General features: G+C 39.8%; 1 protein-coding gene across 1 annotated transcript; it reads right to left on the bottom strand.

The window, feature by feature from the left end:
- Window positions 1–16,758: 16,758 nt before the first annotated feature.
- On the bottom strand, window positions 16,759–48,468 carry YWHAZ (tyrosine 3-monooxygenase/tryptophan 5-monooxygenase activation protein zeta). The gene is made up of 5 exons (XM_007934817.2): window positions 48,175–48,468; window positions 20,739–20,862; window positions 20,058–20,221; window positions 19,888–19,983; window positions 16,759–16,818 (listed from the first exon to the last, which is right to left on the bottom strand). Exons 1-5 carry the CDS (start codon window positions 48,466–48,468, stop codon window positions 16,759–16,761), a joined length of 738 nt encoding a protein of 245 aa, XP_007933008.1.
- Window positions 48,469–55,531: the final 7,063 nt, after the last annotated feature.

Genomic DNA, 55,531 nt, shown 5'->3' with positions numbered 1-55,531 from the left:
GAACCCAGGAGAGAGGTGGTGGGTGCTTTGGGAGGAATGGTTGGAGCAAGGGCTGGAGGGGGGAGGCAGCATGTCTGGCCTGGCAGGAATAGGCCTTGGTTACTGCTGGTAATCCTGTCTTCCTCTTGGAGGGTTAGAGAAGGTCAGAACATGTGGCCTCCTTGTCGTTTTTGCAGATGCCTTCCATCCTAGATGTGCTGTCATCTCTGAACTACCACAAGGATGACATTTTCCACAGAAGGCAGTTTCAGATGCCTACCAGAGTCTATCTCCTACTCTCTCTCACCTCCACAGTAACCTGGAGCTGAGAGCCTGGGAAAAGTATGTAAAGCTGCCTTCCCCCAATCAGGAGAGGGCTGCTCCCTCTGGCAGGTGAGGAGATAAGAGGGTTGGAGGGTTGGAGGCTTGCCTAAGCAGTCTTCTTTTGTGGTCTAAGTGTTATTTTGTGTGTGATCTCTTGCTTCCTGGAACGCCTATCGCTAATCTTAGCCATAGAAGGTAAAGGGAGCTTAGGGTTAGAATTCCCTTCTGAGGATCCCTAAGAGATCCTCAGGAAATTAGGAGAGCCATCATATAGCAAAGAAAGGGAAACTGTACACTGATTGCTGACTTAAGGAGCTGTAACTAAGTCTTGGTGTCTGTAGGTAAAAGTCATGGAGCCTTATTAAGACATTGGATTAGAGTGACTACTTCTTTCAAATAAATCAATGAGTTTAAACCAAACTGGAGATGCCTTCCTACACCCTAACAAGATGTATACCCCACAGGAACACAACAGCTAAATGACAAGAAAAGATCTGACCTACTAGGACTTACAGAACAAAAGCTACAGGGAGGATGATTTCTGTTTGTAAATGGGAGGACCCCCTGAGGATGGAAACTTCCTGTAAATCAATGGGCAGTCTCTAGAGGCAAGGACATGCAGGCCCCTAAAGATCCAGGCCTAGATCAAATGACCACTTAGAAGAAATATTCATGGAGAAGTATAGGGCCTCTTCTGTCTGCTTCTCTTTTTAAATTCCCTTCACGGGCATGGTGTAGGACCAATCAACTTTTCCTTCCATTGTGCACGAGCAGGGGGCTGACTCCCCAGCAGCTAACAACAACAATGCTATTATTTAATAAGTACGCTTGTCTCCTGATTAGACTGTGAGGCCCTATGCTTCTTAGTAAATCAATCAAACAATTAATCAACTTGTTGTTGTCAGTTGCCATTGAGTCAATTCTCACTCATGGTGACCCCATGTTCACAGAGTAGAACAATTCCAGAGGTTTTTCAAGGCTTTGATTTTTCTGAAGCAGACTGCCAGACCTGTCTCCTGAGACACCTCTGGGTGGATTCGAACTCCCAACCTTTCAGCTAGTAGTTGAGCGCTTAACCATTTGTGCTGCCCTGGATCTCAGTTAATCAATGAATACAAAAATTAGTGAATGAATGAATAAACATGGGATTTTTCACCAAACTGGCAGCTGGACTGTCATTTTCTCCAACCCAGAGACTCCACGTTTCAATGTACCATAATGGATAGGAGGATCTGACCTTCTCTCAAATGCTAAACCTCATCAGGTGATGGTCCTTCCTCCTGGCATGTCCTCAACCAGAATGGTTAGGAGTTCATGAGCTGGGCTCCTTCTTCTGGTCAATGCTTTCTACTGAGAGAAAGAAGAGTCAGGGAGAAGAGGGGCATGGATGTTTTTTATCCCATGAGAATTTATCCATGGAGGGTGGCTCTTTTTAGCTAAGTCAGGCCACAAGGCTGGGCCTACATGTGAGGGGAGTAGAGAACCACTCGGTGGCATAATTTGTGAGAAACTGGGTGTGGGGGGCACCAACTATCTCCCCCAGAGTTGCCTAAAATCCCACCATTTGGGATACACTAATAACCGTATCAGTTTCTTGTGTATTTTTGCAGAGATACTCACTGTACACCACCTGGATTCTTTTACCTAATATACTGTAGGCTCTTTCATATGAAGACATCAAGAGCTTCCTCTTTCTTTGTCATGGCTGTGTAGTATTCAGTTTACAACACCCATCTGTCAGTCTGTTATACTGTGGCAGCTTTCAGGTTTGTTTGATCCTAGAAGCTATGACAAATACCAGCAGGGTCCCCCATGAAGAGATGTTCATGGAAGCTTCCAGACCAAGATAAGCTAGGAAGAAAGGCCTGGCAATCTACTTCTGAAAATTAGCCAGTGAGAACCCTCTAGATCACAACAGCATGTTCTGTGATAAAGTGCTGGCAATGAGTCCACCATATTGCAGCCACTCAGCACACAGTGGTCCCGATGATACACTCAAGCATTCCACTGTCTGGAAGACAGTACAGAACAGCACAGAGCTATTGCTCATGGGGTCTCTGTGTGTCACAGCTGCCTCAATGGCAACTAATAACAAGTATTCAATGTATTGACGGAGGCATATGTGATTTCCAATCATATGAATGTTTGGTAGAATTCTCCAGTGAAGCCATGTGGGCCAGGATTTGTTGTGGTGGTTGGTAGTGTTTTTATGACCTGTTCAATTTCTTCTTCTTTTTAAATGGATCTGTTCAAATTTTTTACCTCTGTCTGTGTTAATTTAGGGAAGTAGTGTGTTGCTAGAAATCTATCCATTTCTTCTAGGCTTTCAAATATGTTGGAGTACAGTTCTTCATAGGATCCTGATACTATCCTTTTTATTTCAGTTGGCTCTCTTGTGATGTCACCTATGTCATTTCTTTGTGTTATTTGCATCTTCTTCTTTGTCTTTGTTAAGTTTGCCTGTAGTTTGTTGGTTTTATTAATCTTTTCAAAAAACCAACTCCTAGTTTTGTGATTCTTCCTATCGTTTTTGTTTTCGGTTTCATTATTTGTTTTCTTCCGTTGACTTCAGGTTGTTTTTTTTTTTTTTTTTGGTGCTGCTGCTGCCCTTTTTCTAATTGTTGTGGATGTTGGGTTGTGTTCAGGTGTTGATTTTGGCTCTTTCTTCTTTTTTGATGTGTGCATTTATTGCTATAAATTGCCCTCTAAGTATTGCTTTTGCTGCATCCCAAAGACTTTGGGTGTGGGACACAAGAGGAATATCACACATCTTTCTAGTCGTCAGCCACCCATGTGGGTGCCCATGCAATCCTCAGCAAGCTGAGCTGATTATCAGATTGCCCTTACGATTGGAACACCGCAGGCAAATGTTCAAAATTGCTGTGCCATCAGGCCAGCTGACAGTCTAGAGCTCTGTTTGTCTACTTGTTTCCTGTGTTCATTCAGTTTCTTCTGCTAACACAATGCAACACACTGCCCTGGAGTCAGATCTGACTCATAGCGACCCCTCCTTGGGTTTCCCAGGTGGTATCACTACGGAAGTAGATTGCCCAACCTCCGAGGGAGTGGCTGGTGGGTTTGAACCTCCAACCTTCTGATTAGCAGTCAAATGCCTTTAGGCACTACACCATATTTAATCAACTTCTTTAAATTCCTTTTGAAGCTCAGGGTTCCAGGATTTACCATCTGTATCTGTTTTAATTGGTTTCTCATTTCTTTGTTGTAGAGGGTGTGGGTAGCTTGTCTGCCTATTCTGCCATCTTGCCAGAAGTCCCTTGAGTCAATTCGGATTCACGGGAACCCCATGTGTGCAGAGTTGGGTTTTCAAGGCTGTGGCCTTTCAGAAACTGACCAACAGGACTTTCTTCCCACACACCCCTGGGGGGGTTCAAATCCCCAACCTTTCTCTTAGTAGTCAAGTGCTTAAACATTTGTGCCACCTAGAAAGACACAATTAAATGCAACTAAAGGGCCTAGATTGAATCTTGGCCCCAGAAAAATATTTAGTTTGCTACAAAGGACATCAGTGGGACAACCAGCGAAATGTGAATAAGGTATGTAGATTAGATAATAGTATCTCATCAGTGTAAATTTCCTGATTTTGGCAATCATATGGTTTTATATAGAAGAGTATCTATATTTTTAGGAAATAAATACTGAAGTATATAGAAATAAAGAGGCATTGTATCTTCAACTTACTCTGAAATGATTCTGAAAAAAATTCACATAAAAAGTAAAATTCATTAAAACATTCACATTTGGGAAATCTGGGTAAAGGGTATATGAAAATTCTTTGTACCATATTTTTATTTGCAATTTTTCTGTAAGTCTAAAATTGTTTCAAAGTAAAAAGAAAGTGCAGGTGATTTAATGTTTTCTTCTATAGTTGAGAATATACAGGTGTTTTTATCCCAAACCACCTAAACATCAGCAACACCGAGCTTATTTCTTTTGACAAGGAGACTTCTCCCAAGTGTGTGCTAGACGATGCAATCAAGATAATTAAAACCAGATACAATGGCTATATTAATATCTTAATATATGATTTTTTTTCTTAATAAAAGAGTAAATAAGACTTTATGCTCAGGAAAAAATAAAGTTTTTCAACTCACAGAAACCCTGGACAATAAAACAAAACACTGCCTGGTCCCGCGCCATCCTCACAATTGTTGCCATGCTTGAGCCCGTCATCGCAGCCACTGTGTCAATCCATTTCATTGAAGGTCTTCCTCTTTTTTGCCAACTCTCTACCCAACATGATAGCCTTCTTCAGGGACTGGTCCCTTCTGAAAGCATGACCAAAGAATGAGAGATGAAGCCTGCCCATTTTCTCTTCTAAGGAGCATTCTGGCTGTCTTCCTCCAAGACAGATTTGTTGTTCTAGCAGTCCATGGTACACTCAATATTCTTTGCCAGCACTTCTTCTTCTGCAATCCTCCTTAATCATTGTCCAGGTCTCACGTGCTATGAGGTTACTGAAAACACCATGGCTTGGGTCAGCTTCACATTAGTCTTCAAAGTGGTATCTTTGCTCTTAAACACTTAAAAGAGATCTTTTGCAGCAAATTTGCCTGGTGCAATGCATTGTTTGATTTCTTTATTGCTGCTTCCATAGACATTGATTGTGGATCCAAGTAAAATGAGGTCCTTGACAACTTCAATCTTTTCTCCATTTATCATATTGCTTATTGATCCAGTTGTGAGGACTTTTCAGTCAATTACAACTCATAATGACCCCATGTGATAGAGTAGAACGGCCTCCATAGGGTTTTAGTGCCTAAGGCATTTGACTGCTAACCAGAAGGCTGGAAGTTCAAACCCACCAGTCACTCCTCAGAAGGAAGATTGTGCAATCTACTTCTGTAGAGATACCACCTTTGAAACCCAGGAGGGGTCGCTATGAGTCGAATCGATTTGATGGCAGTGAGTTTGTTTTTTTTTAATCTTTATAGGAAGGAACTCTGGTGGCACTGTGCTTAAAGCATTGGGCTGCTAACCAAAAGGTTTGGTGGTTCGAACCCACCAGCTGCTCCATGGAAGAAAGATGTGGTAGTCTGCTTCCATAAAGATTTACAGCTTTGAAACCTTATGAGACAGGTCTACTATGTCCTGTAGGGTTGCTATGAGTCAGAATCAACTTGATGGCAGTGGCTTTTTTTTTTTTTTCAATCTTTAGAGGAGCAAATTGCCAGGTCTTTCTCCCTTGGCTACTGGGTGGCTTCAAACTGTCAACTTTCCTGATAGCCATTGAGCACTTAACTGTTGCACCATATGATGGTTAAGATTGTGTGTCAACTTGGTTGGGTCATGATTCTCAATGGCTTGGCAGTTATGATGTAACTTGGCAGTTATTAATGATTTAATTTGATAGCTATGATGTAGTCATTCTCTGTTTTGTGATCTAATATAATCATCTTCATGATGTTGTTGTTGTTGTTGTTATGTGCCATCGAGTCGGACCCGACTCATAGCGACCCCTTCTTGGGTTTCCGAGGCAGTATCACTACGGAAGTAGATTGTCCCATCTTCCTTCCGATGAGATCTGCTATAATCACTTCCATGATGAGATCTGCTATGAGCAGGCAGTTAGTTGAAAAGCAGTTTCCTTGGAGGTGTGACCTGCCTCCAGGTTAATGGATGTCTCAGCAAGGCTCTTGCTGCTCAATCCTGCATCCAGCTCTACAGCCTGTGAACCTGGAAGCTGCCATCTGACCTGCTCTTAGACTTTTCTACAACCATGTGAGCCATTTCCTTGAGATAAACCTCTTTCTTTATATATAAAATGTCTCGTACATAAGTATACAGTACACAAATACATTGTTGTTGTTGTCATGTGCCATCAAGTCGAACCCGACTCATATTGACCCCTCCTTGGATTTCCAAGGCAGTATCACTACGGAAGTAGATTGCCCAACCTTCCTTGACCAGCTTTCTGGTTAGCAGTCAAGTGCCTTAGGCACTATGCTACCAGAGCTCCCTATACAAAGATATTGTTGTTATGTTGTTAAGTGCCGTCGAGTCGTTTCCGACTCATAGCGACCCCATGCACAGCAGAACGAAACACTGCCCGATCCCGCACCAGCCCCACAATCCCTGCTATACTCGAGCCCATCATCGCAGCCACTGTATCAATCCATCTCGTTGAAGGCCTCCCCCTCTTTCGTCGACCCTCCACCCTACCAAGCATGACATCCTTCTCCAGGGAATGGTCCCTTCTTACAACATGACCAAAATAGGTGAGACGAAGTCTGGCCATTCTTGCTTCCAAGGAGCATTCTGGCTGCACTTCCTCCAGGACAGATCTGTTAGTTCTTTTAGCAGTCCATGGTACTTTCAGCATTCTTCGCCAGCACCACAACTCAAAAGCATCAACTCTTCTTCGGTCTTCCCTATTCATTGTCCAGCTCTCACATGCATACAAGGTGATTGGAAATATCATGGCTTGTGTCAGGCGCACCTTAGTCCTCAAGGAGATATCCTTGCTCCTCAGCACTTGAAACAGTTCCTTCGCAGTTGACTTTCCCAATGCTACACGACGTCTAATGTCCTGACTGCTGCTTCCGTTGGCATCGATTGTAGAACCAAGCAATGTGAATTCCTTGACAACCTCAATCTTCTCTCCATTGATTGTGATGCTGCTCATTGGTCCAGTTGTGAGGATTTTTGTTTTCTTTATATTGAGACGTAATCCATACTGCAGACTGTATTCTTCAACCTTCATCAGTAGGTGCCTTAAGTCATCCTCACTTTCAGCAAGCAAAGTTGTATCGTCTGCATATCTCAGGTTGTTAATGATTCTTCCTCCAATCCTGATACCATGTTTTTCTTCATATAGTCCAGCTTCTCGGATTATTTGCTCAGCATATAGATTGAATAAGTGTGGAGAAAGAATACAACCCTGACGCACTCCCTTCTTGATTTTAAACCATGTAGTGTCCCCTTGTTCTGTTCGAACGACAGCCTCCTGGTCAAGGTACAGATTCCTCATGAGTACAATCAAGTGCTCAGGGATTCCCATTCTTCTCAATGTTATCCATAATTTGTCATGATCCACACAATCAAATGCCTTTGCATAGTCAATAAAACACAAGTAAACATCTTTCTGGTATTCTTTGCCTATGTGTGTACACAAAGATATACACATATATAATTCACTGGTTTTGCTTCTCTAGAGAACCCAGCCTAACACACAACACCAGGACTCTTTTCAAGACAAATCTTTTATTTCCTGGGAAAAGTAAAATCTTCGTGGATAATGCTGCTTAAAGCAAAAACAAAACCCAAGAGGTAGTGTCGATATGTTTTCTTAGTTCATTGCAGTTGGGTTTTAGTTCTAAATAAGGTTGCTTGCCATATTATTCAATTACCTATAGATGATTCGACAGCAGTGAGTTATAGATGATTTTTTTTCGTACCTATTTCATTTTAGCTTCCACTCTTTCATCTTCTTAATCATATTAAAAATGTTTTATTTTATTTTTTTCTTCAAGCTGGCTCTTTAGCTCAAGCTCTTGGTGCACAAATCCCTCTGTTCATTGCTTGCAGACTGACTCTTGTCATTTTTTTAGTATGAGCTGAAATTGTTTGATAGGCAGGGATGATAATATTTAGTCCTGTACAATAATAGTCCAAACCTCTAATTTCATGTTAAAGATTCTTTCTTCTCCTTGCTTGGACTTGCTCCCTGCTGGAAGCCTGCAATTAATGGAGGGACTTGTGGTCAACTTCATCTCTGAGTCCCCAACTAACGCAATCATCCCTCATCCACTTGGATCCTCTATGTCTTCCAGGGCTGCATTGGGGTGGGGACAGAAGTCTTAATTGACTGGAGCCGAAGGAAACCTGGCATTGATTCCTCTGACCATGGTAGATGTTTAAGATGACTTTCTGAATCACTTCCACCGATTCTTCAGAGAACTGTTTTCGATTCTGTCTTGAGAGTCACCTCTGCCACCTTCCGTTTATGACTCCTCTCTAACTCTGGTTCCTGTTGGTCCACTCCACACAGACTGTCCATGGAAATCGCATCCAGGCAGCCCTTTTCACCTGTCCCAAGCTACAGCCTTTTCAATTGCCTCATATGCATGTGAAAGCTGGACAATGAAAAAGGAAGGTTGAAGGAGAATTGATTTATTAGAATTGTGGTGTTGGTGAATATTGGATACACCATGGACTGCCAGAAGAATGAACAAATCTGTCTTGGAGGAAGTACAACCAGAATGCTCCTTAGAAATGAGGCTGGCAAGACTTTGTCTTGCTTACTTTGGCCATGTCATCAGGCAAGACCAGTCACTGGAGAACATGATGCTTGGTGAAGTCGAGGGTCACTGAAAACAAGGGAAACGCTCCATGATTTGGATTGCCGTGGTGGCTGCAACGATGGGCCCAAATATACCAAAGATTGTGAGGCTGGCACAGGACTGAGCGCTGCTTCATTCTTATACATAATAGCCAGGTAAGTCAGAGCTGACTTGACAGCAAGTAACAATAGGCTCTCTTGACAGTGGCCTACGGAAAACACGTCCAGACTCCCCCACAAGCCCTGAGCAAGTAGGCCATTCCTAACGCAGTTACTTTTCTCCACTTTGCCATCAGCATAGCTAGCCAGGCACCATCTCTTGACTGAGGCTTTCCCATGGGCCTGGAAAGATCCTCTGCCACACAGATGTCAGAATAGTTTGTGAAGTGGTCCCACTGGAGCACCCTCTCTCCTCCTCCATTGAGGAGGGGCGGGTGATGGTGTGGAGAAATGTTAAGTACTCTAAACTGTCTCCAAATAAATTCTATTGTTTCCAATGTTTCTGGACTCTTCAACTTTGACCTTGGTATAACCTTCAAGAGGGACTAAAGTCTTCATAAGGAAAAAAAAAAGATGACTTTCTTGACACCTCTACTGCAAATACTGAGGGGAAAAAAAAAAAAAAAAGACCGAGAAACACACATTTGATGTAGTACTGTTTAAGATCCATAAATAAGTACTTCCTGTGCTTTTCAACTCTTTCGTACAGAAACCTGTTAAATATAGAAGTTTTTTAGACTCCCAATGGAACATGAAAAAAAATACTGAAAATCTTAAGACTTGGACATAAGGTGTGTTAGATGCCTCAGTGATTTAGGATTGAACACATTTTATTTTCTCTAAAGGGTTAAGCTCTGGTGGCCTAGTGCCTAAGGCATTTGACTGCTAACCAGAAGGCTGGCGGTTCAAACCCACCAGCCACTCCTTGGAAGGAAGGTTGGGCAATCTACTTCCATAGTCATACTGCCTCAGAAACCCAAGGAGGGGTGGCTATGAATCTGATCCGACTCGACAGCGGTGGTTTTTTTTTTTTTTTTTTTTAATTTACAAAAGGGTTAAGAAATGAGGAACCAAGACAGGCTGGCTGGGCTGCAGTGGTTTGGCTGGTGTGATAGAATTTTTCAGACTCCACAAAAATAAAGCCTCACTATGTGCTACCCAAAGTCCTTGCAGACTTCCCTGCTCTTTTTAGAGACCCATACTTTCCCTCCACTTTTAGTGTTTTATAAGATACCTTTCCCATGAACAAATCTCCAGTTCTTGCTTCCCGGTCTTCCAGAGCTAAATGGAAGCACAGCGATAAAGATTCTAAAAGACTGAAATAGGCTTGCAATTTTGTCTTAACAGCAATGCTTTGCCTGCTCAGTTAAATTTCCTATCATTTCAAGTTTGGTGACTTATTTCCTATACTTTCTGTAGCAATCTTATTTTTACCAGTCAAGCCTTTGACTAATGCTTTTTGGCCACTGCACGCAGTTTCCTTTTAGCTTTTTCCTTTGTGACCTCTGATGCCTGGAATTGGATTAAAAACCCTGTTTTTTTTTTTTTTTAAGAGCTTGTTTTACATTCAAAGTCAGGCGTACATTTAGTTTCATTCTCCATTCGCCATGTCCAACCCCAACCCAGCCTCCTCCCCTCCCTACCCTGCAACACTTCCCCTGTGCCCCTCATAATCATGCACTCCTGTTTGCCCTGCATTTCCTCAGTTTAAATGTTGGTCCTTTGGTGTCCCGTGGTTTATTGCTTTAGGGGATGCATTACCCTTGAGTGTGTGGGTGCATAATCCTGGGTTGAGTGATCTGTGTGTGCATCTCGCTAACCATTTCACCGAGAGCCCGCCCCTGGGGATTTTATTCCAGGCGCCGAATGTATTTCAGGGCCATAGTATTGGGAGTCTCACCAGACTTCATCTACCAGTAATTCTGGTCTTAATAACCGTTTCACCTCTGGTCCTTGCATGGCTCTCAGTGTCTAGGAACCCATCACCCTACCCCCAAGGTAGAACATTACTGGTCACTTTTATCTACCTACGTCCTCTTGCCTAGACTGCTTGCCTTTTCCCCATGGGTAGTCTCTATTCAGAATTTTCTATTTATCATTCATTCCCTTGGTAGAGAAAAGTTTTATCATGTATCTGTATTTTAAGCAAATTATTTGCTCATTTTTTCAATTTTATAAGGATATCATACTGCATATACACACTGTATACTGGGTTCCCTCCCCACCCCATAAGTTACTGAAATGCAACTCTGTTGCAAACTGGGCTTTAATAGATCATACATTTTTGCTACTGGACTATGCCATCAACTGACTACCCATTCTCCTACAGTCTCCAGTAGTTTAGTTACAGCACAGCTGCAATGGCTCCTTGTATATATTCTTTTGGCATGGTTTCTTGATGCACATAATTCAGGAGCTCTGGTAGCATAGTGGCTAAAGCACTTGACTGCTAACCAGAAGGCTGGCGGTTCAAACCCACCAGCCACTCCTCGGAAGGAAGGTTGGGCAATCCTACTTCCGTAGTGATACTGCCTCGGAAACCCAAGGAGGGGTCACTATGAGTCAGGGCTGACTCGACGGCACATAACAACAACAACAACATAACATATATCCAGGGGGGAATTCCTGGGTTGTAGATATGTGTATGTCTTCATTTTTATGTAAATGAATTAATATTGCTTGAGTCATACACTCATTTTGAATTTTTCTTTTCCAGTTAGTGCTCTTTGTGTCTGTTTTGAGATCTTTTCCTACACTTCAATTCTACAAGTTGCTCATTTGTAACTTTTTTTTCAATGTTTTGAAGTCTTTGATCTGGAGCTGACATCTGTGCATGGCACTTATAAACACACACACACACACACACACACACACCCTACTGCCATCGATTCTGACTCATAGTGACCCTGTAGGAGAGAGCAGGAAGGCCCATGTCTTCCAAGGCTGTTAATCTTTATGGAAGCAGACCTTTCTCAACTATACCAGGGTCACTTATGTGATGTTGTTAGGTGCCAGTGAGTTGGCTCTGACTTACAGTGATCTTGGTTCAGGGATCCTATGCACAACAGAACCAAACACTGCCCTGTTGTGTGTCATCTTCACACTCTTTGCTGTACTTGAGCCCATCATTGCAGCCACTGTGTCAATCCATGTTGTTGAGTGCTTACCCCTTTTTTTGCTGACCCTCTTTACCAAGCAAGATACCCTTCTTCAGGGACTGGTCTCTTCTCGCTTCCAAGGAGCACGCTGGCTACACTTCTTCCAGGACAGATTTATGATAGGTGACCCTCATCCCTTCATCTTGTTTGGGAAACATTGCTACATGCATAGTGATCTGCTGAGCACATTCACAAATTTGTTTTTGCAGACATTTAGAGTTTTCGGTGGGAGCTCAAAAATGCAGTCTCAATGCCCCTTATTTTCTTAAATATCAAGTCCATATTCAGCAGTGTGGACACCGCATGGAGTTTTGCTGTGTATATTCCTGGTCTCTGACCTAGTCTTAAATTATCTTTTGAGATCAGGCGCTGGGACTAGGTGTTGTAAACAAGTCCCCCTTGTGATTCTAAAGCATTCAGTAGGAAACCCACAGGAAAGCTCAACACAACCCCTCTTCCTTCTACACTCTCACCCGCAAGAGCATGAACGTTAGGTCTAAGTGCCTTCACCTTGATCTCTGTACATGCCATAACCTACGTCTGGATTCGATTCTGCATCCTGACTGGGATAAAATCTCTAAGCAGCCTTTCTTCAACAGACTAGTGGCTGACCCAAGCCAAGCATCCAATACTAGAAAATTAAGCACCTACTGAAAATACGGACACGATTTTTGAAGTTCTACAGTTAGAAATTCATCTGACAAGTCTTAATAATTATGATTAGGCTACTTCGGCTGGGCTTTCAGGAATTTTATGGAATGAACTCAGATGCAATTTTAAAGTACACATGGCCAACTATATCAATCTCTGGTTATCATCTATGCTTGGTAACAGCTGTGCTTCAATTCATTAAAACTTGGTTTCTGCAAACAAGATACACGATGTCTGGACCAAAAAAATCACCCTTACAAAATTGGGTTGTTATGTGCCATCGAGTCGGACCCAACTCAAAGCAACCCCTCCTTGGCTTTCTGAGGCAGTATCACTATGAAAGTAGATTGCCCCATCTTCCTTCCGAGGAGTCGCTGGTGGGTTTGAACCACCAGCCTTCTGGTTACCAGTCAAGTGCGTTAGGCACTATGCTACCAGAGCTCCTACAAAATTGGGTAGTTAATGGTAATAACAGTGCAGGTGTGGATGTCTTCCAACTAGCTGACCTATCATGAAAAAGTTATTCCACCAAGTTTCATGTTCTGAAGTTTTTGGGGTCAATATTAATGTAAATTAAAGTGGCCTTCTAGGGGTTCACAAGAGTAGCATAATCATTTGTGGACATACAAGAGGCAATTATTTTTAAAATAAAACTTGTGGAGTTTTACAATATATCTACTACTGTGATTTCTTTTCTTGTTGTTGAGTCCTTGAGCACCATTTTGTCATCCATAAAAGAAAACCAGTTCCTTAAATGTTGGTTGTGGTTTCTAAACCTATCTACCCTAACCCATCTCTGTTTTATATTTAGAAAAGGAACCAAGCCCACCATTTGCAGGTACTCAGTCTCAGTAAGCACCCAAAGACTGCAGATACTACAATCCCACCACTGTAGTTTTTAAAATGGTTTATGACAAAACATCATTTATGACTCTGAGCACATGGCACCAAAGGGAATTCCTAACATTGGAGCTCTTTCGGTGACAATGACTCACTTAAATCCAAATAAAGTGCTCTTTTCCTCTGACTCCATAAATCATTTAAAATGGTACCACGGCTGTAAAGTCTCCAAAATTCTTGGACCTTCATCCAGAGCCTATGGAAGATTTAAAACACTTCACTGTTAACACAGTCCCCAAAGTCGTTCAATCAAGGTTTTATTCAGGTTGAGATTTGACTAAATGGATCAGTGACTGCAGCCTCCAAGTTGGCCTTGACTAGTTTTAATATAACGAGCTCCGATGGTGTAGTTAAGGCACTTGGCTGCCAACCAAAAGGTTGGTGATTACAACCCATGAGCTGCTCCAAAGACAAGACACTCTGCTTCCGTAAGGATTTACAGTTCTGGAAACCCAAGGGGGTCGCTATGAATCAGAATCAACTCCACAGCAGTTAAGTTTTTAATACATGCTTTGGGCATTAGTAACTCTTCTGTATGGACTATAGGAAGACCCCCCCACACACAAAAAAAGAAATTGAGCCCCTATAGTTAAGCCACTTGGCATCCATTCTTTTAATCCTTTCACCTCCTCCGTCTCCCCACTAGCCTACAATAGCACAAGTAGCAGAACTACTAACTGGACAAGCCAGGACACAAGCAGGGACTACAGGAGAGCCTACACACCCTTCTGACTACTCACACTGCTGCTCCACTCTCCGTAGGGTAACTCTAAGTGGCCAATTTAAAAAAAAAAAAAAAAAAAAAACCACCACACGGTATTTCACACACACAAAATACAGTGTTAAACCCTCCAATTTCCTAGCAGTATCATGTTTATCAAGAAAAATGGATACAAAGCCTGGATTTAGGATAGTTAATGAAATAAGGTAGAAGTTACACATAAATTAACTATTCAAAATCCCAAAGCAAAATAACTCATGTTGGAAATCTTAAAAATAAAAGGAAAGCTAGAATGCTAAAAGGAGAACTACTACGTAGAAATACGTACTAGTATTAATGGAAGTATTTTACATTTTATTTCAGATTCAAACTAGATGAGTGATGAACATAAGAGGTATTAGGCAAAGGTGACATGTTTCAGATTTTATTTATAATTTGAGTGAGATCCATCTCCTGTCTAGCTTAATTTTCCTTTGCTATAAAATATTTCACCTTCTTGGCCTGGGGTCAGGAGAAATTAATAGGGAAGGTAAAAAGAGCTCTGAGTGAAGATGCATTATTATCTTGTCCCAAATGCATGACAGACCTTTTCTCCTTGAAACAAAGACCCCAAGGCCTCCAGTCTACTTTTATTTGAAGGTGTTATATGGGACAATCGTCCAAAAAAGTATGTATTTCCCAACTTAATCTGAGGTCATAATGGAACAAGCAACAAAACAGTATTTGGGATTTCAGTGTCTCACCCTTATCATCAAGACTCACTGCCTCCCATCATCAATATTTATTGAGCATTTACAGTGTACTAGGCACAATAGAACATACAGAAAACATTGTCCCTGCTCTTGAGGAGCTTACATTCTAAAAGAAAAAAATACACCTTTTAAAATGGCATTTCTGTTTGGTGTTTTCTGAAAGGTACTGAGGGAAGTATTCTGTAGGGTGCGCTTTGGGTATAACTTAGCCCCATCATTATTTAGAGAATAGAAGAAGAGAAAAGAGTTAAAGGCAGACTAATGACAGACCATTCAGGATAGGTAGGGCTTGTAGGGAGATAAACGCAATCTCATCAACTAAAGAGATCTGCCTGCAGGGAAGAGGATGAGGGAAATAGTTTGCAGGATGCAAGCAAAGGAAGCAGGGTCTCTTAGACATTGAGTGGAGCCAGAAAGATCATGCGGCCTTTTTCCAAGTACATGGCCACCAAGTAGAAATGACTGGTGACAAGACAGAATTAGGCTAAAAAGGGAAGGTAATCCTGTGTACCTGACAAATAGAAAGAATAAAGGGATCAAAATTGAAGGCAGGCTATAAGAGTATCAAGAAATCTTTAAAAACCAAAAGTGATTTGGAAGCACAAAACTTACAGTTAATGCTACCCAGTGTCACAATGAGCCAAGAACACTGTGGCTTCCTAAGTTAGAAAATGCCATATACCAGAAATGTCAATGGAACATTATTACTCTTTCTGTGTAATTTTCCCTCAAATTATTTTAAAGAGGGAAAGAGAGTGGAGAATGGGACATGGCTGGAAACAGTAGTAGTTCTATTAGTAGTATTTTTGTCATTATGATAAACTTTGTATTTAAACTTGGTAAAAGCCCATTAGCTGCCAAGAGGAATAAAGAATAAATTTCCCAAAATGTACAATTTCCTTTAGAGAAGTTTCAGAACCAAAAAACTAATTTACATGAAAAGCTGTAGAGAAAGTAGTTGAAAAGTCCATTCATAAAACTTTTATTCCACTTACATCAACTTAATACATGTTCTTAACAATTATGCTTGGATTGTTCATGAAAATTTCATAAGACATTAAACAAAGCTAGCCATCATCTCAAGTTATTTCCCTGTTAACTATTTTTTACAGCACATGCATGTTAGGCAAGTATCAAAAAAAAAAAAAAAAAAAAAATCACAAAAGCAAAAAACCTAAAAAAAAGTTAAATACATGGGTTTTTTGTTTTACTGCTGCACTTGATATACATGAAGTAATGGATATCAAGCGATTCATTTTTACTGCATCTTTACTTGTACATTTGTTCTTAGGTTGCCTAAAACATTTAAATACAAATAAAATGAGTGTAGCAAAATAATGAAAGCAAACAGCAGGTAACTTTACAAATAATGGAATGTGAACCGTTTCTGCCCTTCTCTGGAGTAAATTGGGTCACAACTTTGTCTGAAGAAACACTTCCGTAGCTGTAGTCAAAGGTGTACACATTGAGATTGTGTATTCCATAGATACACATGGTTCAGCATGTAATACCCATGGGTATCTATTTCTACCACAGCCTTTTAAGTGCTCCAAACCTTAAAGTACCCACAGTAACTACACATGTGACTAGAACCAATTATCCCTTTTAACCCCCACCAGGACAAACCAATATGTAGGCAGTTTTCTTTGTTTAGACATGGAAGCAGTTTCAACACTGGCCCTTGTGAAGCCACAATGTACCAAAAGTACTATGCCAAACATTTATAACTTGTATAAAAATTCCACAGCCCCATATTGGCCATCTCAAGATGAAAACAGGTAACTCGCTAAATGTTAACTGGCTCTACTCCCCTAATATTAAACATAAAACCACATGGGAAATATAGAAATTCAAATAGAAGTAACATAAACCTGTCATAAATCGTAAACAAAAAACTATTTGTGGGACAGCATGGATGACAAATGGTCTACTGTGTACATTTCAGAATGAGGCAGACAGAAGATGGAAGGCCGGTTAATTTTCCCCTCCTTCTCCTGCTTCAGCTTCGTCTCCTTGGGTATCTGATGTCCACAACTGTTAAAAGAAGGAAAGATTTTTCATTTGTAAAAAAATGAAAATTTTTTCATATATATGCCAAGCTGCCAGAATGTAAACGTGTTTTTTTATTTGAAAACCTTTCTTCAAAAGATGCCAGCGCTGAAAGTAATACCTCAAATACAAAACACTTCACCACATTTATTGTCCTTAATCATTTCTGTAAGCATCCAGCAGTTATCTTCAAATAACAAAGTCAGATACAAATACTTTCCTCATAGAAAGTGAAAACTGAAGAAACCACGAAGACAGGTGTGACAAAAGACTGAAAAATCAATTGTTAACAGAATATGGCAGAGGTGACAGACCAGTTGAATGCAACTAAACCAGGACCATTTAATTTGGCCCATGAACAGGAGCTGGGGCTGAGTGCTCTCCCCCAGGAGAGATGAGACGTGAGGCTCGCTCCAAGAGAGCCCCACGTGCCACTGAAGAGTCAGCACCCACTTGAGTTAAACTACAGCTTTACCTTTTCTGACTTTTTAGCTTACAAATTAATGATCGAAGACAAAATAATATGGTAAGAATCAAATCTGCTAAGAGGTCAAAAAAAGATTTTGTCTCACAGCTGTAGGATCATTATTTTATTAATAAATATTTTCATTAATGTTAGTTTTTAAACAAGTTGAAAAACTCCAAATTGCTATTTCATCTGATTCAATATAATGTTTTACAAAGTTTTACCACTATATAATGACTTTAAAAAGGTAATTATAAAAGCATTGATTCAAAATGATCTTAAATTTTATGTTGCTTACACACAGAAAAATGAGGAAAACATTGCTAGTCAAATGACATCTCTGAGTCTGTGTACTTCTGTTTAAACAAGGGGTGCTGTGAGACAAAATGAAATTGGGTCTTTTCCAGCTCCAACCTCAAAAGATGCTTGAATTTCCATATAAACATACAACAGTTTGATAAAGATAGTTCTCTAAAACTTTATGAGTTGATAATACTGTATTATTCAGCCAGATTTAGACTCAGATACTGGGCCAAGTTTGGGCAAATTTTCCTTAGATAAATGATCCAATCAACCTATAAATACAGCACAGAAGACACGTGTGACATGACAACAGAATTAGAACCAGAACCTTGATTTTCCTCCTATTCAGGCTCAGCTGTTACATTACAGTCTTCACCAACCCAACACTGTTACACCAACACCAAAAAAATGATAGTTAAATCTGGTCCTTTCAAAAATGATGACAACACAACATAATAACTAGGTCCCCAGCCCTACTTTTTAGAGTAATAACAAAACTACCTCATTACTCCAAACCAGTGAAAAGAAAAATTTTTAATATTAACAGATTAAAGTACTACTTTCATCTGATACAGATAAAAAGAGCCTTTCATTCTTAAGGGACTATAGCTTATCCTCTTATCTAAAATAAAACACTTAAGTCTGTGCAAAGCCACCAATTATACTTTCTTAAAGACTTTAGGTGTTAATACAAAGAACTATGTAACACTGTTCCAAACTCTCTGCTGAGAATATTCAGCACCAGAATATAGCACTGGTTGGTAGACAATAGGCAGTGGAAGATGAAATGGTGACAATTTAGAGTTCTGACGAGAAATGGCTCTGAAACTAACAGAAACTAGTAAAAACTAGACTATGATCTCCCAGAGAACTAAATCTCCCAACTCCTAGATTTCTACCTGACACAAAGCAGACACTTGTTATTTTTCACTAAGCCTCAAAATTTCAAATTTAATTATCCAAAAGGACATGAATGGGGAAACTTTAAGGGATCAAGATAACTCATCAATCAACTGCAACACATGGACCTTATTGAGATCCCAATTCAAATACTGTTGAGAGAGGAGAGCAAGTTGGATTTGAGTAGGAGTCAGACATTTAATGCTATAAATGAATTACTATTCATTTTTTGGTGATTATGCCATTGTGGTTCTCTTTTAACTATGGAATATCCCATGAAGAACAATTATGACGTTCCACAGTAAGTCATTTCTTTTAGTAAAAGAGTCTAGGTAAAATAGATTTCCATTTGGATTCTATAACCAAACAACCACCAAACTCACTGCCATTGAGTTGATTCTGACTCATAAGGACCCCTCCTTGGGTTTCTGAGGCAGTATCTCTATGGAAGTAGACTACCCAGTCTTCCTTCCCAGGTGTAGTGGCTGGTCAGTGTGAACTGCCAGCCTTCTGGTTACCAGTCAAATGCCTTAGGCACTATGCCACCAGAGCTCCCATGGATTTCTATAGATTGTCTAAAAACTTCTAAGTGAAGTTATTAATGCCCTACATGCCTGTATGTCACCACCCATCTGACAATTTGTCATTGTGTGGCAACTTGCTTGTTGCTGTGCTGTTGAAAGCTATGCTACAGGTATTTCAAATACCATTAGGGCCATGCAGAACAGGTTTCTGTAGCACTTACAGATTTAAGACAGACTAGAAAGAAGACATGCCTGGAGAGCTACTTTTGAAAAGTAGACAATGAAAGTGACATGGATCACAACAGAACAATGTCCAACTTGCTCACTCTGGGCAGGTCATCAGAAGGGATCACAGTGGTTGGTAAAGCATAGGGCCTAGCCTATGAGGACAAAGGAGGCCCTCAGGTGAGATGGACTGAAAAGTAGCTGCAACGATGCACTGGAACATTTTGGTAACTGTGAGGATCACACAGAACTGGGTGATTCCGTTGCTATGGGTCCTGTAAGGTAATTTTATGGACAAAAAAACCTTATGTACCTTTTAAAATGAAATTTAAACTTAAAGAGAGCCTCAGTACACTTTTGATCCCAAAAAGTTAAACTTTTCTATGACTAAAATGGAAAAAAAATATAACCACTTAGAATGAAATGGGAAATGGTCTATGCAATTAAAAGTAAAAACCATGGATTGAAAAATCAAAGTTGTGAAAATAAACATGTAATTGATTAAAGTATCCTTGGTCTAATATTCCAGTTTCTGTAAAGTAGTTTTGTTCACATAGTTAACAGCAAACAAGACATTTCTTTACTTTCAAATGAGTATCTTAAATATTTTCATTAATGATGCTGCTATGTACTTACTGTCAAGTTGTCTCTCAGTAACTGCATTATTAGCGTGCTGTCTTTGTACGACTCTTCACTTAATGTATCAAGTTCAGCAATGGCTTCATCAAAAGCCTATGATAAAAAAGTCTATTTTAGTGCTCAAATAATAAGGATTATTAAATTTTCAAAGCAGGTAAAATACATACTGTCTTTGCAAGAGAGCAGGCTTTCTCTGGGGAGTTCAGAATCTCGTAATAGAACACAGAGAAGTTGAGGGCCAGACCCAATCTGATAGGATGTGTTGGCTGCATTTCCTTTTTGCTGATTTCAAAAGCTTCTTGGTATGCCTGTTGTGACTGATCCACAATCCCTGGATAATAAAATACATCAAAATGTACTGATGATGACCTGCATTTCACCTTCAACCCTCAACCCAAATCTTTAATAAGCCAACAATATCTGCCCAACAGTTAAGCTGGTAACACCCTTAACTGATGACAACCTCTAACAGAAAAACATGGGGCTCCTCATGGACTATCACACTCACCACTGGGCCAATGTCAAACTGAAAACAACTTTGTAATCCTCTCAGCACTGTTACATTTCTAATAGTTTGTCCAGCTCTATAGTTTTGCTGTGACCATCATTTCTTAAAGTGGTGTGGAAACATCCCTTTGCACAAAATTGGCTTTTCAGAAAGCATGCATTTTCTAACACCACATTAAGCAGTAGATAATATATTGTTAAAGAGTAAAACAAATTAAGACCATTACAATTCCTCATTCAGTGTTATAAAATAAGCATTTTTAAAACAAAAAATGTTCATGCTTCAGAAATAGACTACTACATCACACAAACTCGACAAAACAGACTTTAAAACAGCGTACCTTTCTTGTCATCACCAGCTGCAACCTCGGCCAAGTAACGATAGTAATCTCCTTTCATTTTCAAGTAGAAGACTTTGCTCTCTGCTTGTGACGCATTTGGGATCAAGAACTTTTCCAAAAGAGACTTAGGAAGGAAAGAAACACAGTAGTAATAAGAATAAAACATTTATAAAATAATTTGCTTTCCTTAAGATCATACTGTTGTTGTTATGTGCTGTTGAATCGGACCCGACTCATAGTGACCCCTCCTTGGGTTGCTGAGGCAGTATCACTACAGAAGCAGATTGCCCAACCTTCCTTCTGAGGAGTGGCTGGTGGATTTGAACCACCAGCCTTCTGGATAGCAGTCAAGTGCCTTAGGCACTATGCTACCAGAGCTCCTTCCTTTAAGATCATACCACAGTATATTAAGTTATGAAACATGAATATCCTGGTATTGCCTGTGAATAACAGTTCAACTGTAAATGCAGTACACACATGTTTTTTAAAAGCAAATTGCTTGTGCAGCAATATTTAAAAACCTATGCCCACAGATATTTCAAACACTAGCAGGGTCACCCAGGACAGGTTTCACCAGAGTGCAGTTCATTGTTCAGTTTACTACTTAAGGGCGATATATTTGACTATTAGTCCTTACCACTATTATTTACATACCAATAAAACCTACATGTTTCCATGAATGTGAAGCAAAATCTCTTACTCAGGAACAATTTTTAACAAGCTGGCAATCTTTCTATTTAAATGTAGTCATGATACTAGAATGGCAAAGACAAGAGACTCATGAAAGATTACTCATGAGATTCTCTGAGGAACATTACTGAAATAAAAACCAATACTGTAATAGAAACTACCACAATCCATGCGAGGATGCGGAACAAAATTAAGTTCATATAAGAACAGAATTCAAGCTGTATTTACAACAGATAGTTCAAAATAGTTTTTATAGTTCTTCCTACCTAAATAAGATAGTGGTATGATTATGAGAATTACAGATTTGAACAGCAGACCTTTAATTTCATTTAAAGTGATTTTTAGCTGATATACATGTTTGCAGATTACTTGGGACAAGAGAGAAAATTAAAACTTCATCCCTATAGTATAATTTTGTTTAAAATCATAACCATAACAAGTTAAATGAATTTAAATCATAACATGCTTTATTACATTGTACGACTGATTTAAAGCAGAAAATGAGATCTTTGTCTATTATTTACATATTTCTAATACAGTTAGAAACAGTTAAAAACAAAAATCACCCCTCCTTTCCTCCCGTTGTTAAAGTATAAGCATACTCTGGAAATCAAAGTGATGGCAATTTTCAACTGAGTTGAGTCCCAAACAAATCAAATTCTTTCAAGGAAAAAAGAGCTCTAATTCTTGGTTTCTCTTTTGTCAGGCAGTCACACGGTACAATACTGTGTGTGTGTGTGTGTCTATATCTAACCTACTCACATGCAAAATACAGTCTGAACAATGCTTTTTAAAATGTTAACTCTATAACTTTGTGTGTTTACTGCCTCATAATGTACCAACGGTAGATGGGTGAACAACCTTTAACCAAGTTTTCACACTTCTCTACAATTTCAGTTACAGACACCTAGTGTAGTGGCAGTACAGAGATCAAGCTGCACTGCATTACATGAAGGGGCTACAAGTGCAAAAAGTCAACCTGGAGTGATGGCTTGTGCTTATTCTCATCATTATTAGAAACAATAGGGCTAAACCCAGAAGAGCACTTTGGTCAGGATAAAAAAAATTATTAACACCACACCTATACCTTCACAGTCAAAGCCTTGTCAAGCAAAATAATGATCTATCCTTTAATACACCATACACTCTTAACAAAACATTTATGGTTGTTCTTTGGGGACATGCCTCAAACAGCAGAAGACAGTTAAATATTCTAAGTGGTTTTCAGTTAGGAACTATGATCTTTAAGAAAAATGACCAGAGTTTTTCAAGTGCTATGCCTTTATACAAAATGAATTATTCATTAAAGTTTTGGGCAAGGGTATATAGCATAGCAGCTTTGGAATCAGATCTGGTTTGAACTGTAGCACTCCAAACTGTGATGTACTTAATCTCAGTGATTCCGTTTTCTTCATCTGTGAAGTAGAGATTATAACACATATTTCTAAAGGTTGTGAGAGAAAATGCAAAGTGTTTACTGTTGTTATCACTATACACCAGACATCACGCTAGAAGCCAGCAGCACAATAAAATACGCTAATACTTCATAAACTAGGTATAGAGATAAGTGAGGATAAATTCCCTCCATTACAATACATATGACAAACTAGTATTATAACAATACGAAGTATGAGACTAAGAAATCCTTATGCAAAATTTTTGGTGGGGAGGGGTAGAGGTTCTGTTTCTTATTGGTTAAGAAAAAGGTTAATAGTGAATTAGCTGTAAAACCTAAGCTGCAAAGGGATTAACGTGATTAACCAGGAATTCACAAATAACTTCAAATTAAACAGAAGAAAATATATTTAAGAAGGCTCCACGAACAATTCAAATCAATTGTGAACTGCTCTCTAGTTCATTTACATTTAAGACTATTCTAAGAATAATTTTAAGTGAAGGAAAAAACTGACAATAATTAAGAGCAGCCATGAAATGAAATTCTCCACCTAAGAATCCTTATTTCTTATTTTAACACAATTTATATATTCATCTGTTCTCCAAATGCTTAGGTAGCAATCACTGACAATGATGAGCAAGATAGCCTCTAAATCCATGGATGAGTGGTCTAGCAAAGAAAACAATTAAAACTAAGAACACTTCCTAATCATGTCCTACACTTTTCAATGATTTTATTTAACCCACTCCACGCATGTAGAGGATGAAGCCGATGAACATGTGCAGTGAGTTAAGGGTGAATTACTTAAAAATTTAAAGCACATACCAGAAAACTTGCAGAAGTTATTTAGGCAAGGTGTCAACAGTAAGTATACCAAATTGAGTTAATCTTTTATGAATATTAACTTCTGTATCTCTAAAAATGTTTTATTTTACACTGGGATAATTCATGTTAAACTAAGAAACTGCCTAGGAATTAGAATAGCAGTTAAGTGCATCTTCCCACAAGCTGAAGACTGAATTAGCCACACACCTGATCAAAATAATTTTAAAGCTATTAACCAGAATCCACAAGTAACAGGAATACTGGGTGGGTAACAGCAGTGAGGCCCCAAATTGGTCTAATTATAGATCCATAAAGTATCATGTGTTAACAGTGGCAGATGTTGCTGGTGAGATGCTGCTGACCACAGTGAACTGAGAAAGGAATAAACTGTCATACTTTTATCTATCAAATATTCAGATGACATTAAGCTAAGAATCATTAAGAGTATAGAACAAAAAGAGAAAAACTAAAGATTAAAAGAGTTAACACTTTAAACAGTAAACTATGTAAGAACAAAACTGTGGTAGATGTCTGAGTGACTATTACAATTCTGGGCTTAAGCATTAAAAGGTCTGGCAGCTTCCCCTTTTGCTGCCTTGAAGCCTGGAGCCATCATGTAAGAAGTCAACTACCCTGCTGGAAAGGGGCCAAGATCCACCTTAGTCATTGGACACATAAAACTAAGTCATCCTAGGTATTGCAGCCTTAGCTCAACTCTCTGCTGAATGTAACTGAGTGACCCCAGCCAACACCATATGAAGAGCTAAGCAGTCAAGTCACAGAATCATGGAATATAGGGTTATCCCATGCTTTTTTTTTTCCCTTAAATTCATCTTCCATACACAGCAGTTCACATAAACTTTGTCTCATGACATTAACTGTAATCTCCCACAATACAACAGCTGTCTTTCCACTTCCTCCCCATAGTTACCTCTTCCCTGTGTCCTTCCCTCCACGCACTCCTGGCCCTTGAGCTGTCTTCCCTGTGCATACACAGCCCTTCTATTCTCCCAGAATTGATTTTCTCCAAGTAAATGTTCAGCTCATATACCTGTCTTTTGTTTGGCTGGAAACCACAGTCTCAGGAGTTCCACCAGACCAGCAAACCTGGTCCTTTTTTTTTTTTTTTTTAAATGATTTTGAATTTCGTCCCACACTGTTCTCCCACTTTACTATCCAGATCTCCTAACAGATCCCCCTCCAAGTGGTTGGCAGTGGGAGCTGTATCCCAAGCTTTTTGAAAGTGTGCTTTACCCTATTTTGCTTTTACAAAGGACCTACATTAGTACCTGTTTTTAGTAATCAAAAGAAATCTTAAAGATTTTCCCTTTTATGAAAAAAGTGGAAAGTGAAACTGGCATCTGTTTTGCAGTGAGACGTTAAATGAGGCAATGCCCAGAGCAGTGACTGGCACTGCCCAGCTCCTTCCCCGTAGCTTTGAATTAATTGTGTCTACGAACACTGTATTTTAGTATAATTATAGGTTTTGTTGTTGTCGTTATTTGGTATCACATTAAAAAAACCAAACTCACTGCCATCAAGTTGGATCTGACTCATAGCGACCCCTCCCCAGGTTTCTGAGACGATGATATCACTATGGAAGTAGATTGCCCAACCTTCCTTATGAGGAGTGGCTGGTGGGCTTGAACCTCCAGCCTTCTGGTTAGCAGTCAAATACCTTAGGCACAACGCCACTAGAGCTCCTTGGTATCATATGGTAGGCTATTATTTGGGAATGCTCAAAAAATTTTCCCATATAAATAATGGTAACTGCTTCTTTGCTTTAGGCCACTTTGGCTTATGAAAGGTTTCATAAGAATACTCTTTTTTTGGATAGCAGGAGAAATCTGTAAATCATTGTTTTATATCACTAAGTTTTGGATGGCTAGTTATGAAGCAAAAGATAACTGATATAATGATATCTGCAACTTTAATATAAACATGACATTCTTGGACGCTTAAGTACTTCTATGATTTTTTTCAAGAAGTTCTGGTGGTACAGTGCCTAAGGCATTTGACAGCTAACCAGAAAGTTAGTGGTTCAAACTCACCAACCACTCCTTAGAAGAAAGACAGGGAAATTTACTTCCTTAAAGATTTATTGCCTCGGAAACCCAATGGGGGTCGCTATGAATCAGAACTCTTTAATTTGATCTTTCCATAACACTAGGAGGTACCAAAAAAACCAAACCCAGGGCCAACGAGTTGATTCTGACTTACAGCAATCCCCACTGGTTTCTGAGGCAGTAAATCTTTATGGAAGTAGACTGCCTCATTTTCCTTCCGTGGCAGAAAGTATCATTATCCTCATTTTATAGAGGACAATGAGGCTCAGTCACAGATATAACTCACTGAAAACTACAGCTAGCCTGTGAGATGGTGAAACTTGTATGAAGTAATCTGACCTGTATTCCTAATATTATGCTCCATTTTCTCTGCCTCAATACTTTCGACATGACTACTTAAAAGGGATGATTGTACTCCCATGATGTATTAATACAATTAGGAATCAGAGTTAAACAAGAAAAAAAATCAGTTCTGCATTGTGCTGATGAGACCAAGGTCGACTGAATTTTTACTTTAAGTGTCTACCAAGACAGACATTGACACAAACTGCAGAGTATGCAAGAGAACAAGCAGAAAAGAAATTAGAAACGGTGTTGAGTACTGAAGGAGGGAATGAGGGATTTAGGGAGACACGAACACCTCTGAAGACTGGTACTTATTTACCAAGAGGTAGATTCTTGTTCATTACGAGAGATGTACAAGTGGCCCAAAACTGGAATAGGCCACTTAGACAGTAAGCTCCACTTTTCTTACCAAGGTTTAAAGAAATCTCATGTGGTCTTTTTCAATTTTAACGGAAGGCAGTTCAATGAATTGTAACAAAAAAGCAAGTATATTAAAGTTGTCAAAATGACCGTAAAATAATAAAAGCTAACTTTCCAGATCTGGAAAACCAAATGAAGAGGAAAATGTAAGGGAAACAGAAAGAAGATGAAGAACGAAGGGAAAAAAGGAGACACAGAAAGCAGAGTAGAAGATGAGAGGAAAGAGCTGATAGCTATTTTTACAACATACAAAAAATGCAGGTAATATCCCAGGTTAGATACACAATGTAACCACCTAACTTTATTCAACTACAGTAGTACAAGTAAAGCAGTAACTCTGGGACACTGCAAAAGCTTCAATTAAAACAGAGGAAGGCATAGCATTACATAAGGAAAGGAAAGTAGACCAAGAGTTGTAACTTAAACTGTAAAAGGAAGGTCTGGCTGACTATGGAGACACCTTCTACTTACACAATTCATCATACAAATAGTAAATCAATCTCACCCAGATATAATTTATAACAGAAAAGATTTTCAGGTCAAACAAATTAAACAGAACTTCTTACACTCACTCAAGCAATAAACTGAGGCTATAATGTTCACTTACATGAATCTTGCTGAAATACAATTTGAGAATTTCCTAATTTTTGTCTTATTAAACTTTTAAAATGCTTTTTTATTAAAACATACTTCAAAATAAATGTATGTTTTTACCCCTCCCTCCCCCAATTAACTTTTATCTAAATATGTTGTTGACAGTATGTGCTATCTATTAAAGATATCATGGCCAACATTTTCAAAACTACCTAGGATTAATTTGTGGAATTAAGAGTTAACACACATTCTGACTTTACACAGTAGTCACCCTCATAATAATCGTTAAGTGGGACAGGAAGCTTTAAATGTACTCAGCAACATGATACCACTGGAATAAATTATAATCTTGTTTCCTCAATGTTGAATTACAAACACATTTCTAACCTCCCCAGTTCTAAATGGTTCACATAATCCAGAGTTAAATGGATGATATGGTTTTGAAAGAAGAAACTGAACCATAATCTTGTCAATGTTGAATTTGAGATCTTGAGGATAACCCAATGCTTTGAGCTGAGCTGATATCCTGGAATGATAGAACAGAACTGCCCCATAGGGTTTCTAAGGCTGCACATCTTTCAGGAAGCATATACTACCTTACGTTTCTCCTGCACAGCAACTGGTGGGTTTGAACTGATGACCTTTTGGTTAGCAGCCCAATGCTTTAGCCACAGCACCACCAGAGTTCCCTGAACTAGGAGATGAAAGCCCCTCTTCCCCTTTACTGCAACAAAGGAACTCTTATGGCATAGTGGTTAAGGCATTTGGTTGCTAACCAGGTCAGTGGTTCAAACCCACCTGCTGCTCTGCAGAAGATGCTGCAATCTACTTCCACCTCTGTAAAGATTTACAAGGAGCTCTGGTAGCATAGTGGCTCAGGCACTTGACTGCTAACCAGAAGGCTGGCGGTTCAAACCCACCAGCCACTCCTTGGAAGGAAGATGGGGCAATCTACTTCCGTAGTGATACTGCCTAGGAAACCCAAGGAGGGGTCGCTATGAGTCGGGACTCGAGGGCACATAACAACAACACAACAACAAAGATTTACAGCCTTAGAGACCCAACATGGAGGGGGGGAGTGTGTCACTACCAGTCAGAATCAACAGTGCTTTCCTTTTTCTTTTTTTAACTGTAATAATTAACTCTTAAACTGCTGAAAACCCTAAGATAGATATACAGGGTCAAGTACATCTTTCTCTTCCCAAGCCAGTTTACCCAGGCCAGAATATATTAACAGTAGTTTCTAACACATGCCTCCTTGCTACAAAGATGATCTATATAACATCAGTGCTTTGACTTCAGACTCCATTAAAATTAAGGAATTATATAAACTGCTAAGAGAAAGATTGCCCAAGTTCAAATCCCAGATCACGGCTTTTAGCTTGTCTCCTTGGGCCTCAGGTTCTTTGTTGTTGAAAGGACAGTTAGTAGTAGACAGCACACAGGGTTGTTAGGATTATTTTATTTAATATATAGAAAGCATTATCTTTTTGGTGGGTACAGCACTCTAATCTGAACCACACACTGTCTAAGTTAAGCTAACTGTGCATATTATCGTAAGAAAATGTTTACACTACAATTAACTTTAAAATGATACTTCAACCAACCAACTAGTCAAACACACCAGAAATCTAACTTAATTCTGGAATTTCCCCTTACATAAGCTCATTTCCTATATATATTTTTTTAATGCCACCTTATTTATTCTTCCAAGTGTGATACTTGGTCTCGCTAAACAGGGGTGTTTTCCAGAAAAAACCGTGAAGTTTCCTATCAATGAATGCTTTGTTATTTATAGCTAAAAATTCTTTGGTCTCAAGACCCCTTTTAAATGCTTAAAAATTACCCAAAAAACTTTCATGTTTATGTGGATTGTAACTAAATTTACCATATAAAACTGGAAAAAAAATTAGTATTAATTCACTCTAAAAAATTTAATCTTATTACACATTAACAAATAGTTTTATTGAAAAAATAACTACTTCCCAGAAAATAAAATCTGTGAGAAAAGTGGCACTGTGTTTTAAATGTTCGAACATATTATTCATTAGTGCCTAGCTTAATGAAAGACAGCTAGATTCTCCTATCTGCTTCTGCATGCATTTAATCTGTTGTGATGTTTCTGATGACGTACATGAAGAGAATGCAGTCTCAAAAGTTATGTAGCTTCAAGATCATGGTACTGTTATAAGTTGTCTGAAATTCTTATTTTCACTTCAAAGTTAATTTTATCTTCAGCCACAAATACTATCACCTGTTTCCCTTGAAGCAACAGGTTCACTTCATTAATTTGCAAGAAAACGTCTGCCAAATACCAAGTCTGAATAACCACAGTATACGTGATGTTCTTTGAAATAAAAAGCTACTCCATTAAAAAAAACTGGATGGTTCAGCTCACAATTCAGACAAATGCAGTGCTTTTCTAGAAAACCACTGTACTTCCCATTTTGCCACACAGAACAAACAGGTGTCTATGTAAGGATTCCTTAATTATTATGTTACAGCCTCAATGACATTTTTAAGTAAAACTTGTCTTCTGCAAGTGCATGGTAAAGAATGTAATTACTAGTACAGTATGGTACATACAGTTGCTGCTACTGCCAAGGAGCCAGGAGTTTTAACCACCACTACCTTTTGATCAACAATGACTAAGTATAGACACAAAAGAGTTCTGACCTCATGGATCCCCTAAAAGGACTCCTACAGGTCAAGAGATTATACTTTTGCTAACTGCAATCTGTGTTAAATAGCATTTATTTTTCAATACCTAGATCTAAAATTCTATGTTCTTCCAGAAGCTTTCTCACAAACCATCCAGCTTCAGCTTCAGTTTCCATACCTCTAGTATCTAATGTGGAGTCCCCAGGTGGAACAAAACCGGGAAGCACCTGGCTGCTTCATAAATGAAAACTGCAGATTCAAGCCCACCCAGAGGTGCCTTGGAAGAAAGGCCTGGCAATCTAGAAAAATCAGCAACTGAAAATCCTCTGGAGCTTTACTCTGGCATACATGCGGTTCCCATGAGTCAGAATGTGTTTTATTTTTTCCTGAACGTATCTAATACAGACCTTTCTTACTTTCTAAAACAAAAGGAAAATGTCCTAATTTCTATCAACATGGGAATGGCTAAACAATGTTACACTATATAAAACAGAACACTATATAGACATTAATATACATGAAAGGGAGAGGGGACCTTATAGAACTGTATGTGTTCGATTCTAGAAGTGTCTATTCTTCAAGAATAGAATACCTGCAAGGGCACAGTAAATTCCCAGAAGGATATATAAAAGACTAACACAGACTGTTGTTGTTGTTATGTACCGTCGAGTCACACCTGACTCATAGTGACCCCTCCTCGGGTTTCCTAGGCAGTATCACTACGGAAGTAGATTGCCCCATCTTCCTTCCGAGGAGTGGCTGGTGGGTTTGAACCGCCAGCCTTCTGGTTAGCAGTCAGGTGTCTTAGCCACTATGCTACCAGAGTTCTGACTGCTAACCAGAAGGCTGGCAGTTCAACCCACCAGCCACTCCCCGGAAGGAAGATGGGGCAATCTACTTCCGTAGTGATACTGCCTCGGAAACCCAAGGAGGGGTCGCTATGAGTCGGGTCTGACTCGACGGCACACACAACAACAACAACAACAACAACAACAACAACAACAACCCAGACTACCCCTGAGGAGTGGGTAAGGTCAAAATAGTTTTATTTTTTCACTTTATATCCTATATACTACAGAATCTAAATTTATTCAGGGCAAGTATAATTTAAAATAAAATTCAATCATAGCTTTAGGCCTGATTTTGCAAATTATATAGTAGTTATATAACATGTTAACATTTTGGGTATTTAGGTGAAGGATGTACAGTAATTCTTCATACAGTTTCATAACCTTTTCCCTAAATCTGAATTTCAATATGAAGAGTTATAAAAAATTCCACCTTCCCTTTGTTATTTAGCATCACAATTATTATATAAAAGTAAATCCTAAAGAGAAATCCTTCTTCATAGTGACTGTTTCTGGATGATAGGATACTAATTGAGCTTTGGTCTGTACCCTGTACCCTTTTTGTGCTCACCCATTTTTTCCTAATTTGCTTACCGGGCATTTATTACTTTTATATTTAGGAGAGAAATGGCACCAAAAAAAATGATGCACATGTAACCAAAAATGAGGAGTGTGAGCAAGGTTCTTACCTCTTCTTAAGAGAATACTCCACCACATGGTCATAGAATTACATTTAATTCCCACAAAGATAATTATACTTAAAATGTTACTAAAAATGTTTTGCCATTGAGTTGATTCCAACTAATGGCGACCCTAAAGGACAAAGTGTCCCACAGGGGTTCCTAGGCTATACTCTTTACATAAGCAGACTGCCACATCTTTCTTCCAGAGCAGTTGGAGGGTTTGCAGTCAGGTACCTTTAACCACTATGCCATCAGGGCTTTTTAAAATGCCATTAGCCAATAGTAAATAGACCAGAATATCAAAGCAAAAGAATCAACCCTTAATGAAGCACTTACTGGCTGCAATTTAAAAAAATATAGCTGGGTTAACAGTGGGAGCTCTGGTGGCAGAGTACCTAAGGCATTGGACTGCTAACCAGCCACTACCCAGAAGGAAGACTGGGCAATCTACTTCCATGGTGATACCACCTCAGAAATCCATGGAGGGGTTGCTATGAGTCGGATCCAACTCAATGGCAGTTAGGTAGGGTTTTTTTTTTTTTTTTTTTGGGGGGGGAAGGTTAACAATCTCCTTTGACTTGACCTCATCAAATATGTAGCACAGAGAATGATCAAGCCTCCATAATCCTTTCTTGTTTTGTATGATGTTACCATGGTTCTCTCTTTTATGAACACAAATGATGATAGGTGTTACGGGGTACCAACATCCTTACTTTCATAAAAGTCATGCACAAAAAATGCAGCTGACTAAAAAGATGGTGGTGGCAAGAAACTGAGCCACAGGGCTCTCAACAGTAATTCTCATTACATATAGGACCCTAGACTATAATCTAAACACAATTTAAAACTGAAACCATTTTTTAATGAAATTAAACATAATGGTTGAACCCCTCCCCTCCATGGTAGTTAAGACTGTATGTCAACTTTTTGGGCCTGGTATTTGAGTGGTTGGGCACCTGGATGTAGTTATTCCGCATGATGAGTAACTGTGGCATTTCATTTGTCAACCTTAGGATTAGCCTCAGCAGCCAGCAGGTACCTGAGTAAGAGATTTCTCTAGCTTCAGTGGGTGAGGAGCAAGAGGCAGAGCTGCAGCCTTAGTTGAGGGGCTTTAAGTGAGCCCCTGGAGCTGGCACTTCGACCTCAGACTTCTAGCCTCCTAAATTTTAAGAAAATAAACTCCTGTTTGTTTAAGCCATCCATTTGTGGTCCGTCTGTTAGAGTAGCACATGAAGGTAGCCAAAAAACCCCTCCACCCCAAAACCAAACATTTTCAGTAAGAGTAAACATTATGTTTTAATCTACAAATAAGGTGGTATTACATAAGGGACAGAAAATGGTGATGTTTACTATAGGACCTAAAGTAAGTCACTGAACTGTGGAGCTTCAATTTCTTGATCTGTTAAAAAATTAAGTTAAAAAACTTAATTTCTAAAACATTCCTAAAATGCAGTAATTCTGTAAAATTCCACTCCCAATTTATTATTCAATTCAAAAAACACAAAGTATCTCAACAAATATCTTAACAATACTCATTAACAGAAAATAATACCAATTCTCCAACGTAACTGTATGAGTTCAAATTTCTAGTCTTGAATGATTCTTGTGCAGAGATAGATTTAATTTTCTTGGAACTTTAACTTTATTCTTTTAAAGTCACTGAGCTTTTTATTTTTATCACTCTTAGATCTCACAATTCTAAAAAGGAAACAGGCAAAGCAGCCTAATTTGTTTGAAAAGGAGTTCAGTTTGGAAATTAGCCTCTTACTCCCCCTTGTGGCTGAAGTGGTTTCCTTTCTTCCTCTGAATAGAAGCTTCCTCAATTGCTTCCAGTCAAGCAATCAGGAAAGTACTCCACACCAAGAATTATAATACTAACAAAAATTAATTTAGCAGGTATTTTTCAGACTTTAAACTTTTACTATTCTGTACAGTGCTGGCCTAACAGAAATAATGTAAGTTGGAAACCAGTGTCCTATGAATAGGTCACTCAACTGAACGTATTTCTCAGTAACTCGTAGCAAATGTTCCCCATTTAACTTCTGGGAACCAACAAGGAATGATCAACCAAAGGTCTATTAAAGAATGTTAAAGCCAGCCTAAATTTTTATTTTAATCCCTATTAAAACAGCAGTAATACGACGGGTCCAAAATTCAAATCCAAAAAGTATGCATAGCCTGTGCTAAGTAGCATCAGCACTCTAGAACAGGTAGAGGACTTTGGTTCCCTTTAAGGAGCTCAGCTGGCATAGAGGATGAAGCATTCAGCTGCTAACAAGGTCAGTAGTTCAACCACCAGCTGCTCTGTGGCAAAAAGATGAGGCAGTTCAACTCTGTCCTAAAGGGCTGTTATGAGTCAGAATCGACTCGATGGCAGGTTAGTTTATTTTTTCCAAGAATGTTGTATGAGAATATCCATCGAGTGTTATCCTCATGAAACTGAGCCTGATGGTGATCAAAGGGAAACTGGAGGGGAAAAATCAATCATTACTCTTAAACAGCATGATCACTTTTGCATGACATGTTTCCAAACACAGTATTAAAGTAATGATGGAACTATTATATAGCATTATGTTTTTTATGACATTATCCTCAATTATCATTCCACAGAATTGCATTTTTAGTAGTGAGTTTTGGGTAGGATTTTCATCTAGTGATCCTGCACCGAATGTGGTCCAAATACATTCTGTCATTCTAAACTCTGGGCAATGGTGTTTCTTCTATTTAAAAAAAAAAAAAAAGTATTTGCAGGCTGGTAGTTCCTAATGGGGAATTATGTTTGTTATGTTTTCAGAAGCCAAACAAGCACATTTGCAGGCTGTGAGCAGGCCGTTCATGAATCTTGGAACAAGAGAAGTCTGTCTTTCTCAGAAAAACATTTCTAATTGATCACTTAGATGAGAAACATTCAACTCACCACTGGCTTTCCTTGGTAATGTAGCTAATTTTTAAAAATCTTTAGATCCCATCAGTGAAGTCAATACAACATGACCAAGGAATAAGACATTAAGAAGAATATGCGGAAAAGGGAGAAGTACGGTAAAAGTTACAATTCTGCAATAATAAATACAACCAACAAACGTGTGCAGTAACGTGGGTAAACGTGGATGCACATATGTGAATAAAGGCATACATGAGTAAATGCACATGTACATATAGGTATATCAAAAAACACAAACAAAAACCCAAACCCACTGCCATCAAGTCATTTTCAATTCACAGTGATCCTGCAAGGTTTCCAAGGCTGTAAATCTTTACACAAGACTGCCTTATCTTTCTCCCATGGAACAGTTGGTGGGTTCAAACTGCTGACCTTTGGTTACTAGCTGAATGCTTCAACCACTGCACCACCAGAGGTTTATCTATAGGCATATGTAAAACCAAAACCAAAACCTAACTCACTGCCATCGAGTTGATTCCGACTCTTAGTAACCTCCACTAGGTTTCTGAGGCAGTTAATCTTTACAGAAGTAGATTGCCTAGTCTGCCTTCTGTGGAGTGGCTGGCAGGTTTGAACCACCAACCTTCCAGTGATCAGTCAAATGCCTTAGGCACTACGCTACCAGAGCTCCTTCCAGGCATATGTATGTTTATGTGTGTGTGTGTGTGTGTGTATATATACACACACACATTTGTGTGTACTGCATATATATCCACATATATAAAAAACCACGTGGAGGCAGTTATGGAAGCTTCCTAGATATATCTGAACTTGTGGGATTGGCTTACTGGCTTCAAGGGCCTTAGGACCACTTTCTTAGGACTTAGTCCACTGGCATAAGATAGTACACAAAGGTAACGTATTCTATATCCGAGTTTGGTGAACAGCATCTGTGTAAAAGCTTTCAAGCAGGCATCCAACTTGTAACTACTGTTCTCTATTCTTTCAGAGAAGAGAATGATGGAAATCAAAGGCTCAAAGAAGAAACCAATCCATGGAACTTTAAGCCCACGTGAACGCAATCTCTTCAAACCTGAGACCAGAAGATAAGTGTCTGGCTGTCAATACTGACTGTTCTGACCAGGGACACAACAGGTCACAGATAGAACAGAAGCAAAGCGCAGAACAAAATTCAAATTCCTTAACAAGGCCAGACCTACTGGACTGAAAGAGACCAGAGGAACCCTCAAAACTTTCACCCTAAAATAATATTTGAACATGGAATTGAAGATAATCTCTTTCGGTTACTCATCAACTTTCAAATAATAAATTGGCTTACAAAACAAACAGTATCACCCATGAGTAATGTGCTCCCTCAAGCAAAATGAAGTATTTAGAGACCAAAGAGTCAACATTTACCCCAAAACAAAGGCAAAGGTGAGAAGGCAAGGAAGGGAAGGGAAGCTAGATCAATGGAAACAGAATAGAAATAATGGCAAGGCTGACACACTGTGAAAGCTTTAATCAATGACATGGAAGAATCTGGATTAAAAACCATTAAAGGAGAACCTAATCTGCTGTGTAAACAAACTGTCACCTAAAACACAATAAAATACTTAAAAAAAAAAAAAAAAACCTCAAATAAAAATTAAAATGCAAAAGACAAGGGAAAATTTCTTCTTTCAACTCTTAAAATCAACTTTAAAAAATAGTTCTAAATGTTCTAAAACTAGATTGTGGTGATGGCTGCACAACTATAAACATTTACTAAAAATCATGGTACACTTAAAATGTGTAGATTTTAGGGTATGTAAACATACATCAGTGAGGCTGTTTTAAAATATACATAAATAAGCACTTTATCAAAGTGGTAAGAAAAATAAAAACCAAACTCACTGCCACTGAGTCCGTTCTGACTCACTGTGATCCCTGCGCTTGGGTTTCCGAGGTGGTATGTAGACTGCACAGTCTTCCTTCCAAAGAGTGGCTGGTGGGTTTGAACTGCCAGCCTTCTGATTAGTGGTCAAATGCCACCAGAGCTCCCTATCCTATCAAAGCAGTAACAGTTTTAAAAAAAAATAACCCCACCTGATCTCAAAACTTGTTTGCAAACAGGGAACTAACTAACTAATCCTCACTAAAATATGTTTCTAACTTCTCTGATGATAGCCCAACTAATTAAATACTCAAATGAATGAAATGCCAATATAACAAAAACTGGGTACTCCCTGCAAATTAAATTCAAGAGGATCTTCCCTGGATTTTTAAATTCAACAACATACATACATACAGGTCAATCCATCAGAAAGTCACCCCATTAGATTTGGTCTTGTTTTGGCCCCCTTAATTTTACAGTTTAACTTCTGGGCAAAATGTCCCTACATTCTTACCTTGTATTCTACCTTTGGCTATCACTGAAATATATGAAATCACATATTTATATTTGGAGAAGGGAAGGGTCACAACAACAAATCAAAAGAAATCCACAAAAGCTTACATGCTGAATCTTTTCAGTAATCTTCCAGTGCATGTAAACAAATGTACACATGCCACACAACAGGATCAAACTGATAACAAATCAGCTACACTCATCCAGGTGGCTCTGCTGCCCAAAGATCCTCATCACAGGAAAAGAATGTTAATAGGGAGAAATGAGTCAAAATACACCAATACAAAGGACTCTATTCTACACAGTAATTTTCATAAAATTTTTCATCACTACAGGGAATTATTAACTAGAGAACATGTGGCAGATGACCCACTGCTCAGAGATACACAATGGGAACTCTTCAAATATGGTGGCTAAATACACCATTTCTTCCAGGCCAAACTAACAGGTCACCTAAAATTATTAAACATAAACACATATAAAATCCCACAAACCTCAATGGTCCTGTTTTCAAAGAGAATGAAGAAATGGAGCCAAACCTCTGTAGCTGAAAATGACTTAGACATCAAGATTAAAGTGCTTAATCAGAGTAATGAAGCAGAAACTCTCAAGGCCATAAAAATGTGAGTTAGCAATGGCTTATTCCTAGGGCAGTGAGGAGGGCAAAAGCTTTGCATAAAAGATTTTGGCAAAGATCCAGCAGATGTGACAGAATGAAAAGTAATGTTTTTTAAAAAAAGATTAAGGATGAAAACTATATGCAGTATAGACCTCAGAAAAGAATAAAGGTGCCAAGACTGAAAAACCACCAGTAGTAGAAGGATGTTTAAGTTTAGCTTTAAATCAAGTTTATAATATTACTTTCTTACTTCCCAATGTGCTTCTCTCAATAGGAGAGTAAAGGTAGAACTAAAGCTAGTCCAATGGACACTACCCATGGGAATATACTACAGAATGAATGTAACTGGGAAACTCTGATCTAGGCAGTAACAGCTTGCTATTAGAAAATGAAACCAAAGTTGAGTCCAAGATGTCGTTTAGATTAAGTCCAGAAAAAGTGCTGAAATGAGGTCATTTAAAAGAAAAGGTAGTTTCAAAATGAAAATGAACTCTGGTTTTGGGCATATTTGAAACTGACAGTTTTAAATCAAAAAGCTTGAGCAATATTTATTCTCAGTGTGAATGAATTCACAATTTAACCGCAAGAATTCTAGAATAAAATTCTAAGATTTTTTTTTTTTTAGAATTTTAATGGACTATAAGTTTTTTAACTAACTTAGTGGACACCAAACACTTGTAATTTTGACTTTCTAAAAAACTGTTTCTCTCACATATACATTCTTAAATATGTATGTATCAAGGATCATCTATTTCAGAACATCTTAACAGATTTCAAAATAGTAGGCATTATCTTCACAGGGAAAAAAAACCCAAGTCCTTCATATGTTAAAGGTGCCACTACAAGTTAAACGAAATTCCAAAAAATTTTACAAGATTAACGTATAAATAAATAATGACTAAGTTTGGGCAATCTACTTCTGTAGTGATCTGCCTCGGCAACCCAAGCAGGGGTCACTATGAGTCAGGTCCGACTCGACGGTACGTAACAAGTACAAACTATGATATAAGGGCCCTGCTTAAAATCTGTTCAGCTATTAACAAAAGGAGAAAATCAATCTAAAGAACAAAAGCAGATTATGAGACCCAATCTTCAGAAACAAGTGATAAATCATTTCCAAATATTTTCTTTATAAAACAAACAAACAAAAAAGGATTTTTATGCCTACCAACAACCCACCTTCTAAGAGGCAAAATCTGGGGTCATTTCCTTTGCTTGACATGTTTTCCAAGACCTTTAATATCCACTACCTTTAGTTCATAACACTACAATAGGCCCTTAGTGATCTAACAAGTACCAAATCATTTCTAGTTGCACCTCTTGCAAAATTATTGAAGGTGGCTTAGGTGTAGCAATGCTCCCCTTAGAAAGCTTTTTTTGTAACACAAAAGCTTGTTCTGATAGAATAATGTTAATTCTCTTAGAGAGCCTTTACTTAATTTGCTGGGTTATCTAAATTCAACTATAGGTTGGGTTTTGCTAGGTTCTTCAGTTCCAGATTAACAGTGGTGCCTACAACTTTAAACAGGTTTTTCAGTTACTCTCTGAAATATCCTGCTTCCTTCAGTACAGGTGTGTGGTTACACCAAAAGTCTGTCTGTTTCCAAAACTGTCATTATTCTGGCTGTAATTATTTAGATGCTATGTAATGAAATAAAAGTGTGAGAAGATGTGTTCCTATGAAAACCAAGTTGAATGCTCTGGAAAGATTAGTTTTACAAGGAACCTATAAAGAAAAACTGCTTGGAGTGGACAAATAACTAAAAGATTTTTTTTTTTTTTAAAGTGCTTATCTAGAAGGATTAGAAACAGTTTGCTTATTAAATATGTAAGTTATCACTTCACTATAGAAACTCACTGCTTTTTATAAAAGATGCATATGTAAGCATGGTTTATGTAAAAAAGATAGTAAACTATTTGCAAACTGCTATATAATACATACTCAGAGAAAAGGATGTCCCACACAAAAACACTAGCTAATCAATATACACCTATATTTTAATTTAAAATGTTTAAAGTGTAATTACATACTGGAACTCCTTTTCAATTAATCAACTAACTGAGACACTTACACTGTGCAGTACTATTGAAGTGGTTCCAACATAATCTTTCACTAATCCTACTGATAGTGGACTGGCTGTAATGGGTTGGCTTTTCGTTAGCCAAAATTCAAATGTTTCTGCTGTGACTGAATGTATTTTTTCTTTCCTGGGTGCATTTAAACAGCTAGATCATTATTTCATGTGTCTATGTTCTTCCTACACTTTTTTTCAGGTTTTCACTCTACCTCCAATTTTGAATCCTTTACTCTTTTCCTTAACACTCCCCACCCCTTTTTCAACCTTTTATTGCACTTTGGGTAAAAGGTTACAGAGCAAATTAGTTTTCCACACAAAAATGTACACACACAGTTTTGTGACATTAGTTGTAATCCTCTCAATGTAACATTCTTCCCACTTCCTCCTTGGGTTCCCTGTTCCATTGACCTATCTTTCCTGCCCCTTTCTGCCTTCGGAACTTTTGTTTTTGAGCAAATGGTACCCTTTCAGTCCCATATGGTTGAGTGTTCTGAGAAGCACCTTCCTCCTGGTTGTTACTGCTCACTTTATACACCCGTCTACTGTTTGGTCAAAAGATGATCTGGAGGAATGGCTTCAGTTTCAGGTTTGAGTGTCTAAGGGCCACAGGCTCAGGCCAGTTAAGTCCGGTCTTTTTTGAGATTTTGAATTTTACTCTACAATTTTCCTCCCAGGACCTCCTATTGTGATCCCAATCTGAGTGGCTAATAGTGAGTGGTAGCTGGGCACCATCCACTTCTGGTCTTAGGTGAGTGAAAGCTGTGGTTCCTGTGGTCCACAGCCCTTTGGACTGTTTCCTTGAGTCTTAGTTCCTTTTTAACAGTCTTCACAGCTCATCACTAAGCATCTCCAAGCTGTCTTACCCCTTACTGTAACAGGTAAGGACCTTATATTTAAGTATTGCTATGCTGAAAAAGGGGGGCTCTGGTGACGTAGTGCCTAAGGAATTTGACTGCTAACCAGAAGGCTGGTGGTTCACACCCACCAGCCACTCTTCAGAAGGAAGACTGGGCAATCTACTTCTGTTACTGGCTCAGAAACCCAAAAGAGGTCGCTATGAATTGGAATCAACTTGATGGCAATGGGTTTTGTTTTTTAAATATCGAAAAAGGATTATTGTTGTTATTTGCCACTGAGTTGGACCCGACTCATAGAGACCCCTCCTTGGGTTTCCGAGGCAGTATCACTATGGAAGTAGATTGTCTAACCTTCCTTCCAAGGAGTGGCCGGTGGGTTTGAACCGCCAGCCTTCTGCTGAAAAAGGCTAGATAACCTGTTACTCTTGATCAATCTGATGGTTATTTTCCTTCCCACCAAATAGTCAGCACCTATCTTCCTGTTCCCCGCTTTAATTTTCCTCATTTCCACTCCATATAGCTCTGATTTCACAAATGTACAAAATACATCACCAAGTGCACTATTTAATGCTTATTATTTAATGCTCTTAAAAAGTCCCCATACATATTATGTCATGGGTGAACCTTAAAACATTAAAGGAAAAATATTCTATGACCCCACTCATATGAAAGATCTAGAATAGGTAAATGCAAAGAGACCAAAGCTTATTAGTACAGGCATTATCTCGTTTTATTGCACTTCACAGATACCTGGTTTTTTTTTAAATTATTTTACAAATTGATGGTTTGTGGCAACTATATGTCAAGCTAACCTATCGGCACCATTTTTCCAACAGCAAGTGCACACTTCCTGTTTGTGCCACATTTTGGTAATCCTCACAATATTTCAAACTTTTTCATAATGCTATTCCATTCAGTAGACAACAATATAGTATAAAGGAACTTTATATGCACTGGGAAACCAAAACATATGTGATCTGCTTATCACAATATGTGGTTTATTGTGGTGATCAGGAACCAAACCTGCAGTATGTCCAAGGTACCAAGGTATGCCTATAGTTATACCAGGAGCAAGCGGGAATGGGGGAATTATTGCTTAAGGGGCACAGCATTTCTAAGAGTAAAAATTGGTTGATATGGCAAATGTTTTGTTATATATATCTTACCACCATTAAATAAAATACTAGTGAATTTTATTACAAAAAATATTACTTCCCGGAAGGGATACAGGTATCTACAATGTCATATAAAGCTGTTTATACTTCAATGTTAATACTACTTACTAAAAGCCCCATTTGAAAAATATGTAAATATATCTCTAGGAAACAGTGAAGATAGGTTAACAGTGCAGAATTCTTAAGAGGCCCTTATTCCAATGAATGAACCACTGGTTTTCATCTTAAAACTCTATATAAACAGCTTTTAAAGGCCAAGGCACATTTTAACATATTCAGATGAAGGAGGATCTGAAAGCTGCTTAAGTTTTGTACCTCGTTTCCCACTTATTGGCCGCTTTCTGGACTAGAGATAAAAATCAGTGCCCACTAACATCTTAAATTGCCCTTGGCAAATATAATTTCAGAGCAGCTTAGTAAAACAGAACTCAGTCAAATTAACAGAATCAGTATTAGTATATTCAACTACTGTTGCCAATGGTAAGGAGCCCTGGTAGCACAGTGGTTTCATGCTCAGCTGCTAACTGAAAGGTTGGTGGTTCCAACCTACTTGCCCTCTGTGGGAGAAAGATCTGACAATAAAGACGTGCTTCCGTAGAGATCACAACTTTGGAAACACTATGGGGCAGTTCTACTCTGTCCTGTAGGGTGACTGAGTTGGAATCGACTTGACAGCAGTGGGTTTGGTTGTCAACCGTCAAAAACATTAGACACACACACACACTATTTACTAGTTTATTTCCTATGCCTCCTATAAGGACAAAAAGTCATTCTTTGCCCTATATAGTCAGGCTTGTACTGCTGTCACTGCTTTTAAACAGAACCTAAAAGCTGAGAAAAGCAAAAAGACACAGAAGGCAGTGCATTACCTGATTTGCAATCTTCACAACAACCCGATAGGTTATTATTCCCATTTAATTGAGCTCAGTTTTCTCAAAGGGATTGAGTCAGGCCAAGCAGCTATTAACAGTAAAAAGTTGGCTTGTTTCAATCTGGAGCTCTTTTTCTGTGACATATTTTGAGCCTTAATTAGGTTTTCTAGTATGTATTTCGTCGTCTTGTTTTTCATTTCATAATCATCATGTGTAAAATAAAAAAACTAGCCCATGTCTGGCTGCATGTCTTAAAGGTTCACATAGAAGAGAAGTTTAAGGATTGGTCCCCTCCCCACCTCCCCTACTATCCAGAGCTTTTGGTCTAAGCATCTGGCAACTCCCAATTAACAGCACAAGAGAAGGAAGAACCTCAAGTTCTTTTGCATAACAAGATATGCCAGTGACCACTGTTTAAGGTAATGCCCTATAATTCTTCTAAATCATAAAAAAGTCCCCATGGTTCTGCTTATTAAATGACATAAATTAAATACTTGATAAATACAAACAGGGTTACTAAAAAATCCCTTCAGAAAACTCAATTCTCTGAAGGTTAACTCTTTTTTTTATGGAAAGGGGATTTGCTTAGTTATTATGATATAAAGCCAAAAAAATCCAAACCCAGTGCCATTTGGTCAATTCAACTCATAGAGATCCTGCAGGACAGAGCAGAACTGCCCATAGGATTTCCAAAGGCATAAATCTTTTTTTTTTAAATTGTGATTTGGGTGAAGATTTACAAAGCAAATTCACTTTCTATACAGCAGTTCACATATACTTTGTCTCGTCATTAACCACAGTTTACCACAATGCAACAGCTCCCCTCCCACTTCCTCCCCATAGTTACCACTTCCCAGTGTCCATCCCTCCATACTCTCCTGCCCCCTGAGCTGTCTCCCTGTGCATAAGCAGCCCTTCCTTCTCCCATGATTGTTCTCTCCAGGGCATGTGTCTACTTGAGGTAAATGTTTAACTCACATGACTGAACTTTATTTGGCTGGAAACCACAGGTGTGGGTTCAATTCCAGACCTTCAGGGCAGCTAGGGGCCATAGTCTCAGTGGTTACACCAGGCTCTACTGGACCAGCAAACCTGGTCCCAACCATCTTTTTTTTTCCCCTACAAATGATTTTGAGTTTTGTTCCACATTGTTCTCCCTCTCTATGCAGGATCTCCTACATCCCTTCCAAGTGGATGACAGTGGTAGCCGGGCACCATCTAGTTCTTCTGGTCTCATAGTTGTATAGGTTGCAGATCAAATGGTGTACCAGTCGCAAGGACTGATTGTTTCCATTAATTTTGGTTTTCTTCTTTCTTCTTTGCTCTTGACGAGGAGAGACCCATCATTGCATCTAGATGGCAGCTTGCTAGCTTTTAAGATCCCAGTCGCTACTCACCAACGTAGGAGGTGGAACAATGTTTTGTCTAGTATGTTATGCCAATTGAGCTTGATGTCCCCTGTGACTATGGTCCCAAGCCCGCAGAAGCAACTACTCGGTCGCTCTGGGTAGCTGGCTGTAACCAAGCAGTGACCACAATCTTGCCCCTTGTCAGCTCCACTATACACCTGGGAATTCTGATCATTCACATAAACTTATAGGACCATTGTCTGCCAACCCTATATATGATCTTGGATACACTCCCTATTTCATAGACATACCTAATCGTTTAGCCTGTCCATCTATCCATCCATCCATATACCCATGTTTGGCTTCACTAAAAACTCAGTACTGTATATGCAAAAGGGTTCATATTTGTTGTCTGTACTTCCCATGTACCTCTCTTATGTCTTTCTCATCCTCAATGCTGCCATATCGGGCACTTACATTTGGTACGCTGCCTTTCTCTTCACCCAAATCAATATCTATCTCTATCTAACAGCATTCCCTCCTCTCCCCTCCCACCCCTGGTAACCAACAAAGAAAATTTCCTTCAATAGATAAACCTTTCCTTAACTTTTACAATAACGGACTAATACAGTATTTGTCCTTTTGTGATTGACTTACTTCACTCAGCATAATGTCCCCCAAGTTCATCCATGTTATGCGGTGTTTTGCAGACTCTACATTATTCTTTAGCCTTGCATAATATTCCATTGTGTGTATGTACCATAGTTTGGTTATCCATTCCTCAGTTGATGGACATCTAGGTTGTTTCCATGTTTTGGCTATTGTAAATAGTCAAAGGCATAAATCTTAAAGGAAGCAGATTGCCCCATCTTTCTTCTGAGATGTGTTTGAACTGCTGGCAGTTGCATGCTTTAACAACTGTGCCACTAGAGGTCCTTATTATGTATTCAGTATAACAAAAGGAAGTCTGATACATCACTAATGCCACCAGCCAGTGACATCAACTCAAAGAAATTACTTATTTTCCTCATATTAAAAAAAATTTCGGAAAATTTTTAAAGAAAATATTAGAACTGATTATGTATCTTCACCAGGTAAGATCTTAAAACATAAATTAAAGCATATCAGCATGAAATTTTACTATCTTTAAGTGCAATGGCTCAAAAATATCGCCTAGGAAAAAAATTATTTTTGAGTCATTATACTTGACGATTAGTAAAATTTCATGCTAGTGTGCTTTATTTTGCTTATATTTTAAAATGTTACTTACCTGGTAAAAATATAATCAGTTATCAGGAGCTCTGGTGGCATAGTGTCAAAGGCCTTTGACTGCTAACCAGAAGGTTAGTGGTTCAAACCCACCAGCCACTCCTCAGAAGGAAAACTGGGAAATCTACTTCCATAAAGACAACCACTTTGGAAGGGCCGCTATGAGTTGAATCGACTCAACGGCAGCAAGTTTTTTTTTTTTTTTTGGTTTAGGCAAAATATTAGTCCTGCTACATTTTATTCTTCTATTTTATGAGAAAAAGAATTTTATGCAAGATGTTTCAGAGTCAGCATGGCCTCCTTGAAAAAGTTGGTAAGGAAAGAAGCTCCCTTATAAAGAATGACAGGAGATCTGGTAGCTTAGTGCCTAAGGCATCTGACTGCTAACCAGAAGGCTGGCGGTTCAAACCAACCAGCCACTCCTCAGAAGAGAGATTGAGCAATCTACTTTTGTAGTGATAATGCCTCAAAAACCCAAGGAGGGGTCATTATGAGTCAGAGTAGACTCCAAGGCATTGAGTTTAGTTTGGTTTTAAAAAGAATGACAGTGCCTGTTAATATCAAATTTTCCCAAGTTGAAACAGAAAAGACTGAAAATTAGCAGTGCTGTTAGCCTAATTCTATTACCTTACCCACCAGCCACTCCTCAGAAGGAAGATGAGGCAATCTACTTCCGTAGTGATACTGCCTCGGAAACCCAAGAAGGGGACCGATTCGATGGCATATAACAACAACAGCAACACTCATTTAACCAACAAATACTCGAGCACCTCCTCCATGTTCAGGAGAGCTCTGCTAGAATAGTGCTTAAGTCATTTTTGACAAGGCTAGCAGTTCAAACCCACCAGCCACTCCTCAGAAGGAAGACTGGGCAATCTACTTCTGTAGAGACATCACCTTGGAAACCCAAAGAGGGGTCGCTATGAATTCAATCGACTCAATGGCATTGAGTTTTTTGTTTTGTTTAAGCAAAATATTAGTCTTGCTACATTTTGTTCTATTTTATTAGAAAGGGAAAAAGAATTTTATGCAACGTGTTTCCAGAGTCAGCATGGCCTCCTTGAAAAAGTTGGTAAGGAAAAGAAACTCCCTTATAAAGAACGACAGGAGCTCAGGTAGCTTAGTGCCTAAGGCATCTGATTGTTAACCAGAAAGGCTGAGGGTTCAAATCTACCAGCTACTCCTCAGAAGGAAGGTTGGGCAATCTACTTCCACAGTGATACTGCCTCGGAAACCCAAGGAGGGGTCGCTATGAGTCAGATCTGAGTCCTCGGCAGTGAGTTTGGTTTGGTTTGTATGTTCAGAGGTCTGAATCACGCAGAAACTTCTAACAGAGCCTTATTCTTGAAAAGACCATGGGTGGAAGCCAAAGCTTGTTTAGAACTCTCTAGCATTTTATATGGTAAAGAATTAAGGTTGAATTTACCTAAATTTTCAAAGAGGAAATTACATTGAGACTTTTGTGAGAAGCCACTGCTATTCTGAACATGGATAGTAACTAGTTATCAATCCCTTTACATAATCTTTTCAACAATCAGAAGCTATTTAGAAATTAATCTAGTTATTAACAATCATTCTATGCAGTGTATATATATTTTTCCCTTGTTAAGAAAACCAAAAGCAAGTAAGGTTACAACTGCTAGTCTTTTCACAGGAAAATCCTCACATTGACAGGAGCTTTTATAGGCTATGTGTGGAAAACATGCAAATATCTACCTGGAATCACAAAACAGCTTGTTAGTAGAGGGTAAATGTTAACATACCCTCCTTTATCTCTAAAATGGACTTTTATCTTAAGGGATTGATAATTTCTAATAAGTCCTTTGAAACCAAAATAAAAATTATGAGATCCATCAAGTAACAGGGAGAAAAACTCTAAACTGAGTAAAATTCAGTAACATTTACAAAAATACAGCTAGTAAAGAGAGCAGGAGAAAAAATTTTTACTACAGAAAAAATGACTAATATTCAAATTTTAAATATCATTGTCTTAGTAAATCAAAAGATAAACATCTATTATCCAGTCTCAATGACAGCATGTAATTATTTTCCTCATCTTAAAAATAAGAAATGGTAACTGTAATGTATCTTAGATCAATGCCTCATAAAGAGGCATTTAAGCTGAGATTGTAAGCTTACATTAGTCAGGATTAAAAACAACTGTTCTTTAAAAAAACAATTTGAAAAATATGTGATTTCAAAAATACTTAAAATTTAGAAATTGAAGCTGTTCCATTATAATTAAAGAATTAGTGTAAAGGAATCAAAATACCATCACAATTTTAACAAAAACCCCAAACCCACAATCACATCAGAAATCACCCCACGTGCTCATTATAGTAGTTCTTCCAGGAACAAGGCTAAAGTATTAAGGGTAACCATTAGCAAAACTATCTTATTCCAAAATTTCCTGGTTCATTAAAAAGGAGAGTATTAGTATGTATAAGATATTATATGCCAATTGGCTGGATCAACTCTACCAGTTTATCCTCAAGTTTAAACTTCTCAAGATCAGAAAGCCATCATTTATGAGTAAGATTATAATTACCCAAAATTAATGTTTAATTCTTTAAACTTTTAGATAAGCATAGTGCTTCAACACAGTAGGTACTGAAAACTTAAATACTTCTTGACTGAACCTAGATAATCAAGCATGAGCATTCATAAACTTTTATCATAGTTGTTAGTGTCCAAAGCTGACTTTCAACACTCAAATGCAGGAAGAGGCAAAAGCTCCACCAGAGCCAGTGTTTTCTGCCTGGCTGATTCATTAACATTCTAGCATCTGATCTAGAGAGGGGTACTATGTCTATTACGGGTCTCTCATTACACCTCCCTTATATAAAATAAGATGCAAAATTCCTCTATCTATGTATGTACCCAATCTAAAACCACATGCCACCATCAAGTCGATTTGACTCACAGTAACCTATAGGACAGGGTGGAACAGTCCTATAGGGTTTCCAAGGTTGAAATCTTTACAGAAGCAGACTGCCACATCAGAGTGGCAGCAAAGTTTATACCTTGCGGTTAGCAGCCAAGCACTTAAACCACTGCAACCACCACCACAGCCCCTTCTATTTATGTGTTCATAATTTATTCATCTATTATTTATTCATCTAAGAAAATGAGCTCTACAACTAATACATATGTGACTGTAATTAATGAGGTAATTTTAACAGTTTATCTTTTCAAATAATAAAAAATGGACTGTCACTCTATTTTTATCAAAATTGGTAATTCACTGTTACACTTATTTTATACCATCTTATCTTAGTAACAACACTTTGAACATTTAAGTCCAGAACATTAATTTTTAAAAGGAAAAGAAAATCCAGAAAATGAGAAGTGTACAATAACGTATACTATGAAACCTCTATGAAAGTGAAGCCAGAGATACTAGACTGAATGTTTCTCACCAGTACATCATTGCAGATATCTCTTAGCTCGGTCTCAATTTTCTCTCTGTATTCTCGAGCCATCTGCTGTTTTTTCTCAGCACCTTCCGTCTTTTGCTCAATACTTGAGACGACCCTCCAAGATGACCTACGGGCTCCTACAACATTTTTATAAGCAACTGAGAGAAGATTCCTCTCCTCATTGGATAATTCAGCTCCTTGCTCAGTTACAGACTTCATACAGGCTGCCATGTCATCGTATCGTTCAGCCTGCTCAGCCAGTTTGGCCTTTTGCACCAGCTCATTTTTATCCATGACTGGATGTTCTGCAGGAGGGGAAAAAAGTAGCATTTAGGTAATTTATCCATCAAAATAGACAAATAGACTCTAAGTATACCTGTTGTAAATAAACTATATCAACACCTCAAAGGATGGTCAAAAGAAAAACAAAACCAAAAAACACACTCAACCATTATCATCAGTTTAATGACTAAAATTACATTATCTTATTTGTTCAACAGATCCCAACTTTACATTTGGTCAATAGGCTGCCTTAAAAAATATCCCTTTATATTACACTTGGCCAAAAGCTCAATTCCAATTACCACTGTCATTATTACATCCTATTATTCCAGTTACCGTTATCACCCTAACCATTATCACTAGTGATTCAAAATCAAGGTTTTCTTTATGAAAACAGTCTAGAAAAAAATTTCTCATTACTTCCAGAATCATGATTCATGTTAACTTTGACATGTAATTAATTCATGTCATTTTACTCTCATAATATAAACTTCTTGTGAGGAGTGTTTAACCTTAAACTTTAGTCCCCACCCCAAATCTACTGGACCTTTGCAACATTTGCCAGCTGATCATGGGATGGCAATTTCCTGGGAAATATGACCAAACTGCCAGTTCTAAGATACTTTGAACATAAAACATAACCACCAACGATCAATACCCCAAGACCTCAAACATTACTTGTTTATTCACACATGCTTATAAAATATATCTACTGCAGAGTCCTAGAATTTCAACTTTTCATCTGGGAGGACTAGAATTCCATGTTGGAAGCATTTAGTGTCTACAAATGTTTCCAACGTCACTGTCCCAATTTAAATATAAAATTAGTGCACTGTTTTCTATTAATCATGATTTACTTGAATGTTATCATTCAAGCTGTCCTTTACCATGACTTCACATCTAATTCGCCTTTCCCTCATTTTAAAGCTTCCTAGACTTTCCATTTTACCACCGCTGCACTTTTCTTTAATGATATCCCTTTGAAAAGGATTAAAAGTACAGAAAGATAATAAACTGTAGGAATCCCACAGGATAAACTATTTTAAATAAAAATATACAGCCTGAGGAGTACCACCAAATTAAAGGTGAACAGAAGAGCCACTGTCACCATAGGAACCGACTCCTCAATATTATATGCTGCTAACTTTCCAGGGAAATCTCACCCCCTCCCCAATCCGAATAAATTAACCAAAATCAAACCCACTGCGGTCGATTCCGACTCACAAGTCCTCAGTATTTAAACAAGTAATCCGTTTAGATACGGAGTATGCTTGTTCAAGGTGTAAACTATTTAAAATGTGTGATCGAATATTCCCCTCTCGGTTCTCGAAATTACTTTCTCCTCTAGGAACACAGAAACACTCACTGGTTAATGCTGTTCCTAACAAAAAATCATTTAAAATCAGTACAAAGGTTTTTCTTCCCAACTCTCCAGGACAGGGAGAAGTGGATTAGATTTCTCCCTAGTGTTCCAAAAGGCCTCGCGCCTCTATATAGCCTATATTGCGGGGAACTCGCCGCACCCATTTAACCCTTAACTGACTTAAGATGCCAAGTGGAGTGAAACGAAAAAGGCAGAGAGTGACCTTAAAGTGCAAATCCGTGCGTCCCCCCTATCAGCAGCCCCCTTCTCCTAGGCTCCGCCCAAGCTTGTGCCTTAGCACAAGCCTCCGACTCTCTCTTTGTCATGGCGGATCTGTGTCAAGGAGCCCAACCTACCGCAGCAGAGTGTTAACTCTCCCCCGCCCCGGAGCAAGAGGGAGGAGCAGCCGGGGCCCCCGCCCGAGCAGCGGGAGACCGCCCGCCCGACCCCGGGGCAAAGCAGCCAGAGCCGCCCGCAGAAGCGGAACCACTAGCAGTCCGGCCGCCGGCACACCCCACTCTCCCATCCGGTGTCTCCTCCGCCACCAGACACCACTGGTGCCCATTTACAGTCTATAAGGACCCGACAGCTGCAGCAGATGGGGGAGGGGGAGAAGGGAGAACCACACCCAGGCGAGTTGGGCCACCACCGGCTGTTAAGCTCGGGCATACCCGCCGCGCAAAGCAGGGTATATGATCAAAACGCAGCGCAAGGCTCCTCCAGCTCTAGTCCATCCAGTGGGAGACCCGGAGAGGCCGGCCCCACTGTCCTCCCCATCCCCTCCGCACCAGGTCTCCGCGCCCCCATCAGCACCTCCGCCGCCCATTCACAAGTAGAAAAAAAACCCCATCCCCATCCCCCACCCCAACCGGGAACACACAAATCCTTCCACCCACAGCTGAACGCAGGAAATTCAGCTCCAGGTCCCAGGGAAGCCCCACTCCAACCTTCAAACCCATGGTCCGCTCACCCGCAGCCCCCGAGGCGCGGTCTCGCCTCGGGTCTACCTGGCTGACAGCTCCGGGCAGAGCCCCGGCTCCCGGCCCTCGATCAGGCCCTTCTCCCTCCCCACCACGCCGCCGCCGCCGCCCGGGGTGGGGGAGGGCTGGTACCGTCGCCGCAGCGCAGAGCGCGGAGGCTGCGCCGAGAAGGAAGGAGAAAGGAAGGGGGAGGGGAGCGCGGGCGGCGAGCTGGGGCGCGGGGAGGGGGCGGCCTCACCTGCGCCACTGCAATGCCCGCAGCCATCTCGAGCGAAAGAGAAGAGGGGGGCACCTTTAGATGGGGACTCAGGGGTTACAGGGGCGAGGGGTTACGGATCGGGGTCGGAGTGCCTTGGCGTTGACTCGCTCACCCTCAGGACCCGGCGACCGTGTGAATCCCCAGGGATCTCGCGTAGGCGCGTTTTCCACCCCCAGGAAGTGGGAACGAGGAAAACGAGCTCTTAATCAGGACCGAATCTTTGATCCGGAAGCAAGTAGCCAGAGGCAGCAGCGAGCCGCCAGCCCGAGCCCAGCGGAAGAGAAGCCGCCGCCCGTCTCCGCCTGAGACTCCGCCTCAGCCCAGCGCCGCTACCGCGGGGCGAGCCGGAGTAAGGAGATGTGGTGCGAGGAATGCTCCCACGCTTTCCGAAGGCTGGTCTGCGACAGGAAGGAATGGGGCGAGGCGGCGGCGGTCGGGTCCCTTACCTGTGTCCGGAGTGGGTGGCGGCAGACGGACGGGGGCTCAGCAGTCTCTGGGCGGCGGCAGCGGCAAGGCTGAGACTCTGTCCCTGGATCTCGCAGCTCACAGGCTACAGCCGCTCCGCAGACACGGGGTTTCCTCCAATCACCGGCCCCGGCAGCAGGGGCACCACACGCACGATGACGTCAAACGCTGCTATGGCAACCGTTGATTGGTGCCCACAGCTCTGGGGGCCCGGCGCAACCGCCGCTCCCTAGCGCGCGCGCTCTGCCCGCCCGCGCTAGAGGGCGAACGCGGAGGAGCGTGCGTCTTAAGCGGCTACCTACACTCCTCTCCACTGCGTTTAGCTTCCAACTTGACTCTTGTCCCGAATGATCCAGGGCGAGAAGCTGCTTTTTTCTTCTCCGCCACTACCCTTCTACCTGGCTTTCCCCTCGGATCCCCGATACTCTCTATCTTCCCGTAACCTCTGGCTCACTCTTCATCTCATCTAGCAAGAAGGAAACCTCTCCCCACCCCCACCTTACAGTTTCGTTCGCTTTTCCTGCGCCTGCGCCAGTCACTCCCTTCAGAAAGGGCTCAGGTTCGGCAACATCCGGGACCTTTTACTTTCCCCCCCTACCCCATTCTCCGCTGCCTGGCCCGCCCCGCCCCCTGTGCTTCGTGGTAACTGCCCCAGGGCCGTCCGGGGGCTGGGTTACGGGAGTGGCTCCGCAGCTAGGGCATTATGATCGGGATGGTGGGGTAGGGCGCGGTCTCCCTAACCCCGCTCCCCGCCGCTCCCCTTCGCTAGGCGCGGCCGACCTGCGCTCGCGGCCCCTCCCTTCCGCCCTTCCGCTACCGCAGCTTTACCTGTTGGCTCGGGAAAAAAGTGGCCTTAGCCCTTTTAAGGCTCGAAAAAGACCAGGAGGCGTCCGGGCCCTGAGTGTGGGATGAGTGACGGGGAAGTTTTCCAATCGGGATCTCGGGATCTGCGCTCAAGGACAGCTGCGAGGGGACAATGGGTGGGCGCCAAAGTGGGGGTGAGGTGGGACGGGCGGAGCTGGTGGGCGGTGAGGCCTGCAAGGAGCCGCCGCAGCTTCTAGAAAGCCCACAACTCCCCAAGGAGAAAGACAGTCATCTAAGATTGGAGGTGGGGTGGAGTGGGCAGGGGAGCCTTGAGGCGATCATGAAAATGAAGGAGGCAGAGAAGCAGAGGCTCGAATACAGATTGGTTTCTCATAGGTTAGATATTTGTGCCAATAAAGCTTTTACTTGAAGATCTGATACTGCAGTGATTGAAAACGTATCATTCCCCTGGAAGCATGTTTTGAGGGACGTGGTAGTGTCCAGTTGTCGTTTGACCCAGATGATGGTGGGAGTGGGCTGCAGGCAGCGTGAGGAGCGAGAACCAGGAGCCCAAAAAAGGGGGAAGAAAGAAGGACGGCCAGTGGCGGAAATTGCAGGTGCAGCACAAACATGCCAACCTAAAACGGTAGGGCCTCCACCAAGACGATTTAAGGAAGTTAAAAGACATACACAATGTCAAATGTCTCTGCCTCCTCCACCCTCTTAAAATCTGTTAGAGCTAATAAAAGGCTGGTGCTTGGGTGACCTGCAGAAACCACTTGGAAAAGTCAGCAGTGAGAAGTGGGAACTCTTTCTCTTACTCCATCTTGGCCTCACTGATTTTTTTTTTTTTCCAACGTACAGTGCATCTTTACTGAACACCTAGTAGGGGCTTGCTCTGCGTATAGCTGACAGAAGAGCCTGAGGAACTAGTCTACTGTTCTGTAGAGGCTTGGATTCCTCAGTAGTAGATACACGAAAGTCTTTTTTATCTGATGCGTCCAGTGTACAGTAGTACAGGTTGTCCCTAATTTAGGACGAAACTAAGAGTTAAGACACACCTCACTTAACCACCAACCTTTTTTGTACATCTTATAGTTAGTGATATGTACTACATAGAATGTTGCAGTGTGTAACTTGCTGATGTCATCATATCTGTAAGTTTGTATGTAATGTTTCCAACCCCAAAAGCCAAAGATCACATGTTTAAGAATAATAATAAAAGTCAGTAATAACAAAAACTAGAAAGAAATGAGGTATTCAATGTACATTAGAACCCACTTCCAACAAGGTTGTCTGTTCAACGGGCGGCCCCTGTAAAGTAGTAAACTTTACAATGACCACTTAATTTCAATGCTTCCCCTACCCCACCCCAATTCTCAGCAGAGATTCATAATAGGCTGAATGGATGAGCAAGTTGATTGGAGATTTATTCCTGAGACGTTAAGGTTACCTTTATTTGACTCCCAAGTAAATTTTTTTTTTAGGCAATGACTCACTTAAAATGACTAACATATCAAAAGGTTTTTTTTTTTTTTTTAAATTGCTTCCAGTTTTGTACTAGGCACCAGAAATTTGACAGATATTAAAAAGAAATCTTTTTTAAAATGGAAATTGACATTTCTTTCATGTCTCAGTGCATGTCTATAGAGAATAATATGCCTTTTCAGAGGAAGCTGAGAGATTTCTTTGCATAAGTATGTTGTGAATTTAGGAAACATAAGTTAGGTTTTTGTCTCGTGTTAAGTAGCAAGACATTTTTTAGTGAAATAGGAGCTGTTAGGTTTTATACTCACATGTTTTATACTCACATGTTCATGGAATAAAGGTGTAATGAGATTGCAGAGAAGCGAAAGTAGAGAATCTCGTGAAAACCCCGAGTGAAAAGCATTTTCAGGAATAAGGAATAATCTATAAAACCCATTGCCATTGAGTGGATTCCAACTCAGCGACCCTATAGGACAGAGTTGAACTGCCCTATAGGATTTCCAAGACTAAATCTTTATGGAAGCAGACTGCCTCATCTTTCTTCATTGAAGCAGCTGGTGGGCTTGGCTACTGACCTTTTGGTTAGCAGCTGAATGCTTAAACCACTGCACCACCAGAGTTCCTTTGGAATAATCTATGACAATGATAGAGCATAAATAGAATAATTAAATAAATAGAATAAATAGAATCTATGAACTTGAACTCAGAAAATGACTGAAGACTTTGACCAGTAGTCTGACCTGTTTTACTTTCTTCACTGCTCAACTTTGTTACCTCAGTCAGGTTGCTTAACGTCTCTGTGCCATGATTTCTACATCAGTAAAATATTAAGAAAAGTGCTTACCTGGTTAGGTGGTGCTGAGGATCAAATAATAATATACATAAAGTGGTTAGCAACATTCGTACCACAACATTAGCATTCAATAACTTGGCTGTCTTTCATTTGTAAATGAGTATATCGGATGTCACTACCATTCAAAGGGTTGTGAAGATAAAATAGAACTATGTATTAAAATGTCTTTCGAAAATGTGAGGTATAAACATGTTTACTCTGAAAATGCAAATTGGTTTTAGTTAGCCTGTCAACACTATTGAGACATAGGTGACGTGACATTGACTATTGCTCCATTCCTAGAATCTATGCTATCAAATCTATGCTATACATGCTATGCACTAAAGCTGTGTATTTTATGCTATGCATTCCAATGGGAAAGAGTTTGAGTTAATTAGCATAAATCCATCATTCTAATTGGTAAACATTGATGATGTGGCAGTTACATGATCTTTTAAGTGTAATCACAACTAAATCTGTCTATAATCTCACTTTCACATTATGATTTAATTGGAGAAATGCAGCATAGCACAGTGGGCTGTGGAATCAGAACTGAGTACAATCCTGGTTCTGTCATTCAGAGCTATGTGAATTTCAGCTACTAAATTGGATATACGAACACCTGTCTGATTATTACAAAGATTAAGTGAGAAAGCAGAGAGGTTTTATGTAGTGTGGTAGACCAGGATTATCTGTTGTTGGAATAACCAGGTGTTTGAGACAGAGCCACGCTAGCTGTTCACCAAACCCATTTTTCTCCTGTTGGAGCCACAGCTGGACTCCATTACCCAGTCTCCCTTACAGTTAGGTGGGAGCTCCGGTAGCATAGTGCCTAAGGCACTTGACTGCTAACCAGAAGGCTGGCGGTTCAAACCCACCAGCCA

The sequence above is a fragment of the Orycteropus afer genome, unplaced genomic scaffold (genome assembly GCF_000298275.1).
Source record: "Orycteropus afer afer isolate SDZICR_OR568_19922 unplaced genomic scaffold, OryAfe1.0 scaffold00021, whole genome shotgun sequence".
Classification (NCBI taxonomy): Eukaryota; Metazoa; Chordata; class Mammalia; order Tubulidentata; family Orycteropodidae; genus Orycteropus; species Orycteropus afer.
The sequence above is the reverse complement of the archived record's forward strand: the minus strand, read 5'-3'. Positions and strand labels throughout refer to the sequence as shown.

Excerpts from the sequence above, each read along its gene's own strand:
- YWHAZ (XM_007934817.2), bottom strand. The coding sequence starts at position 48,468 with ATGGATAAAAATGAGCTGGTGCAAAAGGCCAAACTGGCTGAGCAGGCT. Across the intron at positions 20,222-20,738 it reads AGCTGGTGATGACAAGAAAG|GGATTGTGGATCAGTCACAA; the intron begins GTACGCTGTTTT and ends TTTATTATCCAG. Across the intron at positions 16,819-19,887 it reads TACTGAGAGACAACTTGACA|TTGTGGACATCAGATACCCA; the intron begins GTAAGTACATAG and ends TTCTTTTAACAG.